This window comes from Netta rufina (assembly GCF_964035555.1).
Source record: "Netta rufina genome assembly, chromosome: 5".
In the NCBI taxonomy this organism is placed as follows: Eukaryota; Metazoa; Chordata; class Aves; order Anseriformes; family Anatidae; genus Netta; species Netta rufina.
Genome location: NC_140128.1, coordinates 46,645,285 through 46,716,231, shown reverse-complemented (window position 1 = coordinate 46,716,231; position 70,947 = coordinate 46,645,285). Strand labels below are relative to the sequence as shown.

The 70,947-nt window shown below is 49.3% G+C and overlaps 2 protein-coding genes across 2 annotated transcripts; both read right to left on the bottom strand.

Annotated features, from left to right (window-relative positions):
* Nucleotides 1-13,300: 13,300 nt before the first annotated feature.
* Nucleotides 13,301-15,538, bottom strand: CHST14 (carbohydrate sulfotransferase 14). Its single transcript, XM_084287327.1, has one exon. It carries the CDS (start codon nucleotides 15,449-15,451, stop codon nucleotides 14,372-14,374), a length of 1,080 nt encoding a protein of 359 aa, XP_084143453.1. The 5' UTR covers nucleotides 15,452-15,538; the 3' UTR covers nucleotides 13,301-14,371.
* A 14,288-nt stretch (nucleotides 15,539-29,826) lies between these two features.
* BAHD1 (bromo adjacent homology domain containing 1) lies at nucleotides 29,827-64,283 on the bottom strand. Its single transcript, XM_084288220.1, has 7 exons — nucleotides 64,154-64,283; nucleotides 41,270-42,922; nucleotides 38,172-38,533; nucleotides 36,415-36,574; nucleotides 35,379-35,455; nucleotides 33,262-33,353; nucleotides 29,827-30,958 (listed from the first exon to the last, which is right to left on the bottom strand). Exons 2-7 carry the CDS (start codon nucleotides 42,903-42,905, stop codon nucleotides 30,769-30,771), a joined length of 2,517 nt encoding a protein of 838 aa, XP_084144346.1. The 5' UTR covers nucleotides 42,906-42,922; nucleotides 64,154-64,283; the 3' UTR covers nucleotides 29,827-30,768.
* Nucleotides 64,284-70,947: the final 6,664 nt, after the last annotated feature.

Below are 70,947 nucleotides of genomic sequence, written 5' to 3'. Positions count from 1 at the left end.
ATATTTGCGACCAGCAGCGAGGTGCTTTAAGCGTTCACCTACAGCCTCGAGACGGCTCAAAATTACCCGAGCTAATAACCAGAACGCAAGGAGGCACCAATTACACACAATCTCATGTGGTCCAAATCCTCCAGGCCCGCAGGGGATGGCAGCAGGGTGTTTCCGAGCAGACAACAGCCTTAAAATATCCCCCGTTTCCTCTCACACTTCCCCTGCAAGTTTTATTTCGGGGGATGATCCCGCTGCTGCTCTCTGTCTCGTGTTTCCACCAGCAGCCCCCATCTCCTCCCTTTATTCACATCCCGATGCCTTTAACCATCATCACTGGCAAAGGGGAAAGGAGGAGGGATGGGAGAGAAAGGATTTGCCCCAGGGACAGCCTCTGGAATAGGAAACTCCACCGGGCAGCTCCGATATTGCAGAGCCAGGGGGAGGGCACACTAATGCTGATAAATTGGAGCTTAAAGAGGGGTAAAAAGCAACTCCTGAGCTGTGCAGCTCCCCAGCTCACGCTGAGCATGGTGCAAAATGGTTTTAGGGAAAAGGACTTCATATCCCGATGCAGGAGTGTTTGTCTCCAATTCGATTTTTGTCGGTAAAACCCAAAAAGTTTAGCTGCAATTTAAAAGTCTGGGAGGTCACTGTGCTGCGTGAGAGCTGCTGCAGCGACATCAGGAGGAACTGCAGCGGCGCAAAGGGCAGCAGAAAGCTGTTGGGTGACGAATTTCAAGACCAAGAGGACGTGGGAACTGTCACGCCCTGCCACCACGGCGTCTCAGCCCTGTGTGGGGCTGGGGGGGGCCACCCTGCATCTCCCCAGCAGCAGCAAAAACACCCCAAGATTCATTAAAATAAGAGGCATGGCTACCTCTTGCTATTGCTTTTTTAAATTATTATCATTATTATTTTTAGTGCTGCTCACTATGGCAGGAGGTGGAAGCCCTGCAGCCCCAAAGTGCCTCTCTGCAACCTCTGCTAAGGCAGAACAACTTTATTTTCTCCCAGGCCAGGCTTGCTCCTGGTGGGGCTCTCATCAGCTTAAGACCCACTTGGACTTGACAGTGAGCACCTGGAAGACTGATGAGTGAGGAGAGCGAGGAGCCAGATGCTCAAGTGCATTTGCTGTATTTTCATGTTTTATATTTCAAACTTTTTTTCAACTTTTTTCTCCCACCCAGCCCTTTCCATGGGCTGTGCTGCAGTCTTGCAAATGGGCCTGGGTTGCCTCAATTCTGCTCCTTTGCTGTCAGAAAAGCAGGGCCCATGCCTGTCAGACTATTTAGGCATTTATACTTTCAATTTATAATTCTGACATCTTAAAAAAAAACACTATTAAGCGTCAGTCACAGTTTCAGAAAAGTTGTCATGGGGGTGTTTGTGTTGCTGCTCTTTTTAGCATATCCCTATTTTCCACATTTTCCTCCTTACCTGATCATACCCAACAGAGAAATAGCAATAAACAGGATGCTGCAAGTGCATTTCCCAGCCTCCAGCCCCCATGTGTTTGACTGGGGGGGGAAACACAGCCCTGGCACTTCCAGAGGAGCAGAAGGAGGTGATTCAGCCCCAAAGTGCCCCGTTATCTCCCGTTTCAAAGAATTTTTGCACGGAGCAGGAAGGTGAATCAGCACGGTGCTGCTGCTTTGCTTTGGTTTGCTCCCACTGCACAGCGAGGTTTCACGGCTCGGGCTGGCACTTTGGGGAGGTACAAAGCAAATTCTCCCAGCTTCTTGGCTCAGGCTCCGCGAGCAAAATCGCATCAAGCTGTGCTAAAAGCGAAGGGAAAATGCGATCTCTAATTCTGTGTTTTGGGCTGGCAGGAAAAGGCTCTTTGGAAGTTATAAAAAACAAAGTGTTTCTTTTTTTCTTTTTTTTTTTTTTTTCTTTTTTCCCCTCCCAGGAGGAAAGGAATCCAACTCACACAGCTTTACAGGCAAATGCAGAAGATTTCCTGAGACGGAGAGGAGGTTGGGTACAACAAAGCTGCATATGCCATGACATGGGATTTCAGTTTTGGTTACCAACCCCTCTAACAACTTCCTTCGAGTCCCAGACATCCCATCCACTATGGACCCTTTTGGCTGCTACAAGAAGAGCAGGACATGTTTGCACGAGAGATTCAAATGCCACAGGAACAACACAAAAAATTCTTCAAACTGAGCTTCCAACAGCAAAAATGCCATTTTTTTGCCCCATTTCTCTGGATAAACCCCTCCAAGGATCACCATCTCAGGGCTGGGGGTTTGGTCTCTGCATGGGTGAAAGAACTCAGAAACCACTTGCTAATAGCATTTACTGTGATGCTCCTCTGGTATGTGCCATCTACAAACATTAATTGTGTTTTTTTTTTTTTTTTTTTTTTTTTTTTTTTTTTTTTTTCTCTTAAAAGACTCTGTCCTGGAGAGCCTGGACTCTTTGGGTGCTGGCTGAGGTACAGAAAATGATTTTGAAGGTATGCATACCCAAAGCGTGGAGCAACTCTGATCCATCGATGTGCTTTGTACCTCACAGACCAGGACCTTTGCTGTAAGGCATGGAGAAGGCATGGCATGGAGAAGGTGGATGGGCAGCTGTAAGCTTAAAATAAGAGGAAATAAAAAGAAATCCCACTCTTGACAAACAACAGCAACAACAAACTATTAACCAAATGCCCATGGCTTGCTGGGTTTTCCCAGACAGGCACTGCTAAGGCCAGGAACTGCCTGTTCTTCCCCCAAAGCCCCTCACCAAGTTGCAGCACTTGAGCCTGACGGTTGGCTTTGAGTCCAGCCTGTGGAGAGGCAAAGGATAATTTTGCAAGGGATAAAGCAGGAAAAGAAAAGCAAAAAAAGAAGAGGGATCCCAATATATGACCATTCTGGGGGCCTCTGGAAACTTGCCATCCAATACTCACTGTATTTAATCAGCTACAGCCATTTGCACCCACTACAAGCCAAAAATGACACCTGGGGGACCCTTAGCATGCTTTTAACCAGGGCTTTTTGCACAGATGCCATACAATAGCATGACATAGGCAGGCTGACCTTTTTTTCCCATTTCTTACACCCTGGAATCTCTACCAGGACAAACTGCTGCCTCTAGTGCATGGGCAGATATCACCCTTCTGTGCACAAATCTCTTTTTTTTTTTTTTTTTTTTTTTTTTCTTCTTTTTTTCCTAAAAGCTGCAAGGCTGTATGAGCACTGAGTCTGCTTGTGTATGTTTGAAACCCATGCTTAGTCAGATGCAAATAGCTCCAAGCAGTGTTTTGCTTTAGCTGCCAAATACTTTTTCTGGTATACGCATTGATTCTTTATTTTTTTTCCTTTTTCTCATCAGGCTGCAGTCAAAACACACACACAAGCGCTGGGTGTCATCATCCCCTGCCTTTCTGCAGCCTCACTGGCACAGACCTGATTCATAGCTGAAAGAACACGGGCTGCCTTAAATTTCTGCTCCAGCTCTAGGAAAACTCTTCGTGAAAACTTTGGGTGCTGCTCCAGCTTTCCGGATCTATGGGGTGCAGCTGCCCTTTAAGCTCTGCAGACCCAGTGTGCAGCTTAAGGGCAAATGGAGATTTTTGGCTCAGACTTCAGCAAAGTGACCGTGCAAGAGGAACTTGCCAGCAGCTGATGACGAAACACAGAAATCCAACAGCAGCGGATAGACACGCTAGGATCGAGCTGCAGTGATTTATGGGCTTGATTTTGGGGAGAAATGCAGTGTCTGGGAGATCTGGGCAGGAGTTATCCTGTGCTGAGCAGCTGTTCACACCCGTGATGGTGATCTCAGGGTTGCCACACATCCAAGTTGCAATGAGAAAGGAGAAAAGAGCTATTTCATGCTGCAGAACACCCCAGGATTAAACCATAAAAAACCTGCCTGCAGGCAGGGATGTGCCTATACAATGAGAAAAAGAATGGGGGCACTGCTCAGGGCTCTCTACAGCCTGGCTCAGCACTCATCCGAGTTGCGATCTCACCAGGAGAGTCGAAAATATTGCAGTCCTTTTCCCACGGTTGCTTCTCTATTATTCTTTTTAATAGCCTGTGACGCCACGGTTGCATACGGAAGCGATTTGCTGAATGGGGCTCTAACATAAAGCACGCACTGTCAGCGCTGGGGAAGTTTGGAGGGATGGCAAAAATCCCCGTCCTGTCTATTTTTCTAACAGGTAGTAAGGAGATGAGAAAACCCAGGGGTTAAAGAGGTTGGCAGAGCCTGTCTCACTCCTCAGATGGGGTTGCCCTACAAAATGCTTCCTGGGGAAAACCTACACAAACCCTGGGTGGTAACGGTGGGCACCCTGGGTGCTGGGAGCATGATGGCAGCATCCCCAAGAAACCCACCTACTTTTTTCACACCCAACCAGCAGAAAACCTGGGGGCTGGCCAGCGGCAGGATGCCAATGAGCAGGGAAGTGGATTTTTAGCACGATGCTGTCCTCCATCTCCTCCGGCTCTAGATGTGTATTTTCTTTTACCGCTTTTTCAGTCTGCCGTTGAGAGGAGGCTGAGTCGATATGTCCTCACTGCACTGCTGGCGATGATTCCTGCTAGGAAGGGGAAGGTGATGGGTAAATCCCGTTGAGAGAGAGCAGATCTGTGCTAACTTGCAGCTTTGGGCTGGAGCCGTGCCTGAGGACCCTGCCATGGCGCTTATTTTGTCTGCAAAGCCAGGACTGCATTCAGGAAAGCGGGGTCATAAAAATGACATCTTTCCTCTCAAATCCATTCCATGTGTGCACGCCAGAGGCGTATCTGCCGATGCGAGCAGCTGCTGAAGTCTGCCTTATTTTCTAACAAACCAGCCTGATTGTGATGCTCATCCATCGGCAGAGCTCTTAGCCAAAATCTGCCCTGAGGCCATGTGGACAAGCTCTTTGAGGGAGCGGGTCCCCAGTGAGGACAAGCTGCAGACGGTGCCAGCAAAACAACCACATGGTGGACAGCCACAGAGGTGTCTGTCCTGCAGAAGTCCCTTCAGTCCAGCTTCATTTCAAGAGGACCAGTGGAAGTTTGGCTGTTTAAATACGTTTCTATTTCTTTCTCATCTGAAGAATTGAAAAGAAATCACCGTGTTTTCTGAAGAGCTGAATCAGACCTGTCCCTGGAACCCCTCAAGCTTGACCTGCTGGATCTCCAAAGTCCCCTTCCAGCCTTGATTAAAACCCCTTCACTAAGGGCCTTGCAGGAGTCGATGCGATTCTTCCTAAACGAGCATCGCACATGGGGCTGCATTGATCTCTCCTGCTGGGAGCAAAAAGATAATTAAGAGCAACCTCTTTGGACCTCTCTCGCTGGGAAGCAAGACCCTTCTCCATCAGCTGCCTGCTACTATTCGCAGCTCAGAGAAAACTGCAGCTTTTACACTCCTACTCTTTTCTAATTGCTTCGCTTGGCTGCTGATACCCAAATGTTGATCAGTGATGGTCAGCAGGCCATCAAAACTAGCTGCAAGGAACAGCGGGCATGATTTTAACTGGGGGAATTTAAAAAAAACAGCAAACAAGCAAAGAAAACTACCATCTTCCCTTTCTTGCTGTGAGCTTGCTATTCCATTTGCAGATGGCCAAAAGAGCAGTTTATCGCTTCCTATATACCTATACAGTTTCCTATACTCCCATATACCTCGAAGCATATAGGAAGTCTGCACGCAGTGTGAATCCCCACTCCTCTCCATAGCACTATCAGGGCACATTTCTCTCCCCCAGACCTCAGCACCTCTCCTTTTTCTCCATGGGGACATTGTTAATGTCTTCCTTCTGGCATCAAGGAGAGGCACGGCTTTGTGCCACTCTGTATTTTCCATTATGACCAGAGCCCTGATTCCTGTTCCCTCTCCACCTTCAGGAACACCACAGGGGATAAAAGAGCTTTTTTTCCATCCTTTGCCTTCACAAGGCCATGAAAAGGTGCAATCCTTCCAACTAAACATCCTAGGTAGAAGCATGCTGCTTGAAGCCTGACCCCAGCCTGCAACAAAGCCAAACCCTCTAAAGTCCTTGTGCACGAAGTTACAAGGGAAAAGCAGCACCACGTATTATCTGTTTCCCCTCAAAGTCACATTTTTGAGAGCTGATATAGTAAAATGATCCGTAAGCATGTTACCCAACTCTTCTCTGTGTGCCTGGCAATGGCACATTCCCAGTTTTCCTGGATGCCGTAACCTGATGCTTGCAGCCCAAGCCAGCACTGACGTAAATGTGTTGCTTTTGAATGATGGAAGCCTTCAGATTAAAATGCAGTTCTCTGGCTCTGGTCTGAGAGCTACACCCCTGTTGCATCCCAAATTCACACCTTGACTGGAACCAGGATGAATTTCTTTTCCACTGCCAACCTGCAGAAGACCAAGCTCCCCCTAAAGCACAAATCCTGAGCATCTAGTGGCTGCTCTTGGAAATCCTTGCACTCACAATGATTTCAGCATGCATGATTTGCTTGGATAGTCACTCCCAGAAACATTAAATACATTTTGGCATCCTCTTTGCTAATTTTAAGCATTGCTCTGACTTAATGAGAAAGCAAGGACAACACCTCATGGTTTAGTCTACTGGCAGACTGAATGGATGGGCACTGAGCAGCAGCAAGCAAGAGTTTTAGCCATGAAATTGTCCTTTCCAACTGCTTCATGTAACCTCTCAAAGAATGAAAGTGTTGTTGGGCAGATCCTTCTTTCATTAACCTGATCAGGGCTGCTTTTGAATGCATGAACTGATTCGAGCCTTATAAATCTGGAATAAACCAGGAATAAATCTGCACCTTAGGGTGATTCTGCTGAACTCAGTGAAGCTAAAGACAGAGGGAGATCAGACGAGGCTTGTTCAACGCCCTTCCACGCAGTTCTGATGTTTCAGATATCTCTATTTTTGGTGGCTTTCGGCCAAAGGGCAAACTGCCAAGATTAAGCGTATCAGAGCTCTCTGAGCCCATTGCTGTACCGGCTCTGAGCCAGTTTTTCCTCACCTGGGGACCCATGGGCTCCCATGGAAATTGTGTGGCCAACAAGGTGTGAAGATGATGCAGCTTCCATTATTTCCATGGAAACCAGCTTTAGTCAGGGCTCGGACTGGAGATTTTTTTTTATTTATTTATTTTTTAACAACTGCTTCTGCCTAGCACGAGCTTTTTACTGCTGATAAATTATAAATATTTTGTGCAAATCTGCCATCCTGCCTTCCCTAGCTCCTTGCTGGAATATGGGGACACCAGCCCTTACCTGGCTCCTTTGCTAACTGGAGTCTTGTAAGCCCCCTGCAAATCTAAAGGATCCCATTGGCCTCATCCAAATATTTGCCCCAAAGGTCTCACCCCAAGCAGCTTTGCTCTGCTTCCTGCAGTAAGGTGGGCATTTCTTCCAAAAGATGATGACATCAAAACCAACCTTGTGCCAAAATAAAATGGTTGTTCATCAGGAAAAGTAGCAAACTAAGCAAGAAGCATTTTGTGCTTGTACATTCACTTTTTTTTCATTGTCACTTACTTTTGCAGCAGCCTAGAGCCAGGTCGTGCTCACCTCCTTTAGTGGAAGCTGCTTTCTCATTGTCTCCCAACAAAACCTAGGACAGAGCTGTGACTGGAGGCAGCCTCCTCACTGGTGAGTAGGGGACAAGCAAGCAGGGCTGGCAGCTGAAAAAAAAAGGAAAGCTTTGAATATCGTTACCCGCAAAAGGGCTGTAAAAGCCTCTGCGGTTTTTTCACTGGATGAAGTACTTTTTTTTTTTTTTTTTTTTCCTTTGCTGAATAAACTCTTCCATGACTCAGGCAGCTGCTGGGGCGTGTGTGTGTGTACACTGCACTACAAGGAAACCCCTGGCTCACAGGGCACTCGTTTTGGAAAAATCCAGCTGAGTTTTCAAACCCATGTCCAGTTGTGTTGTTTTCTTTTTTCTTTTTAACTCCCCTAAGCACCCTGATCTTAGCAAAGGCAAAACAGGAAAGATGCATGGCTTTCAAGACAGTCTGAAGTCCATGTCAGCACCTTGTGAATTCATTGCTTTTATCTCTAGCTGTTTTGCTACCATTTGCCTTCGTGTTGCAAGAGGGCAAGGCAGGGCATGCTCTGTGTGGGTTAAAATAAAACTAGACAGGGTTATTTACCACTTTTCAAGAGCCCCTGGACACAAGACCAGCCATTTTGGGTGCATTCTCCCAGATAGCATGGAAGCATCACTGTTGAAGTTATTCCTGAGATGCAGAAAAGAAAAATGAACCCACCAACAAAAAAAAACAAACAACAAACACTGTGTTTTTCTACAGATTTTCAGCTTGCTGTTGCATGCAGACACTATGCCTTGCACCTTAAAGCAGACCTGCAATAAAATTTTAGCATCCACCTGCAGAAAGAAAGTAGAAGAAAGGGCAGTTACATCCTGGACAAAACAATGCTGGTATTTACACTGCAATTGGCATGAACCAGAAAGACGTAAGACTACAGTTCTGTTTTAATAGCTTGTTGTATTTTTTTTAGTGCCTTAAAGTCAATGTTTGCAGAAGATTTTACCAGCTCTGTTTACCTCCCAGTCACTGGCTATGAGGTTTGGGCTAGATTTTGATCCAAAGAGCTTTTCCCTGCTCTGTTCAGCAGCATCCCAAAGGCAAAAACGTCATCAGAAGTACCCTTCTCATGAAGCTGGAACAAAAAAACTCACAAAACAACCCCGCTCAGTTTGACCTGAGCTCTGCTCTCTGCTACCAAACCGTGCACAGCTGAACAAGCTCTTCTAAAACCACAGGCAAAAATTCCCTCACCAGGGTATAGGTGGGAGTCCTCAATATCCACGTAGGGAGTCAGATTATAGGGATTCTTTCCATATAGCTTGGACCCTCAGAAGTAAGACACACGATTGTAAGCACTACAGAAGAACCCCGAGGGGTATGTGCAGAGTACTGCCTCCACCAGGATATCTCAGCCTCATTACACACAACAGCCCGTTAAAGACATTTTCCTTCAGCTTTTTCAAAACAAAAGAAACCTCCCAAGGATGATCGTGCTCCTGCGTGAAGAAAAAAAGAAATCCCACCTAAAAGCAAGAGGAACTGTCTGCGGATATTCTCCCCCATAATAAAATAATAATATAAAAGGTTTGAAACAAAGAGGAGCAGAAGCAAAGCTGGTTTGGTGCCTTGTGCAGACATCAAAACAAGCATCCGTGGTGCTGCTTGCTCCCGCCGTGCTCCAGAGAGCTTTATTCCCGGTAGATACAGGGTTATGGCTAGCAGCCAGCGAGGCGACTGGCAGCGTTAATGCACTTACTTCAGCACCAGTGCCTGGCAAGGAAGTTATTTATTTCTGCAAAAGCAATAGGAAAAAGCCCACAGGAAAGAGGAAAAAATCTGACGCACGCACCAGAGCTCAGCTGTGAAGCTCAGAGGGACCGTGCTTAAAACCCTGTTCTTTCCACCAGCAGCTGGCTGCAATGAACCTGCTTTAGAAATTCGGAGGGCCCAGGCTGCAGACGCCAAATGCCAGCTCAGTGAGCGCTCCTTGTCACCAGCACTGGCTCTGCGATGCTGATGCTCCCTCCCCGAGTTGTCCAGGTCCAAGTGGTTTCTTCTGCCTGGTGTGAAATCCCCATGCTTTGACGAATGCTCCTCACGTCGCACTGCCAACCGCCGGCCCCGCGGGTGTTAGGTATGCTGAGATGAGGCTTTCCAGACCTGCTAACATTGGAATTGGTAAATGAGGCAATACGTAAAACGATTTTTTGAAACAATAAGGGATCATGACCTGTCCTGCTCCCTTCTCCAAAGGGGAAAACAAACCAGCAGCCCTGCATACTAAACTCAAACGGCTCACTTATTCCCATTCCTGTAGTCCCAGTGCAATATGGAAATTATTTAAGACGTCGGCTCGCTGACATGCTGTTATGATTTAAACAAGACAACACAGAGCAGGGATGGATTTTTCACACCTCTCAGCTGGTTAACCCCTGGCGAGCAGGGACCTTCTCACTGTGTGCCTGTGGTCGTTCCTTCTGGGAGCACTCAGAGCTGCCGTGCTCACACCGCTGCAGAAACCAAGGTCTTCTTCCACGAAGCAAGAGGATGCACAAAGCTCATTTCACAGGAGGATCACCTAAATCAGACCTGATCCATGAACGAGTGAATCTGTCTCAAGTATAGCATGAGTTATGAGAAATAACCCAGCAAACCGATACAACAAAATCATAATGGCAGGTTGCAGTTACCTATTTTTTTTTCATGCTTTCAGCAAAAAGAAATGCCAGCAAATTGGAAAGACACAAGCACGCAGGACTGTGTGGAAGATGCCACACTGAGCACTGACGGACATTTAGCATCTGATACTGGATCACTAAATCCCTGAGGAAAAAAAAAAAAAAAAAAAATGTTTTATGCCTTTGTCCTGTCTCCAGCACAAAATCCCACATCATTGTGTATGTATATTATGAGGGATATAGAGATTTAATGTAAGAAAATATATAAATGTACCCCAGGCAGGAATCAGACACAACTATTGCTAGCAAGCAGTCCAGAACCAAACATGCACCAAGCATAACTCTCTGTCTGCTAACAAGCCACGGCATGAAGTAGGTGTTCATCAGCACAAAGTGCAGGAACTTGACCTTACAAAAGAGAACTCTCCCAGCTCTTCCTCAGACTCTTCATCTGTTGCCTTCTCTGATCATTGCATTTCTTTCACGACCAATTAAATCCTCATAAAATACTCTGGAAGCATTCCTCCGTGCAAAAAGAATCACTCCATGTCACAGGGAGCTCTGGACATCATACAGGCATTGATTTGGGGGAAAGAGAAGGCGTTAGGGCTGGCTCATGACCAGCACTCACATGGGGGTAAAGCACTCAACTTCTTTCTGCAGCCCCCCACTACAACTATGGGAGTTACAAGCAATGAAAAGATCAGTGCAACATATTCTTCTCTTAAATTTGGTAGAAGTGGATTGGCATGTCCAAGAGTCAGCAGGGAAGCAAGAATAAACCAGCACACACAAATGGAAAAAATTGAGAGCCCCAAATGCTTTTTTTTTTTTTTTTTTTTTTTTTTTAAGGTAACCTCCTTTTAATAAGGAGGGACTAATGGCAAATTAAAATAAAATCTCATTGTGATAATCTAGAGGGACATTGTCAGAAGGTCTCCATATAATGAGACGGAATTAAGCTACCAGAGTGTCTCCAGGTATTCTCGCATGCTTCTGCAGAGAAAACAGGAGAGTGGCATGGTCCGGGCAATGATTTTGACATGAAGCTAGGAAAAGCAACTGAGAAAAATGCAGGGCCAAGACCCCAGCGCTAAAACCTCCAGCTGTTCAAGCTGGGGAAGCTTGGGGCATCCCATCTAGTGTCGAGGCTTCACAAATAATAAATCAAAAAAGAACAGATCAGCTTTTTATTCTGCTTGGCGACTGCAAGAATGGAGATGGGAAAGTGGAAAAAGGAGCTGCTATGCTGAATAGATCAGAAAGGAGAAGTGTTTGAGAAAGAACAGAGTTTGATCAAACCTAGACAGCTTCTAACTTCATGATTACCTCCTCCCAGTACGTACCAGAGCTGCTCTGAAGTCCTTCACTGAAGTCTCTGCTTTCAGTTTCCCCAGGTCCCCAGGAGGAGGGCTGGATCCTGCTCCGTGTCTCTTACCTCCTGCAGACACTGCCAGCTCTGGAATTTGCTCAGGATTTATTCCACGCCAGAGAAACACCTGACTAAAAGAAATAAAACAGCTGGTAAGAGATGAGTTTCTTTTCCTTTTTGCTCCCTTCCTACTCAGCTAAAAGGTTTCTCAGAAAATTGTATTTTTAGCTACAGATAAAAAGAAGTAGCACTAATGGGAACCCAATTGATTTTTCATACTTGCATTCACCAGCCTACAAGTGGCTGACTTGCCACAAAGAGGTAAGAAAATCAAAGACAGATCAGAAAAACAAAGACGTGACCCCGACCGAGGAAGAGGAATGGGCTGTAGAGGCAGATGACAAAATCCTCCCCTGCCATGGCTTTTGGGAAGACTTTTCCACACTTTGGCAGGTATGGTACAAATTTCTGCTCAAGCTATGAGGTTTTGTGGGTTTTGCTCACATTTAAGCCTTTCTTAAAGAAGGGTACAAGGAACTGGAAAAAGGCTGTCTGCTTTTATTTAGAGAGAAAAAGGCAGTCAATGACATCCAGTGAAGTGCAGAATCCATGACAAGCAAAATCCGTCTGCGTGCAATAAATGAGATTAAGGGGACAAGAGACCAAAAAATTAATGTGGCGAACAGAAGGTGCAGCAGATAAACAAGCAGGCAGCACAAACTTTTCACATTTCTGAGAAATAAGCATTTAACAAAAACACAGTTGCTGAACAAGTAGGAAACATTCCCTCAGCCTCACTGACACAAAGACAGTAAAGTCTAACCAGCTTATTCCCAGTTAGAAAGACATTAAGGTAATGTTTAATTAAAACCCAGACCATTCCATCACTGGCATTTGCTTCGCAATATAAAATTAAATCTGATTCCCAGCTGACATCTGGTGTGTTTGGCTGGAGAACAAGGCAGATCCAGATCAATTGGCTTGCTGGGCCCCAGATATTCCTGCATCATCACCAAAATCACCAGGGCAGACAGGAGTTTTAGCCACACATACCTGGCACAAAAGCCCATGTCTAACGCATTTTTTGAAAGGCACAGGTGGATGCGGAAGGATGCAGCCAGGAGCTGAAGTCCATGAGCGTAGCACTCATTGCTCTCATACACAACCCTGATCCCATCAGAAGTAGAAATCTTTGAGCTCCATAAACTCAAACTGCCGTGCTATTGACTTGAGCAGAAGGAGGTGGCAATTTCACCATGTGTGTTCATAGATGCAGTGAATCTATTGTCACGTAAGGCTATGCCCTAGGCAGGATTTTCCATCCCTCCACCTTGAGTTCAGTTGAATGGGGCTCCATGCCCTTCTTCCAATTTTGGAAATCTTATTTAAAAAAAAAAAAAAAAAAAAAAAAAAAAAAGGAGAAATAAACTTATTTTTGTCTGTTACTTCCTTGAGATTAATCCCAGGAAACCATCAAGTCTCTGCCGTACCTGTAGTCCATCTGCACTGCTTTGTATCAACACCACTGCAATTAGGTGCCTATTTTGCTGCTGACTGCTGCTTTTTATCCAATTGCCTGTGTTGTCTAATTGTTCGGCTTGGATGAGTTCCTTTCTCCACTGGTTACCACTGCTCTGACACTTATAACAGAAATTATTCAAGGCAGGAATTGCCTCTTTGTCATACTTTTAACGCATAGCATAAGGGGAAGAAGGCCTCTCACAAGAATTCAAGTAAACATTAACATTGAAGGAAAAGCACAAAGCAATAGATTCATTCATATAAAAATTTTATTTAAAAGGAGGACACAGCCCCCGAAACAGCACTGTACATTATGTCCCAAACTTTTACAATTTAACAGTCATAATTAAATACAAATAGCTACAAAAACGATGTGCACATCAGAAAAGAGGAACTAGTCCGCCAATTGTTCGAAATGTGGCTGCAGAAAGTGTTTGTCCATGGTGGTTTGCAATGCATGTGGGCACACAGGTACCCACTGAGGCTGTGAACAGGCACAGGTTGGATTTTTTTTTGGTTTGTTTGTTTTTTTGTCATAAGAGCCATGATGGCTTTTGATCTTATCAGATCTTTAGCTTAAAGAGAAAGAGAAGAGCAAATTGTTAGAGCTTGATGCTGCATCTGATTATGTTATGCTGAGTAAATATATTGCATTTTCGTATCATGTCACACTTTTTTTTTTTATTATCTTATCACTAGTTTTGTTTCAATGATAAGTAATTAATAGCAAAAACACAGATACTATTGCTGTCATGAGGGAAAAAAAAAACACAGCCTCACTCAACCACCATCTATATATGAGAAAATGAAGTAGAAACAAAGCCAAATTTTAACTTTTTTTTACTCATACCTGAAAAACTACCTCTAGTCTAACCTAGGACCAGTTTTAACAGCACTGACTTCCAGCGCATCAACCACTATTTTAAGTTATGATTGTGAGTCAGCTGCGCACTACGTAGTAGTAAACACAAAAAAAGGAGGAAGAATATTTAAAATATATCAATTTTCTTGACATCCTTACAAAAGTTTTCCATGCCGTGCCATAAAAAGAATTTGAAGCAAAATAGATTTACAAAAGCTATTGTGCTCGAGTCAGCGGCATATGTACACATTAAAATTGGAACAATACAAAAAGTATTCTTAGCAGAAAAGGCAATATATAAAATTATATAAAAGAGTGTTTTAAAAGTATACAATTAGGAAATTATGCATAGAAGAGTGTTTCACAGGCCCTGCAGCAACACATGATTTGTAGCAACGGCCGTCTTAGCAAATCCTTGCCAGCGTAGGCAGAATTTCTGCCAGATCCTGAAACAAAAAACTCATTGCCTACAGAATTCGCTGGTGATGTTTGGAAGGGGATAGGCAAAGAGGGAGAAATCCAGGATGTATTTTGGTAGCAGCTCTTTTATCAGCTTTTGTTGGGTGTTGCATAGGTAGTAATGGAGTGTTTCTGCTGTCACGGGCTTGTACCACGACTGCCTTTCTGGGAAGCGGATGAAGGAAGGTGCCTGAACTTTCTCAAGAACATGGTTTGCGTCCTCATTCAGCCGCTCGTAGGAGCCGATGAAGTCGTACCTGACAGCGCAGGGCTGGCACAGGTTGTAGATGGGCATCCAGTGCTCGTTCATCTTTTCCACATCCTCATCCAGCAGGTAGCGGAGAAACTCGGAGAAGGTCACGTCATCACCTGCTGATTTACCCCCATTTTTCCGGTACCTCCTGACGATCTCCACCCCGTACTTCAGCTGGTACTCCTTGATCTCCCCAAACTTATTCCTGTAGGCTGACAGCAGCCTCTCTGTGGGGTTTCGCACGAAGATGAACTTGTAGTAGTTCTTCAGGCGGTAGTTGATCTCCTCTGGCTTCATGTCCCCCAGGAACACCAGGTCGCTCTTGTGGTCCATCTTGAGCTTGACGTCGACGCTCTCCAGCGCTCCATCCAGCACCTTCAGGATGCGCTTCCAGTTGGAGCAGGCCACCTTGGGGACGTAGCAGTACAGAAAGCGGTACTTGTCGCTGACCAGGAGGTGACGGAGCAGTGTCCGCCGCTGGCCGGCCGGCAGCTCCCAGACGCTGCGGGGCATGGCCCGCTGCCCGCAGACCGAGCGGATGGTGCGGTTGCGGATGTCCCGCAGCACCTCATGGTCGAAGTCGCCGGGGACCTCCCTGCCACCCACCCTCCGGGCAAGCTCACTCGCCGGCGGGTGCAGCGGGGGCGGCTTCACCTCGGCCAGGATGCCCTTCTCGATCATCAGCAGCAGCCCGCTGGAGGCCAGGATCACGCCGAACATCAACATGGAGGGCAGCAGCACCGTGCCGCCCGCCCGCAAACGGGACCGGCTGCAGGCCGAGGCGGGCGCCCGCCTCACCTCCCCGGAGAAGTGGGACCGGGGGAACATGGCCTCGAAGGAGCCGGCCCAACGCCGCCTCAGCCTCCCAGCCTCATGACCGGGGAGAAGGGGGGAGCTGGATGCCGGCTCCCGGCCGCCGGCACCGTGGAAGGGGGCTGAGGCGGGGCAGCCGCCGGCAGTGACGGCCGCGCGGGGCGGGCAGGGGGCCGGCGGAGGCGGCGGCCATTTCGCGGCGTCCCCGCCCCGCGCCCGTCCTTCCCCCTTCTCTCCATCCCTGCCTCCTTCTTCCCCTCACGGGGGAGCGGGCAGGGAGCCTCGGAGGGTGTCCTCCGGTCCCTTCAGGCGGCTCCGTGAGGGACGGGAGCCCAGAGCCGGCCGCCGCCGCCCTTCCAGTCAGGGCTGCAGCCCCACCGCGTTCCTCGGTTCCTGAGTGCCTCACTCAGGGCAGGCGCAGTTTTTAGGGTGCACGAACATCCCACGCTCTCCTCTCCCCATAATAAGTATTACATTTAAGGAAATAAACCACCCCTGGGCTTGGTTCCGAACTACAGGACAGATTTGGAGGATGCTCGTAGACCAGAGGAGGCTTCCAGACCCTTCAGGGCTGCGTTTTCTGCACCCAGACCCTACCTGCACACACTGTTCCTGTAACAAACACTGAGGTGCAAAGAGTGGGTTTTAAACCCACCGAGTCTGAAGCTGCACCTTTTGACACCCAGTGCTTCCCCATTTGTATTTAGTCATTCTGCAGCATGATACAGGCTTTAATTAGATGTCTGTAGTCTGCATTTTCCCCAATACTTCATTAAGCCTGACTACTATTAATTAGCTATGGCATGTTTTGTTTAACCCTTTAACATTTTATTGCACAGTTTCAGCATTGAAAGTGGAAGATAAAGTGATTTAAGTTACCTTGTGAGCTCTCTGCAGCTTCTTGGGTGCTGTGCAGAGGGGAGTCTAAGCCAAGGACAGCTGTGCCACCACCTGGAAGGCAAAGAAAAATATTTCTGAATACATAGGTATTTCCCCCAAGCCTTGCTCTTCAGATTGTCTGCATGACTCGAGCTGAAGCTCTCCTCACACCACCTTCGCCTAAAGCAAACCCTAAAAGCAGCAACAAGCTGTAACCAGAGGCTTGTAATTGGAGCCAGGTAGGCAGCCCGAACAGCAGGTAAATGCTCAACTAGACATAAGGATGCAATTTCTAAATGGAGCTCTTTCCAGAGCAGAAATCATTTCATACTTGTATTGTTCAGCATATTTTTCTTCATTGCACTTTCGGAGTATACCACAAGGTTTGTGCTTCTTAACTAGTCTTCCAGGGACTCTGTCAAAAGCTTTCTTAACATCAAAAGAAAACAGCTTAGTTTTCTTTGATCAAAAACCGAGAGTGTTTTGTCAGCCAAGACAGACAAAGTATTTGTAGTGAAGTGCAAGTGCCTGAAGCTAGATTATTTTACATTTTACAGTTTTATTTTGATGTAAATACAGCATTCGTTTTAGGAAGATACTGAATATTCTACACTGTGATCAGCAGCACAGCTGAAAATCTGCACAATCTGTAGCATTACCAGATTTCTGATATGATTTCAGAGGACAGGTCCGAGGATCTGATCTTGATCTTGATACCAGTGGAAACTGAAGGTGTGCCAATGTATGAGATGAGAATCAGACCTACTTGGAAAGTCTGCATCTCGGAGAAGAAGACTGATTACAGTAAACACTAGTAAGGGCACTAATACTATTTCCAAAACAAACAAGGGAAATTTTTATTTCTTAGAAGGCATGCTAGCCTAGCACCACTTGCCCTCCTTTATTTCTATTCACTTGTGATATCTATAGGTCTGGAGTAGTTACATATGGTATCCAAGGAGTTCTGAATATATATTCCAGACTGCTAGAAATAGGAGATGGCCCAAAATGTCAGTCAGTTCATTTTTTCTCCCTGGTATGCAAGGAAACTTTGATTTAAGGATTGGTCTTAATAGCACAATCTTTGTTAGGATGCAAAGTCTCTATAGAAACAACATAGCTAAGAAAATACAGGATTTGTGGTGCTGGACTAAAGCCCATGTCACTGATAAAAAAAAAAATAAAAAAAATTATACTGAATGTGGCTAATGCTCACTCTGCATGGTAATAAACTTGATCTTCAAAACAGTTAAAAGAAGCACCATGTTCAGAGTGTCCAGAACTACTGGAGTATATTTCAGAGATCCATTTCTTCAGAGAAGATACATTTCAAACATAAAATGTCACTAAGAAACCTCAAGTTTAGGCTGCTGTGAGTTGCCTATAAAGCTTGTACTGCAAAGCACAAGAGATGGAATTGTTTAGTTCTTTCTTACAGATATATCAAGGATTTTGTAATAACTGGCAGCCCTTTTCAGGATGCTTTCAAACCTCACGTGTTTACCTTTGTCACTTTATTCCATATAACTAAAGGCAACTGATCCTCATTTTGACCAACTAAATATGTATTCTGGCTCTGCTACAATTACAGGAACCACGCATAAGATGCACAGAAAACAGAAGGCCTGCTGATGACTGCATCTGTGAGCATCTCACTGATCCTAATTGTAAACTGTCAGTTTGGGAAGGAAGAGGCTTGCAGACATGCTGTTTCATCTAATTGATCTGCTGACTCCATGGTGCACTCTAGACAAACTTTGATGCTTGTTTCTCCACTGCACGTAAGTATTTCTGCAGTAGTTGTCATCCTAGCCCAGACTAGTGCATAATGACTAGCCAGTGATGTTATCACTGGATCTTGCTGGAGCATGTAGAGCATTGTGTTAAGAAACTACCCTCAGCACTGCCTGGAATAAATTGTACTTACTCAAATGTAAAATTTCAGAGTCTGTTCCTTTGCTTTTTCACATTTAAAAAGCGACATCTCACAGACACCGTAAAAATCCGTGTCTCCTGTAACTCAGACAGCACATGCAGCCCACAGCACTGTTTGTCCCCCATACCAGCAGCACTTACAGCTCTGCACAGAGCAACCTTCTCAATCCACCCCCACTGTGAGTGCCTGGGAAAACAGGCAGGCTTTACAGCATGCCCAATGGATTAACCAAATCCAGCTGTTGTTGCTATATATGGGTAAAGTATGGCTGCACTTAAACTGCACCTTTCATCTGTAGGAATCTTAAAGTCCCTATGCAGAAGACACATTCATCCGCACCAAGTCACAGTAAATTGTTTGCATCCCATAGCTATATGCAGCACAACGGAACAAGGAAAACTCTCATAGCCATGCTCATAGAGATGCTTTGCCAGATCTCAGAGTGATCCTCATCTACCTAGGGGTGTAACGGCAGCCTCTTCCCCACAATTACTTATTTCTTAAGGATATAAAAATAGGATTTTTATAATTTACAACACTCTTCAAGCTGCTTTCAAACCCCACCATTTACTTTTGCCTTAGGATCACAGGGTTGGCATTGCAATCTGTGGCAGGACTGCTCTTGCCAGCCCAGCAAAGACCATTCCTGAGAGCAGGAACAGAAAACGTCAGTTCATTGCCTGTCCAGACCAAGGGGTTAGGAGCACGTTCCCTCCACCCCCAGGTAACCACCAACTGGTGTTGAATAAGTCTTTTTTTTTTTTTTTTTTCCCCTCGATGAGAACTCACATGAGCAGAGAAGCAACATCATAACGCATTGCTTTATATATTTAACTGCATTACACTGTATCCCAGTATCATTTATGAAAGTGACACTCAGGTTTAAAGCAGATTGTACAATTCATCCCTGACTAACAGAAATGGTCTTAACAAAGAAAGTGTCAATTCCTATAGGGGATGGAGAGAAAGACTGAAGGACATACGTGTCCTTCCAGCTCAGCATGAGATCAAACACTGATGGTCATCACAAGCACTGCCACATGCCCTGCCAAGGCCCTGCTGGTCTTTCGGGTAAGATCCGATATTTACTTTGGGCTGAGAAACTGCAAAAAGTAAGAACACATGAGGCCCCAACAAAAAGTTTAGCAAAAAAAAGAAAGAATCTTTCAAGAACAACCACTTGAGCTGATGCCAGCTTTCCAAACAAGCACAGTGCAGCGTGACAGGACAGTGACAAGTAAATGTGGGCAAAATAGGACCTCTTGGACCGATACGAGCAGCTCCAGATCAAAAGTCAAAACAAGCAAAGCTTGAAGAGAAGAGATCTGATATCGTGGCTGTGTGTCCACAGATTATCCAGTAATTTAGTGTAATAAAGCCTCTTAAGGAAGTGGATAAGTGTAGTGAGCTGATTGTGAAATGGCTTCTATGTAAAGCAGAGTTTCTTATCTCTCTAGGAAAAAAGTCTTTTTAAAACAAGTCAAACATGCTGGGTGAATATGCTAAATAATTCAGAGCAGATTGTTATGATAGGCTGGGTCTGTCTTGCTCGTAATAGAAATCACTATTTTCAAGGAAAATGTAGTGCTGAAGGATCTGCTTATCTTGCAACTGCAAATTAATTGATATGCAGCTGGCTGAACTTGCAAAGACCTTATGCTGAGTTTAATGCCGTTTTCCCTGCTCTGTTGTGCGTAACTGTGCAATTGCCTGGGAACTGAGCCTTTTCAGGAGTTTTGGTTCCTTTTTGCAAGGAAACAACCACCACACACGGTCAGTAGAAGCCACAGCAGCTTGTCCCACCTTGGCTTTGCCAATTTCCCAGTGTGCTGATGCCTGGAGGAAGGAAAAGAACACGCTCAGGTCCCCGGGACTGCAAGGACAGTAAATTTGTGGGGCAGGCTGCAAGGCTGTACGTTCCCCGCTGGGGCTATACACACCATATAGGCACCAGTGCTCGGATCTGCTCCAGCTGGGCAGGAGGTGAGGGGAAGTTCAGAAATAGCGCAGGGACCGGCGTTTCAGTAACAGCAGCTCTGAGTCAGAGCTTTCCTGGCACTGGCCGCGGGCAGCGGCTTCCAGGCCTACTGAAAAAGAGCAGGTCAATGTGCAGGAGCCCTTCCAATGCAGAGAACAAAAAATTTTAAGCAGTAGAAACCAAAACTTCCTTTTTCTGCTCTTCATCCTCCACTGGTCAGTCTCAGACTCCTCCCAGCCCCTCCGGACCAGGGCTGTGTCTCCCTACCAGTTGTGCACATATCAGACATCACTAACGTCAGCAGCCAGCTGTGGCTTTATCATCAAATTTTCAGTACGAACACACATTAAATGTGTGCAGCTATGAAACTCACGTTGCCAGAGGGTCTCAAAGTCTCCAAACTCATTCTAGGTACGTCTGCTCATCTTTACAATAATCAGTTCCCCAAGGCTCCCAAACAGCTCTTGTGGGGTTGTAATGAACTTACGAGTCCTGCAAGTCCTCTCCAGTGATTGCCACCAGCTTCATTACCTGCTTCAGCCAGCCTTGCACGCTTAAATAACCGGGAAAGTTTGGAGTCAGCACTGAGTGATCTGCCACACACAGCAGGGATGCTGCAGCAGCAAGACTGATCCTTAGAAATGAAAATTGCTGGAGGGTTTATGCTTTGCCACATCTTCGGTCGATGACTTTTTTGGGGGTTAAAGATCTCCTATAAATGTGCCAGACAGGGCGTTATTTCCAGTGGGAAAAAAGTGTCAGAAGGGTTGGCTGTCTTGTGAAAATGCATCGTTCTCACCGATGCCGGCCTGATAGATGGTTGGAAATATTCTTTCTTCATTATATATGTTCCTCCCAAGTCTTGGTAGAAAGGCAGAAATATCTGTTAAGGGAAGGCAATGCTACATGGCACCTAATAACACTTTCCTGGGTCTGAAAGGAAAGAAATTGCTTACATTCCTTCATAAAACAAATCAAAACCAAATGTCAGAGTAAGAAATTGCAATTTCTTTCCTGGATAAATGAGCAAAATGGATGTAGTGAAAGCCTAGGACACTTCACCATGCCCAGGGGGGCTTGCCAGCATGCAAGTTTTTAGTACTTGCTGCGTGAATATGACTAATGTTTTTGTGAGCCAACTAATTTCACAGGCAGGAAAGCAAGGACTGAATCTGCTCTGACGCCTCCCAAATCTGCAGCATCTCATCTCTGATGCCAGAAATTATTACCACAAGGCAGGAAAGTAGGGCTGAGGTCAAATGGGTAGCTATTTTCATTTGCAATGTCCTTTCATGTATCGGGAGCAAGGAACAGCCTGCAAACTGGATGCTTTGCCCCAGGAAATTTGTTCGAGAGGGAGGTTGGACAGTGATAGTGATGGGTACTGGGAGATGAGAAATGCTAGGTGTAAGTTAAAAGAAAGAGAGGCTCAAGCTGGAATTAAGAAGGAACTTGTCCTCGAGCCCCCAACTAAAGCACAGCCAACTAAAAGCCAACTGAGCCCCCCAAAGCCCACCTGTTTTACCAAGACAGCTCCATTAAGCAGGGTATTCCTCAACATGATTAACATCCCCTGAGTTGCTGGGTGGTCCTCACCGGAGTGGCTGAGAGCATCGTGCAGGTCTCGAGGTGCTTGGCAGGCACGGGTTTTCTCCTTGCAAATGTGTCAGCATAAAGATGGGGTCGGATATGAGCATTCAAGAGTGGAAAATGAAGGAGGTAGCTCAGGATCTGGGTAGCGGGAAACAGAAGAGAGAAAGCTTCATCTCCTGAAAAATGAACTGTTAGAGAGCATGTGCTGTTTTAATTAGGCAAAGCAGCAGAAGTGACTTGAGCAAGAACTCCAGGACTCCATCCATCCCATCTGGATAATTTTAAAGGAAATGTCAAGAGCAATAAAATAAATAAGTAAATCTGCTTCCCCTTGCTTCCTTACCATGGAGAAATTGGTCTTTCTTCAGAAAAGCACTGGAGACTGTCTTCCCCCATCTATAAATAACTAAAATAGCGCATTTTTTTTTTCCCCAGATTTTAGAAAAAAATGATTAGGAATCTAACACAGGCATTACAATTCTCACACTAGAAGATGGAGGACCAGGGGTCTGACCCTTTAACAAAGAAATCCTTTTCCACATGGGTTTATTACAAGATTATAACAGCACCTTCCCTCTGCAATGGTCCATCCCAGGGGCTGTGCCCACTGGGGACATCTTGCATGGAGCAGAGGATGCTTTCTGCACTGCGGCCCCACGCTGCCCCATGTCTTGCTTCGGGATGCCCTAATCCTCCACACCATGCTCACTACAACCCTCAGGCCGTGCAAAAGTTGTTTGTTCTCCTGAAGGCCCACAGTCATCCTCCTCAAATCACAGTTTCTCATGAAAATGCTTGCAAAGGAGGGAATTTAAATTGCAAGCCAACTTTCTCAAATATCAGAAAAAAAATAAAATAAATCAAAGTCGGGAGCGTCTCTTCTTGTTGCTGGATGAAGACTCTGGAAACAGAGTTGGCTTTGCAGGGAAGCCCTGCTGCTTTTTCAGCCCCGTGTTTACAGCCCCACACGCCTGCAGGGTTGCTGGCACCGGGCATTCGAGCAGCTCCCGGGGCGTCCCCGCTCCCTTTAGGAAATCCATTCACAGCAGGCGTTTCGGCTTTCATCTTGCAGGGAGGCGAGAACAAAACCCAACCATGCTCATTTGTGTGCACGACAGCAGCTAATACGGTAAAATAAATGGCACTAACATGCCATATAATTCCCTCTTTATAGACTGTAATTATACAGTGTGGTATTAACTCAACCCTACTTATTTGCTGCACTCCAGCTCCGATACAAAAGGGGAGGATTTGGGAGCTGCGCTTGGAAAAGAAGAAACATCTCCACCACCCCATCCCAGCCTGGGATGGAGGGGAAGCATTTAGTCGCGAGGTCACCCTCAATTTTGAGCAATTTAGAGCTTCATCCCTTGGAGAATTTCATATTCTTGGCCCCAGGCATAGCCCCATGGCGCACGCACGTGGTCCTTCCTGCACCCAGTGCCCCACGTTTTGATCGCCGGGTTCAGGCACTGCCAAAAGCATGCTCAGTGCTTTGAAAAGATGTGCTGCTACAGACAGGGTTTTCGAACTCTACATATTAAAAAAAAATAATAAAAATAATTAAAAAAACATTATGTTTATGTCACAGGAGAAAACCCAGGGAGCCTGAATCGTGGCACGAAGGCATATGGGGAGTTCACCTTTTGGAGAGGAAAGGAGAAAAGGTTTCTTACCCACTCTTTCCCAGCGCACTTGATGTTTTCCAAACCACGACGTCCCCGCTGTGGAAAGCAGAAATGCTTCAGGAACAGTCCCAAACCACTTCCCAAGGGGAAACCCCGCCAGGTTTTCCGCAACCATCTCATTCATCAAACACTCAACATGCCTGGTACTGCCATTGCTGCCTAGCACACCGCCTTGCGAACTGTGTTATTTACATGAGCAGAGAAAACTCAGAGCAACAAAGAAAACTGCTTCTAGCAACCTGCCTGGCGTTTAAGAGATGCTTGCACAGGGGCTGCTTTCTTTTCCCTTTTCTGTGAAGTCAGCGCAGACAAGCAGAGCACTACCTGCAGCGAGGTGTGCGACATGCCTCTCTAAAAACAGAATTAATTTTGGGCAAGGGTCAGGCGGTGCCCAGCCAACACCTGCAGGCATCACCCTGCCCCTCCTGGCTTATCATCATATGCTGTGTGCTTCCCCCGTAGGGTAAACACAAACCAACAGGCTAAGAATTATTGGGCAGCCGAACCCGCTCCAAGCGCCGCTCGTTCCTACAGAGCACTCCGAAGAGGTTTACGGAGATACGAAAATTAAATACAAAGCTGCAGAATAAATGGTGCTTCCACGCAGTGTATTGTGTAAATCCCATTTAAATTGTTTCCTTTATTAAATATCCTTTCCACTTAGAAATGGATTAGCTGCTCTCACTAGAGGCTCCGGCGGAAAAGCCGTCCCATCCCTATAGCAACAAGTGACACGAACGCCACACTTGCTCCCACAACAGCTCCTCAGCCTCGTGTTATCTGCCATCGTGGCATTTCTGATAAATTACTGATTAATTCTGATAATTTCAATAGATTCTGATTAATTACCTCCATCAGCACAGAGCTGTGCTGCAGATTTGTGTCGTGCTGGGGGCTCCTTTGGTGGCCACGCACACGGCCCCGTCCCGTGTCGAATGTGCTGATAGCACAGGTAGGAGTTTTCCAGCAAGGAAGGAAAGACGACTTGCTGGAAAGAAGAGGTGGGTTGGCAGGGGATGCCTGCCCCAAAATCTCCCCCAGGAGCATGCAGAGCTCTTAACCTGTATTTTAGACTAGTGTTTGGAAGAACAAGAGTAATTGAAACAGCACGTGTGCCCTCAACCCACTGTTTGAACACCCTGCTGCCATTACAGGGAGGAATAACTTTAAAAGGGCAGATTTGGCTGAATTTCTGGGGTTTGCAGGAGACCGGAGCAGCGTGGTTCAGCTGGTCCCCACCCTGCAGCCTCCTTTCCCTGGGGCTGAAGGGGATGCGCTACCTTCCTGCTGCTGTCTTCCCGCAGGAGATGCCCTCCTGCACCACCCAACTCGGTATCTCTGGAAAAACAGCTTTGCGGGGTGAGGAAGGGCTTCAGCGGGGACAAACAACACAGGCTGAGCTGGGTTTTTATTCAGGTCTGGGTGCTGCTCGTTGCTTGGCAGCCGCTTGCACGGGACCAAGCCGAGCGCTCCATCGTGTGAACGCCACGGCCGAAATCGCTCCCGTCTCTTGACTGGGGTGAGCTTTGGCACCGCTACAGCCGGTGACAATTAGCAGCATTCAGGCAGTGGTTAAACACAGCCACGGAGCTTGTGGCTTTTGCTTCAGGTGGGAAGATACTTCGGTAACCGGAGCAGACACCGAGAGCTGCTCTGCTTCTGCTCCAGGGGGATGAAGGCAGCGATGAAGCCCGTAGGGAAGCAACTGCAGAAGCTTGTGCCAGGAGCCCCCCGGTGCCTCCCCTGGCAAGGAGCTGCCCCAAAACACAGCCCTGAGCCATGGGGTGAGCAGGTGCACCAACACCCCAAGGCTGCAGTGAGCCACCCCTCTTCCTCTGCAGTCCCCTTCTTCTGCACGGATTTTAATTCCCCAGCCTACGTATGGGCTTTGTAACACCTCCCGCCCCTCCAGCATGCCTGTTCCAGTGCCAAGCCTCACCCTGCAGGTGGCTGCAGCCCCAAGCACCAAAATCACCCCAGCAGCCCACCTCTGGACACCACGTGTGGAAGCCAGGGCAGATGAAACCTGCAAGGAGCCCGTGCCCATTACCTTCATCACTGTCGTGAGGGCACAAGAGCCCAAATTCATTCAACGCTAGCCCCAGGAGTGCTGGATGCCCTCGGCGCAGCTCCTTGGGTAGCCAATTTCAACAATAAATCAATTTTTCTTTGACGTTAATCACAGCTTTTCAGCTCACTGTGCATGAAGAGCTGGGATAGAAAATTCTTCTCAATTTTTCTTTTATTTTAAATCGACCCCTGGGAGACATCAACACTGCCTGGCAAAGCGCAGCAGCTGTAGAGGTAGAGGGTGTGCACAGAGCACATTTTGGCCACCCCACTGCTGATGTCTCAGGGTTTCAGCCCTGGCACTCTACGTGCACCAAGCACAACTTCAAAGTTTCGAGTGGGTCTTTAGCAAAAATCCGGGGTCAGGCACATCACGCCTGCTCACCCCACACTGGCTTGCAAATTTAAATGTCCCAGGATGAGCTCCTTTCTCCCCATGGGAGATAATTCGCAGCCAACTGCACTTCATTATCAAGAAGGTTTTCCCTTTTCAGCCCAAATTTTCTCATTTTTATCCACTCCTCCAGGTTAGTGCTTAACCCTTCCACAGCTCCCCACAGGGAGCAGCATGGTAAGAGGGCTCCTCATTAACGGTGATGGGCAGGGAAATCAAAAAAAGCAAAGATCCTCTGGCAAAAAAACAAAACCAAACCCTAATCCCACGAAGATGTCAGACCAGGAACTTAATGAAAATGGGCTAATGAGGCTGGCAGGGCGGCAAGGTGGCTGCTTAAGGTGGTGGGAGCGGTGGCCCTACCTGCGCGCATCCATACCCTGCTCCCACCAACAGGGCAATCTCAAAATCTCCCTTTTGAGGCAATCTTGGGGCAAGAGACAAGTGCAAAACCCCGTTGCGCTGCTGCCCTGTGTTTCAAGGCTGCTGTACCCATGCCCAGCCCATCTGCATTCATGCCACAAACCACGCTCGCCGCTCACTCCCCTCTCTATAATTAGGAGCTAATCCAGCATTGGTACCAGCCGTCACTTTTTCATCCTGCTCATTTTGTTCCCAGAGCTCATTTCTCCCCCTTCCCAGGCACGCAAGGGTCCAGCTCTAATTAAAACACGGTATTATTTATAGAAATAACCCATTCCAAGGGCCAGCCACCCAGCCAAGAGCTAAACCACGGCTCCTCCCCACTGCTCTGCGCCTGGAGCTCTGTGGATGCAGAGGGCACCAAAACCTGACACCAAATGCCACAATTTTGGGGCGAGCAGCTTTGGCAGCAGCTTTTTGCCAGTGTTTTGCTTGCAGAGCTGCTTCCCACCGCTGTCCAGGCAGAATCATTTTGGCCTTACCCCCAGGACCTGCTGCTTGCTGCAAGCACCCGAGCTCAGCACCTTCAGCCTGCACTCACCTGCGTTCGGATGCACGGAGGGTTTCCGCCAGATCCTGCTCCTCACAGAAGTGCTGACCCCACTGTGTGGCTTCAGGTGGGTTACCTCATTCCTCTCAGCACTTACACCCGCTTGGGATCCCCCTCATGCCTTTTGGGGATGTCCACGGAGGCGATACAGTTCGTTGGACCTGTCCTCAGCATGCACGCGTCTGGTGCCATGGGGCGGGGACGCTGCTGGGCTGGCAGAAATGCTGCCGAGTGGACTGTTGGCTTGTAGAGGTGACGCTCCGTGGGGAATGCTTTTCTCAAACCAACCTCTCAAAATGCTCCTAAAGCGCTTCTAAAGCACGGGCTAACACCCCAAGCCTGTGGAGACAGCCTTTGCCACTAACACCTTCCCCTTCTGAAAGGCAGACTTAACTATTCCTATGACAGCAGCTGTTGAGAGCAGACTGGAAATAAAATAAAAAATTCACCCCCCTGGCCGATCCTCCATGCTCTCACTCCGTTTTCACAAGGAGCCTCACCGGCCGTTCATTTTGGGGCTGTGTCCCAGCCAGGATGGGGACCCCGTCCTCCAGGGACAGCCCCAAGCACCAAAACTCACTCTCCCATCAGCACCCTCCAGGCTCTTCAAGTCCTGCACCCCGCAGGTACCCATCTTGAAAAGCTTGGGCAAGAAGAAGAACAGCGTTGCACTGATTTTGTTTTCTAAATCAATACGATTTTTCAAATTTATTTTTTAAGAATTACTTCTAATATATCTTTCTCACAGAAGGAGGGTATAGGGAATGTTCTCATTCCATCTGTAAACACTGAAATACAGATCTGGGAAACCAGGGAAGAGACACAAAAAAAGTGCATTTTACAAAATTATCAACTAAAATATATTTTACATGTATTACGTTTCAATTTAAATTCTACCGGCTGCATTTTCAGTTTCAAAAAATATTTCCATATCTAATAGATTAAAAAAGCATGAAATATTTTCATTATGGATAAGACATTTCGATTCATTTACATGCTGTTTGCACAACAGCATAAGCAACCACGTGAATCTCAAACAATGTTCTTGGCCTGAAGCAGGTTCTAACATGAGAAGAGTCGGGATTTGTCCTCTCCGGACACGGAGCAGAGCCCCTTCCAAGCCCAGGGCAAGCGCAACTTCTCTTCTGCCTGGAGAGGAGCCAGGACAAAGATGGGAGCGGGGGGGGGGGAGAGGGGTCAGAAGAAGGAATTTCATCGAGTTACTGTGGTTTCCAAGGCTGGGTTTCAAACCCTTCCCTGACTGTGCAGCAATGCTCAGGGTTGGCCTGGCAAGTGGGTCTTGGAGCATCCTGCGTCCGATGGCACTTGTGCTAGAGGGAGGTGGCTGCAGGCAGCTTGCCTGCTCCGGGCCGGGTGGCAGCAGCGCCCCTGCCGAGGCCAGCACGTGCATTTAGGGCTCCCCGTGTCCTCCCTGGCTGGCACCGTGCGGCCACGGCCCGAGGGCGCAGCTGCTCTGCTCCCCGTGTGCTGGGTGGCCACGATCCCCTCTATCGTGATGGGCAGGAGCAGCTCTGCTTCTCCAGCGCCCTCCCACCCAGCAGCAGCAGGGAACACTTTCTCTGACACCTCCTGGCCCCCCTCCCCATGGCATTTTCGGTCACCCGAGAGCCCCAGCAGCGCTCCCAAATCCTATCCCAGCAGCGCCGCTGCACGGGCAGCCCAGCTGTGTCCTTCCAAGAGACCACCAGTGCCCAAGCTAATTGTTAGGGAGAAATCTGAGCAATTACTTTGACACTAACAGTATCTTGAGGTATCAGGGAGATGCTTCTCCCGTGGATTCTCGCCTACGCACCTAGGGTCAGATGTCCTAGAGCAGGGTGTTTGCCCCTTGGCAAGAACAACGGGGCTTTTCCAGCACCTTCTGCAACACCGAGCAGGAATCGTCCACCAGCAGCAGGGAGACGGGTGCCTTGCTGTCCCCTGTGGTGGGTGCCAGCTCTTGTCATCTCCTCTTACGTCTTCTTCTTCAAGACACGTTCCCCTCTTTGGTATGTAGAGCAAATCTCTGGAGACCTCCTGGTTAACAAGCTATGCCCACGTCACGGATTCAATGCCATGGGGTTTTCCTTCTGGGCGTGCAGCCGCCAGAGCGAGCCGATGCCGCTCCCACCAGGGCAGCAGGCAGTGCAGGTAGCGTCGCTTCCACCGACAGGATGACGTGAAAGCAGTTTCAGTGCTTCCACCATTTAACGTGAGTTCGGAAGCCCCCCCAAAAAGCAGAAAGATGCAGATCCCTAGCTCACGGGAGCGGCTCCAGCCGACACGGCGTTGCTCCTCATCCTTCCCATTAGTGCAATCTCGACACGGATCCCAGCTTGGCGAGGCTGACTCGGCGGACTCTGTTACACCGTCCTTTGGTTTGCTTTAGGATCAACTCCGACAGCTTGCGTTGAAGATAAACTAAAGTCTATCTAGGATCTATACACGTAAGGCAAGAGGCAAAAAATATTTGCGGGGCGTGGGCTGCATCTGTCAGTGCAAGCCCTTCCCAGTACTCAGGTCCTTTCAGGAGCCACAAAGCCACTTTGGTGAGCTCGCTCGGATGACAGGAGGGGTTTGGAGATGAGGGGAAGCTGCAAGGCAGCACTGGGACAGCTCTGCTGGTGGCTTCAGTGGGACACCCAGGGTTACAACAGTGCCATAAAAGGGGGCTAAGGAAAAAAAGCCAAAAACCACTCAGAGTGTTTGCCATTTCTCCCCCCAGGTGCCTAGCTTCACATTGAAGACGTGGGGTTAAAAGACATTACAGAAAAACAAACTGGGAAGAAAGGAGTAAACCCACTTCTATCGCTACAGCCCTCTGCACCATCAGAGCAAGAGCAATGCTCAGAAGAGAGGAGAAAACGTGGTTTTCACCAACGGAGCCCACTTTGTGTGCTCCCAGCTCCAGAGCAATGCATGCCTGCTGGCAGCGCGCCTTATGGGATGCGTGATCCTTCAGGGAAGGGCACCTAGGACAGATGCATGGCTCTCTGCAATGCCACACTGGGAGGTAAATCCTGCCGGCTCCCTCTCTGCCTCTGAGCTGGAGCAGATTTCCTAGCCTGGCTGCCAAGCCTTAGTCCGGGTGGTGAATCGCAGAACGCCTCTTAAAAAGGTGAGGAGAAGAGAGAGATTAGGAGGGGAAAAAAGGGGTGGGGGGAGAGGCTACCTCTTCCCCCTGATGGAGCAAAACCAATTCAAGCATGACACAACGCCACCCTGCATCCAGGTAGCTTCAAAAGCAACTGTTGTATTTCGGGGGAGCTCTCGCTCACCAGGAACCTTCCCTCTTCCCTGTGGGACAGAGGAGACTCCTGCGCTCTGCCAAGGAACCGGTCTCAGTCCTCCCACTACACATCAGGGCATGAAAACCACAGAACTATCACAGCTTGATTCATCCAACACACCACAGCATCCCTCCTGCACCTTCCCACCGTCCCCACCAACGATGGCTCTGGATTCAGCTTACTGGCTTTTATCCCCTACAACCCCCTCCTCCCAATATATGCATCTCTAGATACATATATAGATATAGATTTACATATGCAAGTACCTATATCTATATACATATATTTATTTTATACGTATATATTTTCATTTATGCTTTTAACGAAGTGCTGTGCTTTCAACTGCTGCCTTCCTCCGCAGGGATCTGCTCCCGCGCGCGCTGTTCAATCCGAGGAAAGAGCGCTGGGCGCTCTGCTCTGCAAGCAGCACGAGGTGAGTCGCCACGAGCGCACGCATGTCCCAGGCTGCCAGCCCGCTGTCGGCTCTCCGGTGCCGCTCGCCCCTCACCGCGGTCCCACTGCAGGGCTGCACTACTGCGGGTTCTTCAGGATGCGCCCGTGTCTGAAGTCGTAGACGTGACGACAGAGGAAAACCAGCTCGGGGTCAGTGTCCTCGGGCACCTTGCGGTGCAGAGGCGTGGAGTACTCTTCCGAGGGAGGAACCATAATGGTTTTCCTGCCAGGGATCCCTTCGACTCGACGCTTTGCCAAGGCACAAAATCTGCAACGCAACGACATTGGAAGAGTTAGCGTGGACTCCCTTCATCTCTCACCACACAATTTTCACTGTTTGTGTCAGTCTTTCTAACTGGAGACCATGAGCGTGGCTGCCCAAGGATAAGGAGCATGGGGAGCTGTCACCTTTGCTCAATAGGGTGACACAGCTCTCGCTTTTGATCCTACACCGAACTGTACAAAGTGACACGTTGGTTTTGCTCTCTACACTGGCAGGTTCCACACAGTATGAAAGATGATTGCAATTAATCCACCTTGTTGTTACTACTTTGGCCTTGTTTTTGTTAATTAGCCCTGGAAAAGTCTTATACATCAGAGCATTGGATGGACACAAAGGGGCTGGGTACGATGAGGGCAGGGTCAGACACAGCTTTTCAAACTGTGCCTGTTACAGGCAAATAAATAGTACCTCCTGCAACATTTTAGAGCCACCCCAACTCTCCGAGTAAGTGACAAGGCTTTCTGTCTAGAAGAAAACATTTGTCTAGCCGAGCTGCACTCCAACATTTTGCCTAACAGGCATCCACACAAAGTCAGGTGCACAAAACAGCAAAGAGCTGGCTTCAGGTCACAGAATCATTAAGGTTGGGAAAGGGCTCCAAGATCATCTGTCCAACCGTCCCCCTACCACCACCATCACCCATTAAATCAGGTCCCCATGACTGAATGCCCTGTGCACCTACTAGAGTGATCCTGGAGGAGCTCAGACAAGCTCCTGAGACAACCTCTAACAAAAAAGAACATCATTTTGTGAGCACTCAAGCCAGTTCAGCTTCATGCCAAACACTGGATATGTGCATGTTCCTTACACATGCATGTTTCAAACACCAACCGTGCTACCTGCATCTAGGCTGAAGAAGCTGCCTGCAGCATGGCAAGTCACACAGCCTGGCTGTGGTCAGGGATAAACCTGCCGAGTCTTTCACACCAGGTAAAAGTAACAAGAAAGCAACAGCTTCATGCCATCATCTGCACTAGCACTTCTCGGATTCTTATCCAGAGCAAGAAAATCCCCTGTTCTAGGTGCTCAGCTGTTCCTGTCCAGGATACATTAATAACCCTTTTGCAAAAGCCTATGGTACAGACTAGATTTTGCAGCCTGCATTAGTAAATCCTTTGGGTAAAAGTGTCCAAGGACAAAAGCCATCTCACAGCTGATCAGAGCTAGCTCGAGCAGTCCACAACACCTAAATCACTTAAGAGCTACTTCTTGGCTTCTGAAAACCTTTATGTCTTTGTCAGACTTCCGCACAGGCAAAGGATGAATTCAGGATGCCTTCAGGGAACTTAGCTCAAAGGTAACCTTACCCACAGCAGCACACACACAAAAAAACCCTGCCAACAGCTGTTCCAGAAGAGCAGACTGTTAGGAGCGAAATGAGCTGTTTGAGTCCAAAGCCCTAGGTTGGTTTTTAGTTTTCAAAAGAAAGAACAAAATTTAGTTTAAAATGAGTTTGGAAAAGTTTGGTTTTAGAAATTCAAACAGCGTAGCCTTAGGCTAGGAGCAGGAGGACAAAGAAGAGAGCTGCAGGACTTAAACATGCCCTCTGTGGTAAGACTCCAAAGTCAACAACATACATGTACAGCCAGCAAAACTGAAGACATTTCAAGCACTATTTTGCGTTACGGACTTGTGTGCCCATTCAATCCCTGTTTCCGTTCTGCTCTGCTCATCCATACAACCAAGGATGGCAAAATGGAATATGGATGCTCTGAAATTCTTACTGACCGAGTTTCCATTCAACCAGCACAAGTTTAACTGTAAGTGCTTTAGTCACTACTCCAAGCGACCCAGAACACCCAAATCTGCAGGCACGACTGCTAGGATCCAGTAGCAACACTGACAAAAGCTGATCAGCAGGCATTTGAGCTAACTAGGACATCCATATACCAGAGGGACCACCATATAAGATGACTTCCAGCCTTGCTCAGTTTGAATTTACCACTGAACTAGGTCCATCATTATGGGTTTTCCTGCACTGTCCTCTAACAGACGTCCACATGCTGTGGTACCAAGATCATACAAGTACAAACATTTGTAAGCCCCTTAAAGCATATCTCATACACAAAACGATGAGATATGTAATGAGCCTGGCATGGAAGAAGTGCTCCCAGACCCCAATACCAAACTTGTATGGAGAGTGAGTGCAGCTCATCCAGCTCCACCTGGACCAAAGCTTGTAGGGCAGGGGAGGTTCTGCTGGGTGATGGCTGGAAATGGAAAGAGTGACAAGAGCTGGAGACAGACACAGGTCTCAGGAACAGCAGCAAGTTAAGAGCACCACCTACCTGCAGTACTCTGCAAAGGTCAGCACGTAGCACTTCTCCTCTATGCAGGCAACACTGTTTTCGTCCTGATGCCGGGATGCAAAGATCTCATTCTGCGAGAGAAGGAAGGAGGCGGTCACCCAGCTGGCCAGGAGCTGCAGGGAGGCAGGGCCAGCCCCACTCCTTCACCCATCACCTCAAAGAGAAGGCTATCACAGCATGCTCATAGCAGGTGCTCTTTAGAGCCAGTATTTCAAATAAGTCAGACACTTTGCAGGTGTCTTGTGGCCCTGCAAGAGGTTGCTTTTGCTCCAGCTTATCCTAAACCTGACTTTGTACAGGGTCCACAAGAAAGGAGCCTTCAGACCACATGCAGAAAACCCGGTGGGCAATGCTTCTGCAGGCAGGAGGTTAAACCCACACGTTCCTCTGAGCTCCTAGGGATGAGGGATGTTCTTCATTCATGTCCCTTTCCTGTGCTGGAAACCCTTCCCGTTCATTTGTACAGCTAAGAGTAGAAACAGAGTTTGAATAGCACTTTGCTGTCTTACCTAATGGCCTGTGACACACTCTCAGAGTCTTTCTAATCCATTTCTATATCAAAGATAAAGCAACCCATTCCTTTGCTACCATTTCTTCATCCTAATCCAATTTAAAAGGCTGTTTTAGTGAGGGAAGTAGCAATAGCCTCTTCTCCCAGGGTAATTTAGGAAACTTGGCTCTGTAGCAGGCAGGATTGGTTAGACACGGGGCAACCCAGACGGAGCCGTTTTAAAGAATTTCAGATGTGGTTAGATCAGCAGAGATGATCTGTAGTAATACAGATGCTCTGCACAAGGCTGGAAGCGTTACCTGCAGGCTTTGCTTCTGCTCACAGCCCCAGGGAAGCAGGCTGGAAGGGAAGACTCAAACCAGGGTCACCATTTGGGGCCAGGCTTAATCAGAGAAACTGAAAATGCCACACCTCACTTCTGCACGTTGAGGTTTTGGTCTACTCCTTACATCAAAATGATCTGAGTCATCTTTGGCAAGCCCATCGCAGTTACTCAGCCCGCATGGCAATCTCTCATTTCAAGGCTTGTATAATTAAGCAGGTGTGCAGAAAAGTGGCTCAGTTCCTCCTAACCAGACTACTGGCTCTCTCCCTACACTAAAATGCAACTGGATGCATTCTCGCTTCATTTACAGACCAGGAAGCTATGAGGTAGCATATTTTGGTTTAGAAACTCCTCTCTGCCCTGCACGTCAGGCAGGTACAATTCCCTGGCTGTTCTCCAGTCCTGTTCTCTCACACCATTACAATTTTATTTAAATGAAAAAAGGCATCAAGGATTTCAATGGGTTGAAAACAGCAGTAAATTCTTCCTTCCTGGTTTAAAAACAGCGTGTTCTGCCACCCGACACTAGTCCAAGCAAAGCAGAACAAGGCATGAAGTCATAGTGATTCACACATTTTTCTTCTTAGAAGTGAACTCTATTAACTCTGGCACAACATCCTCAAATCAGTCCAGTTCTTGTCATAAATTTAAACAGGGGTGGATGATGCATCCGCATTTCTGCACAAAACAAACACATTTCCAGAGCCGAAGAAGCAGATTCAGGGATTTTTATGATAAAAAGGCACCACGTGACTTATCTACTCAGACATCCTGCATAATCAAAATTGCAGAATTTCAGTGGGAGTTTCTGCATCAAGCGCCACGTTTCGGTGTGAATCAGAAAACCCTTTTCAGAGAGGCTCCTCATCCTGATTCAATATAAACTCACTCCTCCTTACTCCTAAAGCAGAAGTCAAAACAAGTTTTCACTTAGCGCTCAGGATTTTCTCCGATTAAGCAGAGAAACATTAAAATTTACCAGAGGCAGCCACGAGAAAGACGCAGCAGCTTCTGTCACAGCCCAGAGCTTCCACATACGACAGCAGACCGGGGAAAACCCGTGGGTAGGGCAGCGCCGCTCCGCACATCTGGCAACAGCTGCGCCGCCGCCAAGAGACAGCTCCGTTTTCCTCCACACGGCAGCTCAGCCCCCTAAGTTTGAGGCCACCCAGGCATGCAGGAGGATCCTCAGGCTAATCCCCTCTTCTCACAAAAATATAGACGTGCCCCGGCCTCTAGTTTCGCGTCCGGGTGGCTCACCTGGTGCATACTGGGGTTACGGCCTCCCTGAGTGTGCTCCGGTCTGTAATACCACAGGAGGCTCATCATCAGCTCCCCTGCAAGAAGATTTATTGCAGAATGTCAAGGCTCAGTGCTGTCACAGTGTTTTCCCACTAATATCCAGCTTCCTCCCTTTCATTTCCATGGCGCTCGTGTAGAGGCAGCTGTGCCGTGATAAATATTTCATGCTGAACTAGGTGTCCTTTTGTTACAGCAAGGAGCTGCACCGAGTCAGTCACGTTGCTTTCCCATCACACCTTCACCCCCTTCTACTTGCATTACATTGTCACAAAGAGGTGGGCTACGCACAAAAATCAAGCATTTCCCTAAAAAAAAAAAAAAAGTTTCCATTGCAGCTCAGGGGTTGGAGGAGATCCTCATCCAAAGCTTGCAGCGTGACCTCCCACATCACCACCAGAATCGCTGTTGCTGGATGGCACAACCGAGCCTGGCCTCACCACACACTATTACTTTTTACAAAATACATTATTTTTTTTTGCCCTTCTTCCTTTTAAGCAAGAGCTGCACTTTGCAACACTTGACATAGCTTCCTAAGCTCAGCCCTCAGCGGGCAGATTCAGGACCTGAACACCAAAAGCACACTGCTCCCATCCCCACCCCTACTTGGGTGCTATCAGAGCCTCTGCAGATAAGCCGTGCTCCACACCAACTCCCTGCCCACGTGTCTGCTGGCGTTTGAGTAAACAGCAGCTCCCCAGATGTTTGCTGCAATGGAATAATAAAGGAGATCATTGCTAAGATGTGCACTTGGCTGATATTATGTGCTTTCACGACCAGGAAGATTTTGATTAGCAGTCCCAGGCTAGTGATTAAAGAGCATTTCAGCTCCTGGAACAGTCTGAACAAAACCCACGGAGCTAATCTCCTCCCCTGTCACCCAACCTGGCAGCAGCGGAGTAGCCTAACGAGCCTGCAGCTCTTCCGAGATCCGTCGCCTCCCCAGTTCCTCATCTGTCAAGCAGGGAAGCAAAAACGTACTCTTTTGGCACAGTACCTGTTTTGGGGTCTTCCCACAGAGCCGATATCTTCGCAACGTACGGCATCGATTTCTTCCTGGGTCCTGATTTCAAGAGGACGGTGTCTCGTACCCGGATAATCTCCCCGTCTCTCTCCACAGCCTGATAGCTCTTGCGAACAGCTGGCTCAGGTTCATTCTACAGCATTGGCACACAGAAGAAAAAGCAGCCCAAGCATACAGGCAAAAAGTTAGTTTATTGTTTGCTGTCTCGATCCAAGAATTCTCTGGTCCTGCTGTGAACTAAAAGCTCTCAGTAGGCTTAGACAAGTTAAGTGCTTCCACTCCAAGAGAAGTCATCACCATAAGACCGCCCCCGGCATCCCTTTTCCCACTGTGTTGGTTTACGAAAGCAAAGACCAGGTCAAAATAATTACTCGGGGCATTCCTAGGTAAAGAAAGTTCAGTAGGGAATAGCATCCAAGTGCTTGCAGGTCATTTGTGGCCACCGTTTTCAAACAGAACACGAGATAAAACACAACTATTCCTCCTGTGTTGTGCTGGCAGGAAGGAACAGCTCACCAACCGGACAGCAAGTCTCACAAAAGCATGCATCTGTGAAATTAATACTCTTATTTCAAATTAAACCAAGAACAATTGCTCCTTCAATTCTGCAAAAAAGACCCTCCTTCAGAGAAACCATCACTTTATCTGCCTACTTGTGCATTTTCTTCATATCCGAAGGCACTGGAAGCTAGGTGTATTTTGAATGCTCTGTGCTTCTTTGATATAAACATCGAAAGAAAGCAAATAAAAAATGAAATATTTCACACGAACAAGGCAGGCAGCAGAAGCGAGGCAGCGGCAGCGAGGCAGCGGCGTAAAGCTTTCTGTAACAAGGCTGCTGGCATTTCCTTAGCACCTGCTCATGTTACAAAAGGATTGCTTTTAGGACCGTGAGCTTTATTTTTTAATTTTTGCTCTGAAAACTGAGTTCAGAATGCCCGAGCAGGATGGGTTTAGCCTTCTGCCAGATTGTCCAAGCAAAATGGGAAGCATTCTGTGCAGGGACTTCAGGAGATTCATGGTGTGCTGCCCCTCTCAACATGTTACAGCGTGAGTGAGGGGTGAAAGAGGCCCATCTCCAGCTTCCACAGGCTTTGTCCTCCTACAGCCCTTGCTACCTGTATGCAGCTCTGAGAGCTGAAACTACAAACCTGGGTGATGCTCACAGCAGCTCAAGGTTGTGCCATCACACCAAGTGGCATCACAGATGTGTCTGCCCAGGCCACGGCTCTCCTTACTGCTGACGGTTACTGAACAAGCTTACAGGAGCTACCTTTGGACAACAGATCTTAGAGCAAGGCTAAACCATCCCTTATTTTCTCAGTGTTGACCTAACCCAGGAGGAAGAAGCTGCAGATGATCTCTGTAAGACGGACTCATGGGTGCCACCCTCATAAATGCCAGAGTGTTCATCACCACAGCATTTCGGCTGATGCCAGCACAGGAGCAGCAGGTTTTCCTTCCTTTCCAAACCTCCCGTCACGCAAGGCAATGCAGGGTGTGCGAGAAAAACAGAGCCAACAGCCTGGCCTCAAAGCCCAGCCAAAGGGCTGCTGACTCACAACGTGTCCAGGAGGTTTTAGAAGACATCAAGCGACCACCTTTACCGTGGAGCAAGACCCCAAACCTCTATGACCTCAGTAATATGAAGATGCTCAAATGGATTTGGAGAAAAATAGATGAGGAAAACAACAAAGCGAACGAGAAATCCGTGCTCCACAGACACCTACCACGACGTAGACGGCCTTCTCGCAGGCTGTGCCGACGGGTATCCAGCCGTTGGTGGCCCGTCGCCGGCTGATGCGCTGCTGCTTTGGGTGGCCGTGGCCGCCCGCCGCCTTGCTGTCGGAGGCGTGGAGGCAGCCCGTGGTGTTTCGGAGGCCGGATTTGGAGCCGCTGGGAGGCTTGGAGCTCTGTGGACATTCCCGGGCCATGGTCTGAGGGTCGGAGTTGGGGGTCTGCAGGTGAGGAACGGGTTCTGCAGCTGGCGGCACGCTGGGTACAGGGCATCCTGAGAGCGGGTGGGCAGGCGACGCGGGGTGCCCTGCCACGGGGATTGTGAGGTTCAGCTGGTCCAGAGACTTGCAGCCTTCTATGAGAAGGGAAGGAAAAGAGGCACGAATGTCATTTGAAATACAAGAGGACTACACAACCAGGACTGTCCCAAAGCACCACCACCGTCCCCTGAAATTCTCTTTATTGCATTACAGCAGCGAAGCCCCTTCGTGTCGTAATTTCATTTTGCACCGTCACAGGATTCTAAAAGTGAAGACATTTCTAAGCCTGTGATCCTCCAGTATGTTGTTGCTGATGACACTGCACTACAACAAACCCCTCTGAAATCCCCCCAAGTCCTGCCAGCCAGTAACACACATCAGACTGGCTAGCGTCCAAAGCGCTCCAGCCTGTCGATATGCATAAAGGAAATAAAAGGCTTATCGGAGTGATGGGAGGGATTAAACCACCGCAGTGGCAGAAGCCAGCTTCTTTCCAGAAGCTGAATTCAAGTAATTGGGGGAAAAATGAGAAGATTCTCCAAATTAACTCCAGAAATACGAAAAAACGTGGATCAAAACTGCGTGAAACGATGCATGAGGCTGCCTTCAGCAAAACCACGCCCCCAGGGCAGAAGCAGTGACCACGACAGGTAACTCGGCTGCTGCTGCCTCTCAGAAGCAGCCTGGAACACCTACAGATGTCCTAAAACAAGCCCCAAAACCAGGCTGAGGCCAAGAAAAGAGCAAGTGTGGTCTATTTTACCTTGTGTCAGCAGGAAGACAACCCCCAGACTGAGACATAACTCGTCCCTAACCCCTGCATCCGAAGGCACGCTTTTAGTGATGACTGAAAAAGCAGCTGAGGGCAACCTCCAGGAGATGCCTCCAGCCTAGAATGTGACCTAGCAGGTCTGCGGGAGCACGCTGCTGCACAACAGAGAGTTGCTAAAGAACATAAAAAGGTAATAAAAGCCATGAAGTCACCGAGCTCCGGCTGAATAATGGACGAGATCCCCCTGCAAGAAGGGGAAATCGGCCTCCCTCCCTACCAGGGCTGCACCGAAGCTAGTGCTGAACCGCAGACCTGAGGGCTGCTGTGGGCATCCTTGGGGTTTGCTGACCCCGAGCAGCAGATGCTGAAGCAACTTTGCTGGTGAGACGTCAGGGTGTGAGTTCAGGAATCCCCACAGGACCCATGGAGCAGTGAACTACCTCTTCCCTGAATCCCCCCTCCCCTGTTTTGCTCACAAGAGGCTGCAACTCGAACACGCCACTTGAGACAGATCTGCCCCGTGTCACGCACCGTGTTGGATCCCCTCGTACCGACGCTCTCAGATGGGAGCCTGGCGCTTCCAACCGAGTAATCCTTGAATTCCCTAAACTAACCCACTTGAGGGGAGGATGAAATTTCAGAGGCAGACCTATAAAAACCACCTCCTAAGCACAAACTCCTGTTAATATGCTGGGAGAGCTCCTTCAGCCTGCAGAACAAAGTCTAAATTATTCTGATGCGGAGACTTTTAAACCCAAGCTGCTCACAGGAAGGAACGAGAGCCCGCGAAGCATTTACACGTGCAGGAGGCTTTAACCCAGAACGGGCTGCGTCCAAAAATGTGCTACAGCAGGAAAGGATCCTGCTGCCTGCTAATCCACGTTGGGAAAAGCTCAGAGCAGCGGGGTGACACATCGCTGGTAAACACACACCCTGCAACAGCCAGCTCTGCGAGAAGCCACCGGGCTTGCAGGGAAGGCTGAACTCGGAAAAAAGCCCCTCTGCTTACTGGGAATCGGAGGCAGCAGCATGCAAAATGTTGAAGAAAAAAACGAAGCAGGCTGGCATGACCCGGGGGCACCAGGCAGGGAGGTGTCAGACGAGAACACGCTGCCGAGCTGGTTGTCTTGGGATCGAAAGGGCATCGAAGCTGCGAGGGAACGCCGCCTGGCCCCTGCCGTAGGAAGCAGCACTACGACAGCGGAGGTATTTAGGGAAAATGGAAATTATTAACCACGTGCCCGTGGTTAGGTGAAATGCTAACGCTTACACCCCCAGCAGCCGAGCAGCAGCTCTGCCTGCACAGCACACCGTTTGGAAGCAGCAGCAGTGCATTGCTTGGTGACTTTCACCAACTACCCCACCCTTCCACTGCCACTCACCCCATTTCGGGGCCTGATTTTTCCAGTTGAATAGCAAACAAGAGCACCGCTATCCGCCAAAGCGACGACCTACCAGCACTTACATCACTGCAAAGAAATTCAAGCATCGGTCCAACCAGTAGACTCAAACTGAATCATGGCTCAGCCCTGCCAGATCAGATCGAATGAAACCTTAAAAGACTGCATCCCCTGAGCAGCTTTTACTGGGAAGAGTCTGACAACCGAGGCAGCGCTCGCTTCTTTGCGCTGCTCTGCCAGGATGCTTCGGTTGTGAGAGTAGGCTTTTGGGATGGGATGGGCAACGCAGCCTGACATGTTTCAGGCCCTCTGCTCAGCAGCAGACAGCGAGAAGCCTTGCAGAGCATCTAGGAACCGAAACCACGCATTTTACACCGGGCAAAGCAGTCAGCTCCAGCACAACAAGCCCTCGGTCACCTCCTTCCTGCCTAGATTCTTTCAGCGCTTCCACGCTTTCCACACCAGTCAGATTTTCAAGGGGCTTTTTAGCCTTTCTGGGCTAAAACTGGGGGAAAGGGAGGTGAAACACGGATTTCTTTCCAATCCCAAGCTTTGAGGAACCGCGAGACACCTCCAGCAGCCACTGAGCAAAAAAGCAAAGAGCAGCCCTCTTCTCCTAGGAACGCCAACCGAGATGTTGCTCACACTTTGCACCTTACCTGCTGCAAAAGGCATTTTGTAGGGGTAGCTGTTCCGTCCCGCGTGCACGCTGCTGATCCTGCCCTCCGGCACGTGCACGACGCCGCAGACGCTGTAGCTGTTAATAGCCGTCCCTTCCCCACAGCAGTACGGGGAGCTGCACCAGTGGAGGGGCTGGAAATGAGCACCCGATGGCAAGGAGCCCGGCGATACCAAGAGCCCCTCACAGGTCGCAGACTGCGAAAGCTCATCCTTGGGGTAAACCGAGCAGTGAGAGTAGCCACTGTATCCACTTTGGCCATAACAAACGTAAAACCCGTTCAACGGAGTCAGATCCGAGGACTCATAGAGACATCCACAATCCGTGTGATTCCCGGGAACGGGCAAGGGAGGGAACTGCTGCACGGGAAAGGAAGGCTGATGAAATTCCTGCTTGGGAGTTGGGGATTTCTCTCCGGGTCTTCCGTACTCAGGCTTCATGGAAGCTTGTCCACCCATGAGCAAAGGCAGTCTGTGGTAGAAACTCTCCGTGCTAGCGTAGGAGCTAGAGAGGGATTCGTAAGGGACGGGTTCAGCCGTCCTGTAGAGCCTAGAGGAGTCCCGCTGCTCTGCTTTCCCAAAAGCGCCCAGGGTGAGCCCCCGCCAGCCGTGCTGCCCTTCCATTTTCAAGCTCGCCGCTTCCTTTTTGGACTTGACGCAATTCTTCCGACTGGCTTTGGCCCACTTGAGCGTAGATTTTGAACAGTGGTTCTCGGACTTGCCCTCCCCGTCCGATTTACTCCTCTGCTTCAGGGGCTGGTCCTTCTCGTGGGTCAGCTTCAGAAAGGCCACAGCGTTCAGGCTGGCCAATCTCTTTGGGGTGGGATGATAGGGGACGGTACCATCCTCCCTCTTTGTCCCATCATCGAAGACCTCATCCAGCGAATGCTCACAGCTATTGCATTTCTGACTGGGCTCATGGCGGTTTTTGCCTTTACCTGTTTTCACAGCCGGTTTCTCCAAGGCAGACCAGTTGTCACCAGCTTTGCAATGCAAGCTCTTGACCGTACAGTCTCCAGAGGCTTTGGCAGAATCCCTCCGACAGCGCCTGCCAGACAGCAAGCCATCGTCCCGCTCAAAAAGCAGATTGTTCACAGCCTCCGCGTTCAGCGAGGCCAGCCTACGCTTCCTGGGCTCCGAAGGAGCGGTGTCAAGGTCTTCATCTGTCCCCGGATAAGTTATTGTGCACTTTTCCCCAGAGGAATCACTCTTCCCCGCTCCCACGGGCTTCACTTGTTCAGCAAAAAAGGTAGGTCCCAAGCCCTCCACCCAGCTGGGAAGGTCCTTCTTTTTGCAGCTCTGTGTCTCCTTCGACAGAGATCCGGCCACGTCCTCCAGCCTGGTGAGGAGCACTTTGCAGGTCTTTTTGTTCACCGAAGGGAGCAGGCGTCTGCGCAGCGGGTACGTCTTGCGGACTTCCTGCAAGTTCTTGCTTTTGTTCGGCCCCGCAAACCCACTGGGCCCGTTGCTGCTTTCGGTGCCATCCCCGTCCCTCTGCTCACCGCCCTCTGCCCGTGTCCTGTCCATCTTCCCGCTGCCTGGGGGGGACGAAGCCTGGCCAGCAGAACCAGCTGGATGCTTCAGAAGGAAAAGTTGTTTCTTCCGGGCATGCGTCATAGGATCAATGTCCAATCCTGAGAACGAAGAGAGAAAAAAAAACACATCTGTTAATAGCACTGAGAGGGACCCACCTCCTCACGAAGCACCGGCTGCCGGTTAGGAAACACTCGGGCCAGCTTGTTGCTGCACAGAGCCGAGTCTTTTTGGGTGACGGCCAGTTAAGCCAATTAGGAGACAGGATGCAATGCGCTGCGGTTTAATATTAAGCCCTAGAACATGGCAGTAATTAAAGGCGAGGTGGTGATGGCAAGTGTCACAGCAGCCAGGAAAACCGGGATTTATCCAGAAAGTTGTTTCGCCAGCTCCCAGCCCAAATGCATTCCCCGCTAAGCCGATGCCATCTCTACCACGTTACAAACTCTCATCGCATCTACCAAAGCTCATCCGAATCCCGGTCCAGGGTAGGCACAGAAATAAATGCCAGGTATGTGACTGCTTGCGTGTTGGTACAGGCAGGCTGCTTCACTGTCGTTTTCTGAAACAATTAGACAGAAGAAAAACAACAAAAAAGTCCACCTACTCACATAAAAAGTAAACTTGGGTCTATTAGGTGGAGATCTGCCAACGCTAATAAAATAAATACATGCAAATCCCTATACAGGTTAGGACCTGGCTACCTGGTGCTGCTGTCATTCCCCACAATCGCGTTTTGTAAAAGCTGCGGACTCCCAACAACCCGATCACCGTGTCTGGCAGAGGCTCGAGCAGGCTCTCAAAAAGAGGAAAGGGATTACTTAGCCGTGTCATCCCTGACTTTCCATCTAGATGGTATGCCAGGACACCGTTAAAACCGACACAAATGTCCAAAACACAAGAAGGAAGAGATAAGCATCTGCCTGCGAGGCTGAGCAAACCACCTCCCTGCGCCCCGACACGCTGCTGCCCGGCCGGCCCCACCGCCTCCGGACTTTCCCAGCCAGGTAAAAAGTTAAAGAAACGGTCCGGCTCCGATTTACCGTAAGAGGGAACTTTTCCTGCCAGTGCAGGAAGGCCTCAAAGGAGAACGGCTCGCCCCGAGCTCTACGCTGAAAGCCACGAAAGGGTGCGAGTTTGGGATAACCACGGGCATTGAAAAAAAAAAAAAAAGTCTAATTGAGATATGTTGGAACAGATTTAACACAGCCTGTATCTGGGCATGGGAAACAGCAGCAAGCTTCAGCGATCGCTTGCATTTACTGGTGTTTATGAAGCAGTCAGATTCCCTTTATTGGCACCGAAGTGCCAGCCTTCCCACCAGCATCCACCCGGGAGCTGTTGGATGCCCCCTGCACCAGGTATTTACTCGGCTGCAGCACCCCGCGATTGACACGATCGACACTGGCCTGCTACTTGGAGGCTGGCTAATTAAAGCTCCTGCATCTGTAGTGATGAGAACAAAGCTACCAAATTACAAGAACTGTTCATTTGATATGGCTTAATCAAGCTGATAATTAGATTATCTATTTGAAATAAGCCCAGTGTGTTTTAATTGACTTGCTTCTGTATGCATTAACTAAAAGAAAACCAGGAATTGAAAGCCGCCGTGGTTTGCACGTTGTTTTTGCAGATGTCAAAGCCTTCCTGAGATGTCCTGGAGTGACTGAACCCTTTACACCCCATTACGTGCGGGATAACTCCTCTGGCTAGTGCCCAAACTGGAGTGCTCCACGGGGAGCAAACATTTATATACATCCGTGTTTTTTTTTCTGATAAGCAACACAGGTTCTGGAATTTAGGAAGATGGTTCATCAGTTCAGACAGACAATTTCTCCCCAAATCTGAGTAATTCTTGCACAAGCAGCCCTATTAACCACAGCCAACCCTGGGAGTTAGCAAGAGGACTTCTATTGAAAAAACAAAATGCGCAAACAAGGCTTGTCTCCCAGCCCATACAGACCGGTGGTTTCTTTGCAACTCCAAACCTATTTTCTGCTGTTCCCAACAAAAGATTGGACCTCTGGCAGAAATGCTCAGCAGGGAGGGAAAAAAAATGAACTAACCGTGGCTTGCTTTAAAAACCAGCGTCAGCTGCCCCTTCTCCTCTAGCTCTCCTGAGAGCAGCGGTCATCTTCTGGCCACCACCTCCACGTCCTTCACTTGCTGAGGCTTTATAGCACAGCAGTGTTTGAATAAGGAAGAGTATTTCTTAAAAACAGAGTACTTTAGATGTGACTTTGTTCAAACCAGACCTGCCCAAAGGATAAAAAGAAGTTTGGTACAGGTTGAAGGAAGGGAATTTCTCCAGCGATGAAGTGGAGAATCAGTAACAGCACGGTGGCTGCCTTCCCCGTCGGACCCCACGGGGAATGCCAAGACAAACAAGAGCTTACATAAAATATCTTTTCCGGAACCTAAGCAGAGGGATGCTTTAAGTTATGATACTCCAGATGAAAATGGAGCTTAAATACATACGTTTCCTCCAACTGCAACAAAAGCACCTCCCTCTCCGAAGCCCAGATGCGAAATCTGCATTCTGGTGCAGAACAGGTATCACCGTCCCGCGTGCTGTAGCATATTTCCAACTCCTCTCTACACCAGCTTTCATCACTGACAACTGCAACCGGAATGTCAAGAGAAACACTCGAGTTGAACACACAGAGATGACATTAGAGATACCGAGTCAAAAATGCATTAAAGTGTGAAGAACACAGCGATTCGACGCGATCCTTTTCAAGAGTCGCGGTCGCGTAAGCTCTTTGACACAATGAGTTCTCAGGCACAACAGTAATCAAGCCATCACAGGCTTTTTATTTACTACTTCTTAGTAGAAGGAGGCTACGTCTGCAGAGATCTCCTCCTTTTCATCTGGTCTCCAAGTTTTCTCTCCCCCACTCCGAGCTCAGCTGCAGACGAGGAACTAAGTATCTGGAAATTTGTGCAAAGACAAAATAAGCAAACCCCACACGTTTTGGTATCATGGCCATGCAAATCCTTTAAGCAACAGCAAAGAAAACATCAGCTCCATCCAGCAACACTTCCACATGATTGTAAACCCTCTGAAATGCAGCTTTATTGCAGAAACACCAGGCTACCCGCAGGAGTACAATCACAGTGAAGTAATGCTGACTTCTGTATTTGCTCCCTCACAAATTGCCACAAGTTCCTTGGATAAACAAACCCCATCAGCCAAGTTTCTCCCCGACCCGCTCGAGCATTCGGTTTGGAGACCAAGAGCAGGTCGTTTTTCCAGATCACACCCCGCTAAAAACCTCAAGTCAAAAATTAGGCGAACTGTGTTTGTTTTCAAAAGCATGACTGCGTCCCGTTTGCTCTGCAGTAGCTCAACATCATGAGTAAAAATAAACAGATTTTGAGCCTGGAAGTGGTCACTTACAAAGCGTGGTTCAGAAGGTTCAGTTTCTACAAAGGGAACTACCCCGGGATATCACCACGATAAATCAACTGTCACGACCCGCAGGGCAGCTTGTCGAAGCTGGAGCGTTGTTTTTAATTCCCTTTTTCTGACATAACTCTCTACTAGAGGTGAGAACAACCAGGTTGAGCAACTGGAATGGATCTTGTTATTCCAGAACCGTATGCAGGGTGAGTTTATTGTGACTGATGGCAGGGGGTGGACGATCCCAACACCCGGCTCCATATCCCACAGAAGCCACCCGCAACATTTTCAGTCAGGTCCTCGAGATCCCTTTTGGAGAAACTCTCTCGCAGTCCCACTGAAGGTGCCCAGAGAACTGGCTGTGTTTTCCAGTTGTCTGCGATCTGTCAGACACAGGTGCAGAAAGGGCCAGGAGGATCTGCTACGAGACCACTGCAGTGATGCCACTGCCAGTTTTGGAGAGGTACCACAACAGGAACAAAGAAAACGAGCCCGCTAAATCGGCAATTCCTCCACGTTATGGGCACGCATCCAGAAACAAGCAGTCTTACTCGGTTGCTCCATTGAACAAAAGTCATCTCTCGCACACAGGACTAGCAAGAACTCATTCCCTGCTTACCAAACTGCTTGCATTACAATTGCCAGGGGGCTTGTCCTGCCCATTCACTTCTCAGCAAAACTCCTGAGTACAGACTTACCTGGGAGCCAGTAATCCCTTCTCTCTCCGCAGGATACAGCATGAGCAGAGCTTCTGGATGCTGCTTGAAACTCAAATATCTGACAGCATATATCATGCCTTAAAAATCCGAGTCACGCAGAGCTTACCGAGAGCTCTTATCTACAGCCAGCACTCAATTCAGCCACCAAGGGGGAGCGTCAGGGCTGCTCGTCCCCTTTCCACCTCTGTCTGGCTTCACGAAGCAAAGAGGAAAACCCAGCTGTGCCCAGAAGTCTCCAGGAAATCACGACACAAGCTGAAGAACTGAAAGTGAAGATACTTACGGCAGAACCACCCCTCTCCTGCTTGCAGCTGAGGAACTGGATTAGCAGCAAGGAGACGGTGATTTATAACTGCTAGAAGTGAAACAAGTTTGGCGGAGCAGCTCGGTGTAGCCAGCTGCGTGCAGAGCCCACCAGGCATTTTAAAGCTCGCTGCAGTCGCTCCCTCCTTCCTCAAACTGGACCAGTTCAGAAAAATTATACCGGCAGCTGCAGAACCCTGACCCGACTGCAGAAATTCAAAGCTAAATGCAGCGGTCTCGTTTTCTGCCAGAATAAAAGCACGACCCAAACAGCAAAATCAGAAGAGAGTTGATGCCTCATTAGCAGGAAAATAAGCAAGTGTGTTAACAGCTGCATTTTCTGTAATCATGCAGCTGCAGCATCTGTCTCTTCCTCTCCATCACTTGATTGCAAGTAAAATTAGAAGAAACCAGTCTGGGACTACCCATTCAAGCACCATTTCCCTTCCAAGGCTTCACTACAGAGACGCGCTCGTTCCAAGGAGACGATGCCAAAAGCACAGAAATTTAAAGCTTTTAGAGCTTCTAATCCGTTTGGCACTTCAGTAACATACAAAGAGTTACGACAACAGGAATCTTCCTCTCTGCGCACGGCATTGTGCTGTTGACTTTCAGCCCTTGTCTGCTGGAAGAAGTTATATTCTTCTAAATTGGTGCAGCTTACGCTGTGACAACAACCCCATAACTGCAAGTGTCTGGAGGATTGGCTCCTTTCTCCCTGCTGCTTTAAAGTCAGATCACTTTCGGTGCTATAAAGGACGTGTTGCATGAAGGAAGCCTCCCAGGAGCTCTTGGAAATCTGGGTAAAGCACCGAAGCGTCAGGTATCCCAGGCTGAATCGCCTAAATGCTGCGTGAGTCCCACGAGCAGGAGCATCCTTTCAACCTCAAGCATTTAGAAAAATTACAATCGTTACGGGCTGCGATTTGTCTTCATGGGGTCCAGCCCTGATCTGTCTCTGGAGGCTCATCGAAAGCTCCATCATCCACATGCTCCAGAGAAAACTGTTTATACAGAGCTCATTATCCTGCAGAAAAGGCTTGTTTTTCTCTCTCATCAACACAACCCTCACCATTTGCCAGCACCTCTTGAAAACAAGGTGAAGACCGCACCAGCTGATGCAGTCGGTGCCTCTTTAGCTTCAGAAAGGAAAGCGAGGAGGGATGCGGGGTTTCCTTTACCTCCTGCACTGTCCAGAGAGGATCCCCAGGCTGCATGGGCTGCTCGCTCCCCTCCCTGGTCCGACAGCAGTAATTATGGCTTGGTTGTGAAAGCCACTGCTCCAGGCACATCGCTGTGTGGCCCGTGATGAATTACAGTGCTGAAACAACTGCAATTATCGGCGGATGCTTCAAACCAGGGGCGCTCTACCTGTCTGAAAGCGATGGCAAGCTGCGAAGGGAACACGCCGGGGTGCAGTCCCTGCTTGCACGGCTGACCACTTGCATAAACATGAGCCAGACCTGTTAACAGCCCGGCAGGGCAGAGAAGTTGCGCGCCTGATTCCTTGGGAGGGCCTGTCCTATTCTTGAGTATCTGCTTTCAGATCTCGCCTGGTGGCAGTGCTCTGGAGCACTTTTCAGGGAAGCCAAAATGAAATTTCTCCGACTGCTCTCACACTCTCCACAGCCCCAGCAAGCACAGCTCGCAAAAGAGAAAAATAAAGCAGGAAAAAAAAAATGGAAAAAGGGAAAAGCTGAAACCTGACAGCAGCACCCGAGAGCCCAACACACTGGAGCCTTCCCAACATCCTGGGCAGATGCCCTGCGTTACCAGCACCACCACATGGCTTGCCCTGGACAAAATGGCCCTTTTCAAGTCTCCGAGGCAAAAAGTGGACTTTAAATTCCCCTGGCCAAAGCAATTTGGGAAGCCAAAGCCTTCCCCTGGTTTCTTGTGCCTGCTTCATCTCCCCTGCCCCTGCTACCAGGCTCAGCACGGCTGGCAGCAGCACACAAGCTTGTGCTCCCAGGGCTGTGTTTCACTGCACAGGTACTGCCACAGCTCTGGGGAGGTTGGGACTCAGATCTGTACCTCTTTTGGCAAAGAAAGGCACCCGCTTTTGGAGAGGAGATTGTAGCAGGGCTGCTTGGTTAACTGCCTTCATGCACAGAATAGGTTTTTCCATTTGCTGGTTGAACAAAGCCGTGTAGTCCCATCTACCTGGGCAAGGTCAATTCTTTCAATACCAGTGGACAAGAAATACATTCGAGTTTGGGGGAGATTGGAAAGATGGTCCCTTGACATCAATGGCAAGGTGCATTATTTGTGGATCTACCATGGTGTCTGGGAAAAGCACAATCCTTTTCAGAAAGGCCCCGTCTCTCCTCTCCCTGTTCCTGATGCTACGATGCCGTATTTTCTCTCACATTTTCAGCAAAAAGGTACCACTCGGGCTGAATACCCAGTGTGTGCTGTAGTATAGGAGAAGCGCAGGAAGTCATGCATGACCCAAGCAACCCGAACATCAGTCACCAAAACCAGACAGAGCCCCAGAGCCGTGCTCTGTTCACAGGCTTGAATTGAAGACCGATGTTTCCAAACGCGAAGCCTTCGCTCACCACCTCATAGCACAAGCATGACCAACACTTGCAAAAAACACTTCCTAAGGCCTGTAAGAACTGAAGATTTCCACTGCCAATGGTTGCCACAATCGTGATTGTGACCTGACCATGAAGTGCTGCTCTTCTGCACATCCGCAGAAAGTTTCAGTGTTCTTAGCAGCGGACAGAAATCAGCTCGGGGCAATTCAGAGCAAGGGCAGCCACAGTTTCGTGCCTGTTCTCTCAAGAACAGATGCAGAGCTGTGCTAACCAACAAGCAAAACTACCCAAAAATTCCATGGGGACTTCAGAAAATAATCAAAAATCAGAAGCAATCAGAGATCAGGATGTCACTCTGTCCCCTTTGATTCCTCAGAGAGGTACAGAACAATATCCTTCCTCGCTCAGAGGCATTTCTTCTGCCTTCCAACAGGTTAGAGGGGAACGTACAAGGATGCCAACGAAGCTTTGAGCTATCAGGTGTCTTAAGGGTGATACAGCATCCAGCTGCTCCCGCTCAGCATCTCCATCCTGCAGTCATCCCCTCCTCCAAGGGAGCCTCTCAGTTGCACCAGCAGGAACCGGTGGCCACCCTAAAACTCAGGGCCGGTAGCCACCAGCTTTGAATATTTTCTCCGAACTCTGCCTGCTTGTGCACAGAGCAGTTTAGGGACCCTGGGGAAAAATAAGACGCAGCCATGTCATTAAAGATATGAGCAAACAAACACACGCAGAAAGCCAGCCCCTGCCCAAACAGAAACCATTTCTTTGCCAACGCAAACGCTGTAATTATTCCCGCAGCGCAAAGCCCACCTTCAGCTTCTCACCTCTCAAAACCAATCTTTAAAGGAAAAAAAAGCGAGGACTGTGAATAACCAGCCTGGAGCATGCTGCAAGCGCAGGAGGTGCGCTCGTGCAGGTGGGGTGGAGATCAGGCTCAGCTCATCTCAAGGCTGAAAGCTTTGTACCAAGCACTTGAGCCTAGGAGACGTTTTGACACTCTGCCTTCGCTGCATCAATCCCCAGCGAGGTGCTCATTAGGGTTTCTTTTTAACGAAGGCAAGCAAGCTACAGGGATCAAGCAAGGGGAGCACCAGGAAAGCTGGGAGGGGTGCCACCTGAGAGACAGGCGGGACAAAAGTTTCCGGATTATTAAAGCCAAGTCTTCGGTAGCAAGCCCAGCCTGAGAGACATCTGCACTTGAGAAATCATCGCTCGATTTCTCCCTCTACACTGCTTTGACACTGTGAGTCAGAGCTATCGGATGCTCGTCCCCGCCCTCCCCTCCGCCGGCAGCCCTACAGATCCTGCAATTCTCGTGAAATACCCCAGAGATCGTCAGCAGCAACCACTGCTAGCTATAAAACACTAGGCGTGCTGAAGATGCCTTGTTTACAAAGACTTGCCTACTAGAACTTTAAATAGGTTCGGCGTGAAGCTGCCTACATGACAGCTACGCTAACAGCACCCCGGACGATGCCTATAAGTAGCTTGAAAAACCAAGCAAAAATTATTTCAAGAGCTTCGACAGTTGTGTTTTTAGAAAGAGCACAAGCTTTGCCAATCAAGTTAATCAAGGTTTAAAAAAAAAAAAAAGAAAACCAACAAAACCCAAGCCCTGCTCATCTGATTTTCCATACATGCAAAATGCAAACTAAATTCCTACATGGCAGAAGGCTGAGTCTGGTGAAATATCAATCATGTGTCACTTTGCTCAGATCGCTCTGGCACCGCTCCTGCTCACACGGACAAAATGGAACAACAAATCATTTCCAAGATGCTGTATTTTGAAGAACAAGCGAGATTTTTCTAAAGTAAATATTAAAGCTCTTCTATATACCAGCATCACCCTCTTCCCCGAACACTTTAGGAACTTCCTCCAAGCTGCTCAGCTTAAATAATTCGAGGTGTGCCATGATTTCAGGTATTATAGGCACATCTGCAAAACCGTGCCGCCTTTGGGGACTTTGAGGGCAGGTTCATCCCTGCCAGCTCCTCTCCATTTCACCTGGCTGTCACTGCTGTCCTGTCTCTGGACCTGGATTTGTCCCCTCCTGGGTAAGTCTGCCTCCACAGAGGTCTCTATTCACTCTCTTAACTCCTTTTGGAAACTGTCAGCGGGGCACCCTTGAGATCCAAAGGCAGCACATTTCTACTCAGCAAGCTCAGAAATTGCTTTAGGGGAGGGAAAAAAGCAACATAGGAAATTCAGGGAGAATCAGGGCATTCCTTCAGTATAACATTTAGTTAACCATCAGACCCAAAATGCACCTAAAAAGAACCCTTTTATTTCCCCCTAAATAATTTCACCGTATTTTTGTAACTTCCGAGTGTCCCTCAAAACGCAGAGCCCCACCTCAGCACCTGAATCCTTGGCGTTGAGGCTCCTGGTACCAACTCTATCAGTTATAATCCTTAAGGGGGGTGCAGAAGAGAAACTGGATTTTAAAATCTACAACATGCATGTTTATAACCTTGACTTAAACTTACAGAAACCTTAAGCCCAGGCAGACAAAAAAAGCCTATGTTAAATACCAAGTTCGTGTAAGGTTTTAGAGGATTCCTGTGTTCTGACTCATCCCTAGCTGAAGCACGCCGACCATAACTACCTCTTCAGACCAAAACTGCAATCCGAATGTGTTTTCCGTCCTAAGGAAGTCCTTAAGACAGCATCGTCCTTCATTTGGAAGCATCTATTGTTTCTGCGCAATTTGTTCAGAAGCATTGTACAACTTCAGCCCCAGCTCGCTCTGCACGAAGCGAGCTGTCCATAAAGCTGATGTTCTCCTGGCATTTCAGATGTCACCACTGTAAGTTTTGATCCCTTTTTATACTCAGAGTGCAACAGACAACTCCCACCGGCACCCATGTAACCCAAGGCTCTCCTCCCTGCATCCCATGCGCCGCAGCGCTGCGCTCAACGCTCAGCGGAGCTTACATCTGGAGCTGAACTTTCCGCCTTTGAACTTACTCCTGGAAAAGTAGGTTGGATGGGGCTGAAATTTAGGCTGTTCTCATCATACCAGACAGAACTTTTGTAGATCTAGAAACCTGCAGCTGCAAGAAAGGAAGAGCAGAATTTCAAGACACCGTACCTCACCGTTTCCACCCCAGTACCTAAAAATGGTAAGGTGCCCGTGTTTCATCGAGAAGCAAGCCCACCTAAAAATATCTCTACAGAAATATATGCACTTAAAACTGTACAGTGTTTTCCCCATAAAATATTGTCTCAATTAATACCATCCACATAGGTGTATATCCACGCACCAAGGGTACCCCAACTTACTGCCATTCCACCCCCCTCCCCTCTTTGCAAGGCAAGCGCGCAGCATTTATGATCGAGTATGAGGCAGGTGAGAAAGCTCCTCTTAAAATTTCACAGCTCATCTACTTTAATGAGCTAGGTCAGTCAAAAACACGAGCCCAAGCGAAGGGTGCTGCAACACCTGATTTCTCAACGGAGGACAAGCCTCGTAATTCCTGCGCTGGTGTCAGGACTCCCACCTGTCCAGACAAGGGATTTTCTGCCATCAGGTGTGTGAGTTTTTTTTCTTTTTTTGTTTTAAAGAGCAGATTGGCTCTCCAGGAAGGTAATTAGACACTGAAATACGCGATCTGCTAAGGCAGCAGGGAGTCAGGTGATGGTTACGGACTCGAAGGCTCGGCTCGCACACAGAGCACCCAGGAAATCTGGATCCGTCCAAGGAACAGAGATTTTAGGTTTGGACCTGACGTTACTGATGTCTTCATCAGACCAGCCCCAACCTCCACCAGCCGCTAAGCGATTAAAGTTAATTGCTCGGTCATTACACTTTTCATTACTAAGCAATTAGCCCTTCAAGGTTTTAAGTGCCCAGCCTTGGCTCTTTGCCGGGTTGTTCGGGGTCTGGGGTAGGCTGGGGAAAGCGGAGCATCGCGCTCAGACCAAGCACCGTGCCCGATGCCACGGCACCTCCGGGCTGGGGCACTGGGACCTCCATCCCCTGAGCACACCTAATGGGGATCATCAGAGCCCAGGAAAGCAAAGGGACGTGATGCTGCGGGTCCTGAGCAGGGCTGGAGTTGCTTTCCTAACCACCAGAAGCCCATTTAAGTCCCATTAGGAGCTGGCCCCGTTCCTCCATCCTTTACCCACATCGTTAGAGGTGTGTATTTAAGTACGCACGCGTGCTCGCAGCCAGGTCTGATCAGTCATGGCAACAAATATCCCCCTTAAATGGACCGGACAGCATTCACAGACCCGTGCTGGGAGAGATTTGTTTTATATCCCCTCATTAACTTGCATTTATCTACCTACACAGGCGTGACACTATTTGGCCATTTAAAGAGGGAGTGATTAAACGAGCTCAGCTGTCGGTGCGAGAGGTACGAGAAGGCGAGCCATGTAATGCCACCCAAGCACTTTTCAGGTTGTGTTGGGTCTTGCACAGCTGGAAGGAAAGTCAGACTTTCGAAAAGAACTGGGAAGAATTAAGAACAATTAATAAATTAAATGCTCCGCCCGGAGAGTTCAGGAGTGAATTATTTGGAGCTCCGGTCAATGCGGGTGCCCCCTGTCCCACGGGGACTCTGTGAGGTTGTGCTACGTGACCTGACCCACAAAGCCTGCCCTAAGAGCTCCACGTGCACAGGCCCCGCTAACAGCAGTTGTCTGCAAGGAGAAGTATTTGGGAATCATCTGTTTAATCTGTCTGGTTGCTGCCACTTAATCTGGTTAGCGCTCCCCGGGAGGAGCAGGGCGCTGGGTTTTGCTCCTCAATTACTCTCCGGCTGCTCCCTGGGACATCCCCAGGAGCCAACAAGGGATACATGGCCTGAAGAAAACTGCTGTCAGGCAGCCTCAAATAGGGCTTTTTTCCCCTCAAACTTTACAGTTCAGCACCAAAACGCAGCAAGACACAGCAGGCTCCCTGAGGGCAGGCCTGAGACCATTCAATATTTTATTAGCAAGTCACCTGCAGGTGATGCTTGGAGATGGAGCTAGCAAGTCTTGGACAAGTAACAGATCCACAGTATGATCCTGATGGGCCAGAAAAAAACGTTTAAAAATATGTTTTAAATGCCCATCAATAGGGACAAACCCACAATTTACAGCCCAGACAGGCAGGAGTGAAATCATGATGAAAGCAGCCAGCAAGGTGGCACTTCGCAGCTGAGGTTTATTGAGGAGCACGAGATGAGTGAGTCAACATCATCACGCTGTTGTGAAAGAAAAGCAAACATCATCCTGGGGCATGTGCCCAGGAATGCGGGATGGGAGCAGGTGGGAGCAGGCTCCGGCTCACGGCTCTGCACCGTGTCCAACACAGGACAAGTGAGGCAGCACCAAGGGATGCAAAGCGACCAGCAAGGGTGGGTGTAAGGGCTGAAGTCATGCAATTAAAAGGGTGGAGGAAAAAAAAAGCCTGTAACACGCAGAACAGCAGCATGGCATTCTCCAGGGGATAAGGAAATGACTTACACTGCGCCAAGGGAAATTTAAGAAGATTTTTCCTACATCTTTCCTTCCTGCTGGGCTAGAAAAAGCATCAGACTGCCTGGAGAAGTTCGGGTTAAAGAGAAGGTTAAAAGAATATCCGTCAGCAACGCTTTGGTACAACTCATCCCCTGCCCCACAGCATGGCTACGACCACCCCAAGGGCCTTTTCTGCACCTGATGCTGCCACGGGTACGCAGCAGCAGGGGCCACACAGTCAGCACAGGTGCCCAAAAACTCAACTGTGATTTTCTCCATCTCATTTTTAAGAGCACACACGTTTGGCAATGCAAGCCCACCTCAGGTGAGTAGCAAAGGAATGTAACTGAGACGTCCCCTCTGGAAGCACAAAGCTTTTAAGCAGTTCAGCCTCGTCTTGTGGAAATGTCCCAGGTGCCTCCGACTGGATTTTCAGGAAGGCCCCTTCAAGTCAAGCTCTGGCTTCAAAACATCTACATCTAAGTGCGTTAGGTAGGGACAAAAACCCTACACAAGTTGCTCTTCTCAAATGAGCACCCTGATACTTCAAAATCGCCCTGAATTTTCTGACCTGACCCGCGAGGGATGCCTGCAGCTGCAGGAGCTGCCAGCTGACGCCGAGCCAAAGCGGGAGACGCTCACCGCTGCTGGTCAACCGGCGGAAAGTTTCCAGGAGCTGCTGGAAGAGGGCAGAGAGCTGCAGCGAGCGTTGCTTACCCCAGCTGCACGCAGACGTGAACAGGAAAACAACTGATAAGGGGGAAAAAAAAAAAAAAAAAAAAAAAAGCACGTGCTGCAAAGCCCCCCCCATCCTCCCAGCACCCAAGGCGACCGCCCCAGAGCCAGTTTTGCTGCTGGCAGCCCAAATATCCAGAGATTTGATCCAAAGAGGATCTGATGCTGGACGACAGCTGCACAGAGCTTTGAGCTGAGAAGTTTCAGCCCCCGACTGCAGTTGCGATACACAAGGATCCAATATACCCACGCAGGATATCCCCAGATACCAGGATTTCAGCTATTTGTCACAGTAAAATATTTTAAACCTGAGCGAGCCAGCAGCATTCTTTAAAGTAAAATGACAGATAATATCCCGCTTTAGAGCTCTGAAGTGAGAACCTTGCTATTCATTTCAATAACCAAGATAAACATTTTATTTAATGGCTGTATTAGCAGGCAGAAATACGCCTCTCTTTGGAAAGCAAGGCAGGCTCACAATTCTGCCTGAGACAGAATTTAAGCTCTCAATTAAAGGAAAATTCCTCCTAATGGGGAAGAAAAAAAACCCACGCTCATTTCTTCTGAGCCGAACCCAAATGCAAATCCTGTCTTTTAGTCTCCAGACCACTCCAGTGCTCTCTACCCTGGGGGAGTGCTAGCAAGGCACAGGGATGCTTTTTAGAGCCCCATGGATGTAAAAGGTGCCCAAGGAAGCTACGCAGCTCTCTGCTCAGGCTAACCTTACAGGTTTCCCTTCGCCTTGGGTAAAAGATGAGCCCCGAGGCCACTGCAGCACCTTCAGCCTGCTGGAGTGATCAGAAGCCAATTGCCAAATATTCACCCTTTTTTTCCTTGCTCCTTGGGCAAGCAATATCCAAACCAGCCTAAAAACACTCCTTGTGCAGCACCGAGATGCCTCGATGCTTTGAGCCCACTCAGGATACTGAGCTTAGATTTGCCTGAACATTTTCAACTTTATTTTATTATTATTTTTTTAATTTTTTAATAGAGACTGCTTTGGGCAGGAGGGAGAGAAAGCATTTACAGTTCGCTCTGTTCAAGCAAGGGGATGGACAGGGTTTTACACAGCTGCACGAGTTTTCCAGCTGGCTAGAGGGGAACGAAAATGGGACTGCACTCTGTAAAGCCATAATCTATACGGGAAAGACCTCGGGGGCAGCACCTGAAGCCACTTTCCTTTTTACTTTAGTAGTCCAACCACCGCTCTGCACAGGGTTATTACAGCTAACTAGGTTTTAATCGTGTTTGAGTACTGGAAAGTGGAAATGCTGCTGGTGCGCTCGCTTTCCTGCCCCTCCATGGTCCATTTCTCACCGTTGCCTCCAATGGTTTCCTTGGAAACATATGCAAGCCTAAATTGGATTGACATTCACTTAGTGGGCAGATGGAGTTTCAAACAGCCCCGTGTCTGAAATTGAAGGCTGGGTCTCAAGATAAGTCATGTTTTCAGTGCAGGAAACACCTTCCACAAGCCCCCCAAACCCCCAAAACTCGGCGGCAAAGTCAAGAACCAGCTAATTATTCCGTAATGAGCTTCGAGGTGGAATCTCAGGCAAAGCCAGTGATTCCCCATTGTCCTTGCATGAAGGCACCACCGGGCTGAGCACTCCGCAACATTGTTGTTTGCGGGGAAGGATTTAATTTTTGTTAAGCACCGAGAAAACAGAAGAGTTGTTAAGCTCATTAGCGGTTTCAGGCAGGACGAGCGATGCGAATAACACGTAGGCTGAGCACAGGCAAGAGCCCTTTGCAGGTAGCGAGGCACTCTCTGCACTGCATTCACGCTGCTTGCACCAAAAAACTTCGGGGCCAGGCTGAAGTTATCCCTAATGACTGCCGGGGAGCACATGTAATACACAGATGCTGACCTACAGTTCCTAAGCAAAGCTGCATCCTCCTTATTCCCCTGCATCAAGAGGTGCAGGGCGTTTTAAATCCCACCTTGACAGCCCTGGGGGCCTCAGAACAGCAATTTCAGAGAAGCTGGTATCGTATTCTGAAGAGGGAATCATCCTCTGGCTCTTCTTCCACTATATGAAACAAATGGATATTGGAACAAACGGAAATTCTTTGTATTATTGTTATTATTTTAAGGCTGGCTAAACAGTGCTTTCCCAATCGTGCTGCCTGTCCTCTCCAGTCTGAAAGGGTTCACCTCTTTGCAACCAGAAAGCAAGAAAGATGGTAGAAATCCCAAATAATGAAAGACACCTAGGAACGTAATTAATTCTAGCATCTAAGAATGGGAGAGAAGATGACAGGGCTCTCACAAGGGAGAAGGGGGACAGATATCTTTGCATATTCTGCCTCCACCAGTATATGCTGGGATAACAAATGTACCATCCTTAAATAATTAGGGATGCGTGGGAGAATTGGGGCTACTAAGTTAGGGCACAAATCCCCCCAAAAGCCAGGTTCGCTTCCACTGCTCCAGCAATTTGCTCAAGTCTGAAGAAATCCCAGTTCGGGCTTTGCCTGTCCAAGACGTCAGGATTCTTGTACCTGTCCTGCCACCTGGCGTTTAGCCAGGTATTTTAAGAAAAAGAAACCTTTTCTTCTCGGTCTGCACATGACAGCAGAGGAAAAGGATTTGGCAGCTGCAATCCTCCTCGCTCTGGAGAGATCTGCTCCGTCTCCTTACTCCGAGCCACCTCCAGCCTTGCTTTCCTGCACTGCCTCTGAGCTAGACAAACAAAGAAACAACACCGAACGTGCTGCTGGTGCGTTTCTTTTTAAATAAACAACAACAACAGAAAACTTGCGCTGCCCACTAGTTTCCTTCGCAAGCCTGCGCTTCCAAGCCTCCCCTGCTTACCGATGCGATCCTCGCTGGTTACCTCCCTCTGCCCGAACCCCCCCCGGTGCCTCTCCAGCCTCGCTCCGCAGAGGGAGATGTCAGTGCCCCCCTCCTCTCCGCCCCCGGGGACCCTTCTCCTTTTCACGCTCTTCCCAAGAACGCGCTCCATCCGCCCGTGCCTGCGGCGTGCTCACGTTAACGCCGTGCCCCCCTCCATTTTAGGGTCCGCTCCCAACGCTCCTTTCCTTGGCACAACTTCCCTGGCGGAGGGCTCGGTGCGAGCGGGCGCTCACGGGCTCGGGCGGCATCGGCGATGCTGCGGCTGCTCGGCCGCGCTCCTCGCCGCGCTGCTGCCCTGCAAAAAAATGAAAAGTCAGCTCCGGCCTCGCCTCCCGCCGCCGCTTTCGGCCCTTTCCAGGTACCCGGCGGGCGCCGGGAGACACACAAAGACGGCACGGCACGACGGCGGGCGAGAGCGTGCTATTTTCAGCGCTCTGTGCAGGCCACAGCCGGGAACAATAGAAGGCCGTGCGCGGTGCGCGGCTCCAGCGCTGCCCCGGCTCCGGGGGCTGCTCCGGCGCTGCGCTTTTATTTCCAGGACGAGAATTCGGGCGCCGAAAAGCAGCCGCCGGGGGCCAAGCGGTTTGGGTCGAGGCAAGCGAAGGGAAGGACCTGGTTTTTGGTGCTGAGAGCATCGTAAATATTTTGAGGTGTTGATACGCAGGCAGATGCTTCAAGCCGAGCTCTTTTATAGGGATGAAGCCTGCCGAGCCGGGCAGGCTGCACACTTTCAAAGCCCTTCAAAAAAAAAATAAAAAAAACTGCTCGAAGAACAATGGGTGCCTGAAAGCATTCCCGCGATGCGGCTTACAAAGCCGGGGGAAAAAATCACAATTTCCTTGTTTAGTCACACCTTTGTTCCAGAAAATTGGGACACGAGAAACACGGCAACCTGCAGCTCGGAAGCGGAACGGCTCCTCGCTGAACGCGAGGCGCTTGGCATCAATCCCACGCTCTTCCATGCCCAAAGCAGCCCACCTGCTTGCGACGCGCGCCCCTCCGCCGCACGCGGGACGGCGTCAGCTGCACGACGAGGCTTTGTAGGGGATGGAGGGGATCCACGGTGTCTTTTATAGGGGATGGAGGGGGACCCAATGCTTGTGCATCCCAAAAACCCCTGCAGCACCCCACCAAGGAGCTTGGTCACAGTGCTGTGCAGAGCACCAAAGGATGAACAGCCAGACACGGCCCTCAGCAGTAATTAAAGCAACTGCCTTTAACGAAGATGCAGCTAGAAGTCTGAACGTTTAAAAAGGTGATAAAAGCACTCCCCGCGTGAAAAGCTTTTAAAAGCTAAAACCGCCAAGGCGCTGCTGCGCCCTCGGTGAGCTCGCGCGAGCTGATGCACGCCCCTTTCCCGTCCTAATAGGTGTTTATTTGCTCTACTCCACGGCTAACAACACACTCACAGGCAGCCAGAAGGTTTGCTCAGTGTCACCAGCCTCACAGTGCCTTACACGAGGCATTTTCCCCCATTTTTAACCAGCCCAGGAAGGGCACCACAGTCCCCGCCGCCGCCTAACGCCCGCCCCATGGCGAGCCTGCTCATCGCTCGAGCGCGCCCAGGCAAAACTCTGAAGCATCCCACCTCTTCATTTTAATTTGCACCAAACCACACACCCCCTAGAGAAATGCTCGTGAAATTCTGCGTCTATCGATGATGAGATGAACGTGGGAAAGGGAACTGCTTTGCCACAAGGTAGCCTCAATTCGGCTACTCCCACTTGGCCAGAGCCTGGCTGTGGATGCCCTCCACCGAGTGACTCCTACCACGAATGAACCCGAAATGTTCTCTAGGACTTGTATTAACAGCTCTGAGATTGCAAAATAAATATATTTTTTTTTTTTAAAAAAAAAAAAAAAAAAAAAGGAGGTTGAGGCTGCTCACTTCTCTCAGCTGACCACACCTTGCACGTCCTGCCAGCTTCCCCGTGCTCTCCTATTCTCCCATTTTGTCCAGGGTTTTGCCTCCATCACAAGAGAAGAAATAGCATTTAACAGATTAATTAGTTTCCAGTTCCACAAATATCGACAGGGTGAGAGAACAGGTGCAAAGGGGTTCGTCTTCAACCAGATTTACATCTACTCTTCTTAATGATACCCTACAGTTTAATGATAACATCTCTCCCTCACTTCATTTTGCATCCAGACCAGATTTCCTTCAACCCATTCTTCCGACAGAAGAATTTTTATTTTTTACTGTCACGTGAAATATTGCTGAGCTCTTTCTTTATTTTTAATAATAAAGCCACATGCCAGGACATCAGGTTTGGGCAGTAAGCGGGTAAAGGCCTGTTGCACTGTCCCTTTTTGTCTTCAGAAAGAGGCCCCGTCCTAGATATACATGCATTTTCCCCATTTAAAGAACATCAGTTGCTGATAGAGGGATTGTGAGCGCAAAAACTTGAGAGGGTTAAATCAGAATGGTCTGGTTACAGATAATTCCTTCACTTAAGCCAGCACCTGGCCACAAAGGTTATTTATTTATTATATTTTTGTCCTTAAAGGCATGCCCTTGGTGCAAATGAGAACGGAGACTGCTGCGCAGGATGGCTTCGAACATTTCCAAAGAAACATCCTCTGCCCCAAAGGCTCCCAGGATTAATCAGAAAGCGAGGGGCACAGCTCCTTGTGAGCACCACCCAGAGCTCCTCCCTTTTTCCCCTTTCTCCCCTTAAAAGCGCTTTGCATCCAGGAGTTACCCACGGCCCACGGCTGTCACACCCAGAGGAAATACACACACCGAAGGCTGACACAAATCCGCAGTGGCAAAACCAACCAACTTCCTCGCAGCTCGCCAATAACCTGCCTTCAGACAGACGCAAATACATCGGGAAGCAAAAGTAAACAACACAAAAAACACAAACCAACAAGCCAGACCACCAGAAATGCCTCTGGATGGGGAAGAAAGCCCCTGGAAGGCATCACCCAACCCTTCCCGTCGCACACACAGCCATCCTGGCTGGTGGCAGCCTGTGGCACAACACACACAGCTTGTGCTTGAAGCTCTTTTTAATTTTACGGCTTCTTTGGGGTGTTTATTTTCCAGTTTTTGTCTTTCCCAGTTATCCAAAGTGCTGTTTCATGTATTATTAACGATACGACGGTTGTAACTTAATTAGCTCAGCTGCTCGGGCAGAAAGCAGGGGGTTTGCTGCTTCCACGGGGTGCGATGCCACAGTTAACCGAGTGTGAGGTGGGGCACAAAAATCCACCCACCGCTGCTGCTGGGACCCAAGATTTGGGCATACCCTCGGGGTTTTGCAGCACCAGATACAACCCTTCATTTCCCAGGGGTCTGAACTTAATGCCAAACTGTGAGCGGGCATTTACCTCCCGCTCCTAATTATTTTTCAGCTGTTTGCTTTGGACAGACAGGTTTACCTTTCGAGGCTTAGTTACGGTGCTGTGACAGCATGAGATCTGCGTTTGCTGAAGGGTTTATTTCCCCAAAATAATGGCCAAGCACTAGCTCAACAGGATATCCACAGGCTGTTCCGGCACGTGTCCCCCTGTCCATACAGCCCCTCGATCACACAATGTCAATTAACACCACCACAGCAAACAATATTCATTTACATCTTTTGCCCAGAAAGGAAAAAAAAACAAGAACCACAAAGAAATAACACGGCTGCCAGACTAGAGACAAAAAGGTGATGCAGATGACGGTAAGAAAGACAGCACGCCAGCCCCAAACTACTCGATCTGGTTAAAAAGCACTCAGCAGCTCCCAAAACGACAACATTTCGGCTGCAGAAGTGAGGCTGAGACTGGTTTTGCCCCCCCAAGTGCCACGCTTCTCAGCAGCATTACATCGCTCTGTGCGACTGTCACCGTCAGCCCGCACCAAAGAGAGCATCCAGGAAGGATTTTCCCCTCCCACAAAGTTGTTTTCATCTGCAGGTTTGGGGTTTTCCAAGTGATTTTACACCTCTAAGCAAAGCTACGTCTCACTGCAGTAGCATTTCTGCTCAAGAAGAGCAGCTAGAAACCTATGCTGCCGCTACATTGAGAAAGCCACACCGGATTCATTAGGCGAACAAACAGAAATCAGTGCTTAAATCATAAAAAGTCCCGTTAAATCAGAGCGGCACACGCGTTTTGACCCCAAGGAAATATTTAAGGCAGTCGCAGCTGAAACCGGGGACCGACTCAGGTAGCCAGGACATGACAAACGTGAAGGATGGCTCGGGATGAATATGTTAGCAGGATGTTCCTGTTAAAGCGCTCGGCGGCGTGCTGATATTTAAATCCCATTAAGATTTCAGGAGCACCGGTCCATCATGCAGCCGGCGTCGCCACCGTACGGGTGGGCAACCTTTACCCGAAAAACTGAGACCCCAGAAATGGGACCTGTGAGCCCAGTGCCTGCAGTCACACCGAGGGCTTCCTAATTGCAGCCAGCAGATCAATTAACCAAGGACCTAGCCTCTCGCTCCCGACAATTAGGGCTTGAGCTGAGGGGCGGCCACATCCCTTGGGACACCACTGAACCAGAACCTCCCTCAGCCGAGCGCCCGGGGGAAGAGAAAGAGAACAGGAGGGCAGGAAGGGAACGGAAGGCGAGGGGAGCAGACCCCGAAGGTTGGGTTTTGATGGGTTTTTCCCCCCCATGCCCTTTGAGTTTTCTGGAGGATGCTCTGGTGGAAGACACAGGGTCCCCCCGTGCCTTCCCGGCATCCCCGTGTCGAGCTGTCGCCGCCGGCCTGCCGCGGTCCTGCCGGTCACATGCGCTGGCTCCTGCGTCTCGTGGAAGCAGCTGGAAAAGAGGGAGCCAGCGAAGAAGCCGCCTCCATTAGGAGCCACCGCTACACAAAAGGAGAAGAGGAAACCGACCCGCGGCCACCGGGGCCACCGAGGGGAGCGGGAAGGGATAAATAAAATAAAATAAAAAATAAAAAAGGGGGTGGGGGGGGAAGGTGGGAGCCCAGAAGTCCTGCACCGTGCCTCGGGGCAGGCTCGGAGCCACCTGCACCCCACGCGTGGGGCCAGCGGGGGAGAAGCGAGGGGAGTGGGAGCAGGACCGGGGCCAGGCACCGCCACCCGGGGGGCAACTCGGAGCAGCCCCACGGGGCCCGGCTGCCCTGGGGGGCTGCCCCCCGGCTTTGTGGGGACCGGGACCGGAGGGGGGGGGGGGGTTAAGGCTCGGCCCCTCTCCCCCCAGCCCCCCGGTGAGGGAAAGTTCCCGGTACCCGCGGGCGGCCCCGGCACCTGCTGCCGAGAAGGGACCGGGAGAGGTGATGGGATGGGATGGGATGGGATGGGATGGGATGGGGGGGGGGGGGGGGGGGTGCGCGTTCCCGTGGGGACTCACCGGGGCGCGCTCCCGCGGGGCTGGATCCGTCAGCGGTGGGAGCCCGAGGGAGGCCGGGGCTCGGCGCTGCTGCGTCAGCGGCGGGACCGGCACCGGGCTGGGGACGGGCAGGGGGCTTGAGGCGCTTCCCCCGCCGCCGCCGCCGCCGCCGCCCGCCCGCCCTCGCCTCAGGGCGTCGCGATCCGGCGCGGCCCGGGCGGGCGGCGCGCAGAGGCCGGGAGCGGGGCGGGGGGGGGGGCGGGGGGAGGAGGAGGAGGAGGAGGAGGAGGAAGGGCGGGAGGGGAGGGAGGGGGGGGAGGGAGGAGGAGGAGGAGGAGGAGGCGCCGCTGCCGCCGCCGCCGCCGCCGCCGCTGGCTCCCCGCAAGCCGCTCGCCCCTCCGGCCTCCTTCCTGCTTCCTCGTCCGCCGCCAATCGCCGCCCGCTCGCTCCGCCGCGCCGCCCAATGGCGGCCGCCCCTGACCGCCGGAGGTGGCCAATGGGAGCGCTTGGACCCGCCCCCCTCAGCCCCCCCCACGCTCCCCCCCTCCCAACACCCGCCCCCCCCCTCCACGCCCCCCCCCTCTCCCCCCCCCACCCCTCCCTCCCCTCCCTCCCCCCCCCCCCCCCATATTCCCCTCAGGCTCCTGAGGCAAATCACACCAGTGCCGACCCCTCCCCGCCGGCTGTCAGCCCCCCGCACCTTTATTTTCCGTTTATTTTCCGTTTATTTTCCGTTTGCCCCCCAAATAAAAGAGCGAAACTGTGGAAAAGTTTCTCCTCCGGGGTGTGTGTGGAGGGGGAGGAAAAGTACATCGAGGGGGGTGCGCGGCGCTGAGGGGAGTGATGCCGGGGGGTGGCGGGGAGGTGGGGGCGATCTGGGGTCATTTGGGGTGGGTTGGGGTGGTTTGGGGCGTTTTGGGGTGGTTTGGGGTGTTTCCACACGCCTCAGTCTGGGAGACCCAAGTGTGGGCATCGGCAGGGGGGAGAAGCACAAGGAGCTCTCCTCCATCGGTCAGCAGCCCCAAACCCGGCATCGGGGAACCCACCGAGTGCTTGCAGATAGGAAAAAGCCAGCGGGGAAATATCGGGTGCCCCAAAGCCCCTCCACAAGCATTGGGCACCCCAAAGCTCCTCCACAAGTGCTGGGTGCCCCAAAGCCCCTCCACAAGTACCGGGTGCCCCAAAGCTCCTCCTCAAGTATCAGATGCCCCAAAGCTCCTCCACAACCATCGGGTGCCCCAAAACCCTTCCACAGCCCCCACAGAACCCCGTGTCCAGCCCAGAGCAGGACACACTCAGGTCTACACAGCCCCCACCACAGGCCTGGCACACAGCGGCAATTTCTTCTTCTTTCCAACCAGAAGGGTGGCCATCACCCTTGATATTTCTCAAAAAAAATGTGTTTAAAGACAAAAGACATGCAGCAAGCCTTGGCAGCTCAGCGATGAGGTGTCTTCAGCTGAGCTTATGGCACAGCCACACTTTCCCTAACACTGAAGTCTCCTTCATCAGTTTCACGTTTCTTTTTTATTTCTTCTCTGTATTTCTTTTAAACCTAAGAAACTCCTGAGAAGCAAGCAACGAGCACATGGGGCAAGCAACCCAAAGCGTACCAGGAAGGCAAAACGCAGACAAAAAATTAAACCCCCCAAGCCCTGAGGGTCTGCTTGCCAGGAAGCAAAGCTGGAGGAGACACAGGAGGCTACGGTGCTTTCTCTGCCTTGTTTCTGGAACTGGACCTCACAAGCAAGAGCAAGATAATAGGATCTTCATGGGACCCAAGGGATACGCAAAAAAAATGAATTCAGCTATTTGGAGACACTGAGTCTAAAAACGCGTGGTTTTCTTTTTACCTGAAGTTTCAAGCTGAAGTCTGGTAAAGCTGGATAAACCCAGGCTTTTCCTCCTCGTGGAATTTGAGGACCCTGTGGATGACATCGGGTCGTCAGCCCCAATTCATGCGTAGGAAGAAGGACCACCATTCCCCCCATACCCACCTCCCAGTCAGACTGTACCTGACGATGTAGCAGCAAATACAAGTGGGGCAGATAAACCTCGTTGACCACCGTAATTCTGGAGCACCCCGTGAGAGGAGGAAACCCATCCAGAGGGTGGGAGCTCTGTCTGGGAGCAAGCGCTCCATCTCAGTGCCATGTCCAGATAAACCAGAAGCCTGCCTGAAACAAATACCAAATATTTGTGATGCAGCAGAAGAGAAATGAGCTAAAATAACCCAAATGGCTACAGACAGCCCTGGAAGCCAGCAAGGGGCGGGTGTGCGTACCTTTAAGTGCGTCTGCAGCTTCCCATGCCCGCGGATCCCTGTCGGAAGGTACTGCACGCTTGTGTAGGACTGAACAATAAGCTTTCCTGGCTGTTTAAGCAGCATTCAAATGGGAAACCACTCATGCAAGGAAATGTTTCTGAGACCACCATCACATCAGTATCTAACGAGAAGTAAGCAAAAGTATTACAGAGCAAACAGAACATAATAGGTGGAAAGACAGGTATGTGTCAGGAGACCATCCCAGGGGATATGAACGTGTTTTACAATGCAGGCACAGCCACCATTTAGTCACTCACTAAAACCTGCAGTTAAGGATGCAGCCCCGTGCAGGACTGTACTCTTTGCTGATTATTAAATAAATGGGTTTCTGGCAAAAAGCACATAACAGCCTGCTCTGTCAGTGCAGCATTGCAGAGTCATTCCTGATCTCCTCCACCTGCCTTAGAGGTTAGAATCTGTCCTGAAATGTGGGAACCACCAAGACACTCTTATTTAACCCATTTTTGCTGTAGAGATACCTGTTTTGGATGGGATCTCCACAGACTCCATTTAACGCAGCTGAGCATCATCCAGTGCAAAGGATCACCTCTCTCCTCAGAGCAAAGAGCTGCACTGCACTGCTCCTCCTCTGAAGCTGATGTGGCTGCCAAACTCCCCTGTAGAAATTACATTTTAAATAGAGTCCTTCCCTTTGCTGTGAGCCCTGACCAACAGGAGGGTAACTAAAGCACTGCTGAGCACCTGAGTGAGTGAAATTTTACTATAATAGAAAGCACGCTCACACCAGTCGTTAGATGTGTCTGAGCAACTTCAGAAATCGACTTCTCATACTTTGTTAGCTAAACACAACCAATATTTGGAGCAGAAAAGTGAAAATGCACGGTCTTGGGAACTGTATGTTGCTATTATGACGTTCACTATATGGCTACAGTAATTTAGCAGGGAATTTGGAGGTTGGTTTTGTATGGAGACAGGGCCAGAGCCCATTACAAACGGGCTGCCAGACACCTGCTCCTGCACAGAGTGACCCACGTTGAGGCTGCAAGAAAAAAACAGGCAGCCTGTTTCAATCACACTTGGAGATAAAGCACTAGCCCAAGGGTTCAGACAACACTGCCAGAAAAGGCTTGCCTATACCAGGGATCAAAAGACGACAGCAGGAAAGAGGTTCTCCCTGCCAAAAAAAGAAGAGAGGATGCCCAGGGCATTGAGCTGGGGGCATGGAGACCCTGATCTTGGCCAACAGCTTGCTGTTGAAGCCATTTCTAAAATCTTCCCTCCTCAGTGGTTCTTCTTGGGGAGTATCAGTGTCCAGGTAAATACCTCCCTTACATGCACAATGAACTGTTGCACTTTGCAAAGTAAAAAAAAAAAAAAAACACAAACACACACCCTAAAAAAGGCCCCACAGGGCACATGAATGAACCACACACTTTAGTTAGTGGTTCCTTACTCGCCCCCACTCCATCCCCACCACTATGCCTGATCCATTTTAGATGTAGCTTCGTTTGTACTGTAATTTCTGCAAAACAGCAACAAACCTACAGCTTCCCAGCACTCGGATGCTGTGCAGAACTGATGCTGAAGTTCAACGATCAGCAGAGCGAATTCAGGCATTTGACAGCTCCTTTTGGTGAAGGCAGAAGTGGGGCCACCTCCCTTCTTCCAGGTGTTTGGAGGAGAACACCTTCAGCACTGACAGGTCGAGGATGGAGGACTGTGTGCTCCAGAGCTGTGCAAGAGCAGGAAGCATGACACAAAGCCATCCGCAGAGCTCTCTCCCTTTTGAAAAAAAAAAAAAAGAAAAAAGAAAAAAAAAAAGAAACTAATTTAGTCTGAAGTGGGGCCTTTCCTCATCCCATTCTCAAAGGGATGGGGGAGGAAAAAATATAAAGCTAATTGCTGATTACAGAACAACAGTGCCACAGGTCTGCTGTTCTTCAATCCATCAGCACACAGACGCAGATGAAGCCTGGGTTGTTTTACTTCCCCCTCACTCATTACCGAGGAAGAACAAACCACCAAATCCCCAACAGGAGATATTCCCACCCCAGCTTCTGGCCTGCTTTTTGGGAAAGGAACAAGATTCAGGACTCCTCTGCTGCCTGCTGCCTGAGGGGATCTGCTGCTGCTGCATTCCCCAGCTCACATTTTGGGCTGAGAGGCTGACTAGAAGCAGAAGGGGCTGCAAAGCCCTACAGCTCCAGCATGATCCATGTGGCAGCGGGGATTAAGGGCCAGATTTTTTCCTATTGTACCCCTCACTCGTCCCGACAAGTATCAGGGTGGGAGAGACACGGCTGGCTGTAGCAGAGCAATCAGGCACAAGAGCCTCGCACGAACCCACAGCAGCACCTGCAAACCGCACCGCCGCTGATGGAAAGCGTCATTACACAGGCAGGGAAGCTTAAGCAACAGGCTTAAAACGAGTAAGCTCACACACTGAAAGTAGCAACTTGCAGCAGCCTGGAGGATCCTGCACTGACTGGTTCCTCGGTCGGGCCTCGGGGAACGGCATGGACAGGGAGGATCGCCAGCTCCCACCTTTCCAGGCAGCCTCTGCATGTGGGGCTTGAGCCCATCCATCCGCTCAGGATCCCTGAGGTCACATCTTCACGTGGCTCTCGGCACAGCTGCGGTGATGGGGCTGGGTTAGAAAGCCCTCTTTACTTCAGCTGGATTCCCTGTGGTTCAGGAGAAGGGACACCAACGTATGGGAGAGTCAGATGCCGCCGAGTACAGCTCCACTTCCCAGGATTGTCTCCTTGAACCTATAAAGAGAGAAGACAACACACCCGTGAGCCTGCACATGGATACCAAGTCACGATTTCCATGCACCAAGATGAATCTGGTCTTTAACAAAGGCACCCTGATAACTACAATCAGGGGAAAAAAAAAAAAAGAAAAAGAAAAAAAAGATACAGGCTATCCTGAGAGAAGACTTCTAGTCTCGTTTAATAATAATAAAAAGAAATCAGCCTTTGCTCCCTCAGCAAACCATAACATGACACGCAGGTTTTCCAACCTCAGGTACTTGCTTAATCAGCTCTACCCTCCCTGAAAGGAAACAGCCCAGGCTTACTCACATGCAGCTGCCCTTTCTGTTGCAAACCTCCCTGCCCTGAAAAAAAAGAATCATCCAGCTCCTCAGGCTGCTTTTTGTACCGAACCCATTTAACCCCCACTTCTCCCTCTCGGTGCTCTTCCCAGCTTGTCCAGGTGTCTCCTCAAATAGGCAACCTCAGACCTGAATCAGCTGAGATATCTCAGCCTGCCTGATGCCTTGACATAAAAAAAAAAAAAAAATCGCTTGTGCTACACTGGCTTTAGCTGCAAGAAATGGATTTTAGTGGTCCCCCTCCTTTTCCCCCCAGCCCTGACTCTGGGGCTAACCCAGTAAATACTAAAGGCCAAATTAATCCCTGGTGGGGCTCTATTGACTGACTTGGAATTATATTACACCAAAAAGTAAATTGGCTGTCAGTATTTAGGTACGCAACATACCAGCTGTGGTTACATAGGCAGTTTCCGCTGAGATTTCTGTTCAAACATCAGCTTTTGCTCATTCTTAGCTGGGTGAAATATTTCCCCTTTTCCCTTGAAAGCAGTCAGGAGGGATTCGGGCTAAATGAGAGGGGTCTGACTGCGCAGAGGTGCCCTAGATGATCTCATTACCTACAAAAACAGCAAATAAAAAGCACTGGATTTGAGTCTCAAGGAAGCATCTGCAAGTTTTTAGCTTCTTTGCGGAAGGTTTCCTTTTTTTTTTTTTTAATGTTTTAAAAAAGTTGATGCTGCCTGTATCAGACGCGGTCCTCTACCAATCAGCAGTGCCAGGGAAGCCCAGCACATGTGCACTGCAAAAGAAAGGGGATCGCTATGTAGCGTTTCTTATTTTGCCTTTCATCTTAAGACTTCAATGTGCTGTGCTGAGGAATGTGTAAGTACCATGAGCCAAATGTATCAACGGGGAGAAAAAGCTGAGGGACAATGAATTTTGCCTTTGAGATGAGCTCGGTGGGGACCAGCACGGCCAAGAAATGAGGTCGGGTTAAATTAAAATGGAGAATGACAGCAATAAGAGTTAAAAACGTACCTTGGTGTTATCGTGGGCCGAGGTGAACGTAGGTGTGTGCTTCAAAATATTGCAAAATAAGGATTAAAAGCGAGGGCTCCGCTTTATGAGCTGGATCGTGGCAGTGCTAGTGAAAAATTCATATGCACGGGAAGAATCAAATGTTATGCCTTGCGTTCCCTGGGTAGCCATTATTTTATGAAGTGTGATTCACAAGAACAGCGAGACTGGAGAATTCTGAACGCAAAACACATGTCCCAAAAAGACACGATGGGAACGCAAACAGTAATTATATGACCATCTGCAAACGGCAAGGCTCAGGGATGGGGTTTTAGTGGGCTCTGAGCGCGAGCGCAGCTGCGAGCGATGGCTGCGCTCAGCGGGGCTGCGGCGAGCAGAGGCGCTTCCTCACCCCACAGCTCCTCACTGCAGCCCCGGTCAGCGCGGAGAAGC

Coding starts and splice junctions, on each gene's coding strand:
- BAHD1 (XM_084288220.1), bottom strand. CDS start 42,905: ATGACGCATGCCCGGAAGAAACAACTTTTCCTTCTGAAGCATCCAGCT. Junction 38,534..41,269: donor CAAAATGCCTTTTGCAGCAG/GTAAGGTGCAAA, acceptor CCCTTCTCATAG/AAGGCTGCAAGTCTCTGGAC. Junction 33,354..35,378: donor GTAACCCCAGTATGCACCAG/GTGAGCCACCCG, acceptor CTTCTCTCGCAG/AATGAGATCTTTGCATCCCG.
- CHST14 (XM_084287327.1), bottom strand. CDS start 15,451: ATGTTCCCCCGGTCCCACTTCTCCGGGGAGGTGAGGCGGGCGCCCGCC.